The following is a 72,089-nucleotide window of genomic DNA, read 5'->3' as shown; positions in this document are numbered from 1 at the left end:
CGCCCACCCCTAATTTGAACCCATGCAAGATCACACCCTCGTGGCTAATGAAAGGATGACACAAAATGTATGCCAAGTGAGTGCAGAATGGACATACAATAGTACAATGTGTCATATGAAGTGACCAAAACACAACAGGCTTGCAATTCAATGATAGGAAAAATTCCCTAGCAAAATATATATGGTTAAATCATAATGAAACTGGTATGGCTGAGGCCAACACTGATGCCAGTTGTGTACCTTTGAGATGGGTGTAGGGGCTGCTAAGGTGAATCTTCATGCAGTCACACCTGCAAAATAACTTGGCTGAAGAGCAACACGCTAATCCAGTGCAGGCGGAAGGCATCAAAGCTTCTCAGCCTATCCGCAATGTGTGAGCATAACCAAATGTTGCATTCTGCCTGCCTCCTCTCCTACCGTATTCACATGTATAGGTGAGTGTTTGACATATGAAGTTTGGATGTCTGCTGTACAAGACACCAATCGTTGTCAGCTAAGTAGTACCATAATGTTGGAAATAGAGTATGCAAAGAGAGGACACTCAAAGGATGGACATAAGAAATCTGTGTTCTCTCATTCAAAAATGAGCTGTGTAACTTCATGGGTAGGGAAGCACATATGAGCAACATCATGTCCCTGACTACTGCACATCTCATACATGAACCCGTTTCTGACTTGTCAACAGACAACATTACACTCATGAAAAATGTACGTCTTAATGGCAAAGGTGAAATCAGTGTAATGCGGAGGAGTCAGGGTCATTTATCCCCTTCCTTGAAATATCAGTAACCTTCTCATACAAGTTTGTCTGTTGATGTGCCATCTTATTGATGTCAGTGCTGCGTGGAGGTAACAGCTGGCAAATACTGCATGTGAGCAGGTGCCCACATGTAAAGTCTATGAGGTAAACATGCTGCACATTGTCCTGGATTACCCTCAAATGGTTATTGAAAATGACATTTTGGCTCAGAGCTACCATCTGTTGTACTAAAATATGGACATGTATGTCTCATCACAGCTGCTGACAGGATGACACCACAGCAGCGGACACCATCCCGGGGACTGTATGACATCCTGGCTGCAGCAGTGAAACCCTCGCGCACCTGTCCTTCAGGTAATTCTGGCATGAGGTGTGTCACTAGCTTAGATTACTAAGCCATGACAGAGATCAAGATCCCCCTCTGCATGGAATCAGCAGTTGTTGTTTACAAAGTGAAATACAAATCAGGAGTGTCATGTGCCTGTCTGTCAATTAGTGATGCAGATCATTGAGAATGTTGTCCCTTCCCTCTACAGCTGCTGGATCAGGGACAACTATGTCTACAACAGCTAAGAGGAGACAGGTTCAGCAGGTAACACTAGGGGGGAATGCGAAGGAACAGAAAGTTGTGGCTGGAGCTGGTGAGTTTGCTTGTATCATGTACCTCTCCGTGTAACACCTCAGTGCTATTGTGTGAGCTGTCATTTGTGGTGGTACCCTAACCAGGTCACATGATCCACATCTGTTGATGCAAAGTACAGTTAATACAACCCTTGTGTTGCAAAACATGTAATACCAGGTCAATCACTAATACGGTTGCAAACTCTGTGTTCCAGGGGATGCTGAGGATGAGGATGACAGACCTAAGACCAGTGCGGGCCAACGGGGAATCAGAGGGGAGCATCCCCTGATCCTCCAAGCAGTTATGTCAGCAGCAAGTACTGCTCAAGAGGCGGAGGAGGAAGTTACTGAGGACGTCGACTTGGTGGATGATGATGATTACATGTCCATCCACTCCGGGGATGATGATTCTGATGCCAATGAGCTATCGTGCCAGATTGCCAAAATCAGTCAGGGCATCACATCCTCTGCCAAGCAACGTTCGTCAGCTTACTCACACGCAAACAATTGCCTGTCCCCAGCATCGAGCAAACCAGCCACAGCTCCCACGCATCCCAACACAGACATCACTCCCTCACAGCCCTCACGTCCAGGACCGACATGGTGGTTCCCCTACCCGCTCTTCCCTATACAGTGTATCCCTGCCATCCTCTCCACCATCTGGGGGAAGTGCCAGCCCTGTTGTGGTGCAGGTATCCCCTGGGCACCATTCTCCTGCCCACAGGCTCCCATCTGCCACCCCCTCCCCTGCTGTTGTATCTGCTCGTCTCATCCATGGCAGACACCTGCAGAGAGGGCCTGCACCTGACTATGATGGCCAGTGGGAGCAGGACTTCTTCCAACAGCAGACAGATGTGAGGCAGGACATTAATGCCATAGGGGCTACCCTGTCAGACATGTCTAAGTCCCTGCAGGATATGGTCCAATTTCCTCAGGTGGTGGACAGGCTGAGTCAAGTTTTGGATAGGATGGATAGAACTTGGCAGGACATGTCCAGGAATATGAGAGACATGATATCCATCCAAAGGGAAGAGAGTGCAAGACACCATGCCTTGGCCATGAAGATAATGGAGGGCATGCTGAAAGTGATCCAAGGTCTCCCTTCACGGTCAACGCAGGGACGGGAGCCATCATAGCTGTCTGCAGGACAGCACATCCACACACCTGTACCACCAACTGCACAGCACCACAGCAAAGGTACACATCCACACCGGCGGCCTGAACAGGCACTCCCACCACCTGCACAACCACCACCAACACCTGCACAGGCACTGCCACCACCTGCACAACTACCACCAACCCCTGTACAGGCACTGACACCACGTGCACAACCAGCCCTTGCCCAGGCACAAACACCAAATGTGCATACACCATCTGCCACAGCACATGTAGATCACCCTGTACAGGCCCATGGACAATACCCACCTACACGTAGGCGACGAGCCCGAACTGACCCCTCACAGCGATCATCATCCCCAAAATTGCGATGTCGCAAGCACGATCGCCAGTGACAAGAACCCCAAGACAAATTGACCACGTGAATATGTGTATAGAAAAAATAAAGATCTACAAAGCTAAGATTCTGTTGTGCATCATGTCCTGTGTAACGATGTAGGTGGCCTAGAGATGTGAGGAGGTATGTGTGTGTGTGACACAGTTACAAGTGTAACCCATCATTGCAACAAGCCATTATGTGCATAGCAGATGACTCACCAAATATGTGTCCATATTCTGAAGCAGACATTCAAAATGAAGTCTAGCAAGTTAAAGTAAGTAGAATTCCTCAAAGATATTTATGAATGAACAGAAAAACAACCGTCCGTTTGGAAGGGAGAAAGGAAAACAAATGATGATCTTAATGCAGACGGAGAAGGGAACTTGGATTTGGGTGGGGCAACAAAAATATAACACGTCAGGCAGCGTCAGGGAAAACAGTCTATTTACAAGGGGAAAATGAAATAATTGTTCAGGACGACGTTTCAGTCAAAAGTCAAGTGTCCTTCTGGTCATCCTCTACTACCACAATGTCCAGATCCTCAGAGTCTGATGCAGGCACACGGCTGACAGGTGCAGGAACAGGCTTCATCGATCCCTGCATGTCGTAAAAGTGGCCTGACGATCTCTTCCACGAGGGTTCCCATTCCCAGACGGCTACAGAGGACTGCTGCCCTGACTGTCGCCCTGTCTTGGACCCGAGGTGCAGACCTTAGTACGGCGAGACGTAGACGGGTTCTCCTTGGTGACGTCTTCCACATTTCAGTTAAGTATTAAGTGGGTTACGCTCAGTTTGGTTGTTCTTTGTTGCTCTGGTTTAATTCGTAGATTATCATTGGTTGCTCTTGTTTAGATAATCTTTGTTTTGGTATTGGTTCATTTTGGTAGGACTAAGTTCCCTGCGCATTTTGGTTGGAATTTGTCTTTGTTTGTCATGACTAACAGTAGTAATTGTTTCCTGTCCTGGTTACGTTGCAACGGGGATTCCCGGTTAGAGGATTCGTGTTCGGTTCCTCCGATTGGAACTCCTACATATGAGCTCTATTGTAAACACGGTGTAGGTCCTATTGCGTATAATGAAGTATGGGTCCGTTATACCAGAAAAGATGATGTCCTTAGTTGGCCACCGCATGGTAGCTTCGAAAGCGAAATTCTAGACAATCTAGAAATGAAGTTGTTTAAAAGAAAAGCCCGGCCGGCAATGTTTGATTCTTTTCGCGTATGGCGTAAAGAAGCCAAACAGAGAGAAATTAGGAAGACGAAGAAAGAACAGAAAGAGAAAGGGTTGACTTTAATGGAGTCTGCTAGGCAGCTGCATGTCAACGAGACTGAGAAAGCAATGGAGATGGCGAATAGAAAATATAATTTGGCAATTGATAAATGTTACCCTGTATTGCCATCTTGTCCTACTAAGCCGATAGAGGACCATGAAAAGGATCCTCTGTTGTCTTACCTGTTGAATTCACCTCCACCGTATGCACAGGGTATTACAGCACCACAGTTACTACCTGTTGTACAGCCAGCTGCTGGTCAGCCTGGAATAGTTGCTCCACTTCCTTTGATTCCAGCTCCTGTCCTTCCCGAGGTTAATGTTCCTTCGGCACCCCCTCTTCCTGGGTCGCCTGTTCCGCCTTTGCCTGTCATTTCGCAAACTGCTTTACCTGCTACTCCCACCCTTACTATTTCATCTGCTCCAGCTGCCCTGTTCCCGAACCCTGTGAACATTCTGACTCCGCTTTCCGTTCGTTGGAAAATAACCGACTCTGTAACTAATATCTTAACTCCTCTCTACAGGTCTTTAATTGGGACCCCCGTTTCTGACTGTATACAGAGACGTAGCCAGCTTCCTGGTCCCCAGGAACGAGAAATGTTAGATTCGACAGCTCTTAGGTGGATGTCGAAAGCTGCGAAGTATGATGCACGAAGAGTGTTAGATACCTTTATGCAATGGAATGAACCAACTCAACGTTATGTTTTTGACGTGATGTGTTTTCTTGTGCGTGAGGAATGGGAAGATGATGACTTAGATTCCGTCCCCTCTGATCTGATAAATGTTCAGCAGAAATTTGCCGCAGGAATGGTGATAGGTTCAGAAGTAAGGGAAGCAATAGAACTGATTTTAGCTTATAGGGATGATTCCCCTCTTCGAGCGCCAAGGGATCCTGATGGTTCACCGATTACTAGGAAAAGACGAGGTCAATATCCGATGAGGGAAGTTCCACCGATATGGCGTGATGCAGTTCAAGCTGATGGGGCTAATGGTATTGCAGCTGCTCCGGCACAATTCCAGAGAGTGTGGATACACATCCCTTGGAAGCGGGCCGAAGTATTAGCAGTAAAACAAGCGCTGCCGGACCCGCGTAAAAACCCTGCTGGTTATTATAAAGAGTTAACACAGACAGTTCAAGCGTGTGTCATGAATTTGGCAGACATTGAAATGCTATTTGGCAATGTAGTGCCACAGCCTATATGGGCCAAGATTCGGCAAGAGAACCACCCAGTCGCCCTAGGAGGTGATTGGCCAGCTATTGTAGCAGCAGATGCGCAACAAGTTGGCGGTGCTAAACCTGAACCTCTGATTGCTGCCTTACCTGGCAGAATAATTAATCTGATGAAAACGCTGATGCCAGCATTACGAGTTAATTGGGATAAACTATCAGCATGCAAGCAAAAGAAGGACGAAAGCGTCTCTGACTTTTTCACTAGATTTGAAGAGACCTTCGTAGACCACAGTGGGCATGATATGAGTACTGAGGGAGGCCAGAGGTTGTTTGTCGACAAGTTCGTGTTTAATTTACTACCTGAGCTTAGTAACAAGTTAAAGGATTCTGAAAGTGCATGGGCAGTGTCGACGACAGCACAGATACTTGCAACTGCTCAGTATTACGAGAATAGAGAGAAAGAAGAGAAGGAAAAGTCAGAAAAGAAGACAAAAGATTTGAAGACTAAAGTACTATTGCAACAGGCGTATCCGCCTCGCTCGAATCAGTCAGATTCACAGCAGCAACCCCAGTTTCAGCAACAGCCACAATTCCAGCAAGGGACGTCCCAAAGATTTAATTATGGTTTTTCCCGACAACAGTTAGCATGGAATCAGTGTGCCTATTGTAAAAAGAAGGGTCATTATAAGAATGAGTGTCCGATACTGCACGCACAGACTAGTGGTGTCCCAGCTCAGAGAGGTAATGTTGGGTTTATGCAAGCTCCTAGAGGTAGAGGACGTGGTACAATGACACCACAGGCCGATCGCCCATCAAATTATTTCGATCAGCGAAATGTACAACCTGCGCAACTAGGTAGATCTCCACAGTATCATGTTGAAGATTACTATGATCATAATGAAGAGATTCAGAGAAGCGAGTACTAGGACAGCCACAGGCAAAGAGAGGGAGTAGTATCAGTTCCAGTTGATCAGGGTGGACCTTATGTCACAGTAGTTACATCAGGCGTGGTCGAACCGTTTCTGTTGGATACTGGTGCGGCAAAAAGTTCAATTATGCATGCAAAACTCCCTGGCGCACCTTTGTCTGGCTTAACGAACACTTCAGTAGGTTTCTCAGGCGCCCCTGTTCACAATCCTGTTTCTAGTCCTTTATCAATTTCTGTTGGTCCATGCGAACTAGAAGCACCCCTTATCCTAACAACCGGTTGTAATGAGAATCTGCTTGGTTTAGATCTGTTGAAACGCCTGCATGCGACACTGTACTGTTCTCCTTCAGGAGTACAGCTCACATTAGGCAAAAGAGTCATCTCTCCAATGTATATGTCGATGGATAAGCTCCCACCGGAGCTGCGTTCTCTCCCTGATACTCTTTGGGCGACTGGTCCTAACGATGTAGGCCTCTTGGAAATCCCCCCTTATGTGGTAAGTCTGAAAGCGAATGTTAGATTCCCACGAATCCCACAGTATCGGATTTCGAATGAAGGTGAACGTGCACTCTTGCTGATTGTGAAAGACTTAATACAGAAAGATGTGATAGAGGAAACTAGAGGAAATGTCTGCAATAGTCCTGTTCTGCCGATTTTAAAACGCACTGACCCGTCTAAATCTCCAATCTACAGATTTGTGATTGACCTCAGAGAAGTTAACAAAATAGTGATTCCGCAGTTTCCTGTGGTACCAGACATCACTGCATTATTGACGTTGATTCCTGCCTCAGCCTCATGGTTTACAGTGATCGACTTGAAGAATGCCTTCTTCAGCATTCCGATAGCCGAGGAAAGTAGAGACATTTTTGGTTTCTCCTTAGGAGGTCGCAGTTTCAGATTTAAACGCGCTCCACAAGGTTATTGTGAGAGCCCTTCAATTTACAGCCAAGCATTGAAGAGTCAATTAGATGCTCTTGTACTTCCTCCTGGTGTTGCTCTGATCCAATATGTAGATGATCTTTTACTGGCTGCTGATGACAAGGAAACTTGCAAAATAGCTACAATTTCTTTATTACGTCATTTGTCAGACTTACATCACAAGGTTTCACCTTCTAAACTGCAATATTGTTGCCAAGAAGTGACCTACTTAGGTCATCTTTTGTCAAAGGAGGGAAGAAGGTTGACCCCAGAGAGAATCAAAGCAATTTCGCAGATGACTGTACCAAGCACACAGAGAGAAGTACGTGCGTTTTTGGGTATTACGTCATACTGCAGGCAATGGATCCCAAAATTTTTCTCTCATGGCGAAACCATTGGTGGCCCTGACTGGAAAAGGTGTTCCGAGCCCTTTGCCATGGTCTGATGAATGTCAACAGAGCTTCTCCGACTTACGTGATGCGCTGTGTTCAGCTCCTGTGTTGGGTACTCCTGACTACAGTAAGTCGTTTACTTTATATGTCCATGAAAGAGAAGGTTGTGCGTTGAGTGTATTAACGCAACAATTTGGTGACAAACAGCGGCCTTGTGCATATTTCTCATCCACATTAGACCCGGTAGCCAGAGCATTGCCAAGTTGTTTGAGAGCTACAGCAGCAACTGCAGTGTCTATTCGACAGTCTGCTGGACTAGTCATGAACAACATGTTAGTAGTCATGGTTCCACATGCTGTGGATACACTCATGAATCGAACAAAAACTCAGCACCTCACCAGTGCTAGACTATCAGGCTATGACCTGACGCTTTTGGCAAGTCACATTCAGATCAAGCGATGCAACATATTGAATCCAGCAACGCTGTTGCCGACTACTCAGGAGTCGAGTGATTCAGAGCCCCATGATTGTTGTTTCAGAACTGAGGAAGAGACAAAAGGTAGGATTGATTTAAAAGACACTCCGTTACTAGATCCAGATGGCACTTTGTACGTCGATGGGTCATGTTTTAAACTACAGAATGGTGATGTGACGGCCGCGTATGCAGTTACGACTCTGAGTACGATTGTTGAGACCGCAAGAGTAAGTCAGAATTCTGCCCAAGCTGCAGAATTAATTGCATTAACAAGAGCGTGTGTTTTAGCTGAGGGAAAGAGAGTGAATGTGTTTACTGATAGCCAATACGCCTTCGGCGTAGCACATAGTTTTGGACGTCTGTGGAAAGAAAGAGGTTTTCTCACGTCCCATGGGACTAAGATCCAACATGGACAGTTAGTCAGCAATCTATTGGAATCTCTGACCCTACCGAATGAAGTTGCGATTGTGAAGTGCAGTGCACATCGAAAGATTACGGATGATGTTGGCCGTGGGAATGCGTTCGCTGATGAGGTCGCCAAAGAAACGGCCAAGAACATGACGAGCCGAATGTACGTTGCAACGTCTGCAAGATGGATTGCTGAATCAGGGATGTGTGAGAATACGATTGAAAGTGTAAAGGCAATCCAGAATGAAGCAACTGAAAATGAGAAGAATGAATGGAAGGAGAAAATGGGTAAAATGGATTCAAGTGGATGTTGGGTTGATTTGTCTGAACAGCAGCGTTGGATGTTACCTGATGCGTATGTGCTCGCAGTAGTCACAATGGCGCATGGAGCGGCGCACATCAGTTCGAAAGGGATCTGTAAAATGTTAGCTCCAGTATGGAAGAATGATGGAATTACTAAGTGTGCGGAAAGAGTGGTGAAAAACTGCATGATATGCCTGATGCATAATCCTGGCAAGGGAACCCCAACCCCAACTGGTCATTTTGCTCCCCCTTCTTGTCCCTTTGAAGTGATTCAGTTGGATTTTATCCACATGGACAGGTGTAACAATCTTAAATATGTCCTAGTGGTAGTCTGTGCCTTTTCAAGATGGATTGAGGCATATCCATTAAAGGATAACACTGCTATGTCCACTGCCAAAATCCTCCTCAAAGAATACTTCCCCAGGTATGGTATGCCACGGATTGTTTGGTCGGACAATGGAAGCGAGTTTGTATGGAAAGTCATGAAGAGTGTGTGTACGGGTCTGGGTATCACCCAGAAATTCCACAGTGCGAACCACCCACAGTCAGCAGGTTTGGTTGAAGGGTACAATGGTACCCTGAAGCTGAAACTTGCTAAAATTCAAGCTTCCACTGGTCTATCTTGGCCAGATGCACTGCCTTTAGCTCTACTGTCCACCAGAGCAACTGTACACTCTCGAGTAGGGCTTAGCCCATATGAGATTGTGTTCGGTCGTCCTGCTAATGTTTGGGGAGTCCCTAGGCCAAAGGAATTCAAACAGATCGAATATCCAATGTTGATTGATTATATTTATGACCTGACTGCCAAACTAAGCCTTATTCATCAACAGGTATTCGAATCCTTGCCTAAACTGCCAGAGAGTCCAGGCCACACGTTGAAACCAGGTGACCAAGTGGTGGTGCGGAATTTTGAGCGAACCCGGAACCTCCAGCCAAGATTCGTGGGCCCGTTCCAAGTGCTCCTAACAACGAGAACTGCTGTACGCCTAGCTGGAAGGAAGAATTGGGTGCACGCTAGCCATACGAAGCGTGTCCCTCTCCCACTCCCCTATGACAACTGGGTTAGACAGGGATTTGGTGTATCCGAGACAGAACCTGTTCCTAGGCTCATCCCTTTCAGTGATGCAGAGTACATAACGGACCCACGAACTGAAACGCAGAACTCTGACACCTCAGCAGGAACCGCTCCTTTGAACTTTGGACAGAGTGTTGTACAAAGTGAACATTTGTCACCTGTGGAGTCGAACATTTCTGCACCTGCAGACCAGCTATTCCAAGATCAGACAAGACCCGGGAAGTACAGATATAATCTACGTTCTCATGCTATGAACTAATGACATTGCATAATTAGCTTTCTGTTTGGATACTGTTTTGATCTTATCGCATTCCATTCAGTCAGGAAGTTTGCTCTAAATTTTTATCTTTTTGTTTTTGTTGTTCTCTCACCTTGCCGTCTGGGTTACCGTAGGGTCGTAACGTCATGTGTGCCTTGTTTTAATTTGCAGGGAACCAGACACAAGGTCGGTCTCTTCTGTTTACTTTGGGAACTCCCAGGGTAGACAGAGGCAATTTTTTAACAGGTACAAACCATCCGTTGCGAACGGTTGTAGAAGATGGAGCTTCCTGAACTGCGACGGGTTAACGTCATAAATGTGTACAAGACAAAACTATATGACATATTGTATAGCAAATGTTTTCTAAAGCAATGTGCTCTGACACTTCTGATTGTTTTAATAACTTTGGTAGCCGGAATTATTTTTGGTATTCAGTTGATCTTTACACCTGTTACATCTACAGTATCTCCCCATGTTCCCGTTTCTCCGACTGTTGTTTCTCTTCATTCTTTCCATCCTTTTCCTGCCCACGAGCAAGCTCGACGCTCTGAGTTTATAAATAACACTTTCATTCAGCTCTTGCACCAACATCAACTAGTGGTTAACACAACAAACTGCTGGGTGTGTGGCTTGATTCCACATACCATGGACAAGGGCATCACTTATCTGGTTCTGCCCTTTAGTTATAATGGATCATTCTGGGCATTTCAGACCATGTTCGCTTATGCCCTGGAGACCTATCCTCCACGACCTCCGCGTTCCACTAGGTATAACTCCGCTAATAGAGCCTTGGTAAAAGGAATCACTGACATGGTTAGAGACGTCAATAACACTCCGTTCATTCCCAAGGATGAATTGCGAGTTTACATGGGTTGGAATGTTACGGAATATGGCATTACTTTGGGTGAGAACAAACGTAAAAGCTCGACTCCGATCTGGGTCGTACCCCACCAAGGTCAGGTCTGTTTGCAAGGAAATGGGAGGAATCCGAAAGCTCGACTAGGGAAGAGTGACCGTATCGAAACATACGTTTTCCAGTCACAGTCTTCCCCTGCATTTTTAGCTGCTAAGGGCACCTATTTTGTTTGCAAAGACAGAGCATACACATGGCTGCCTGCTGACTGCTCAGGCTCATGTTATATCGCTCAACTGTTACCTCCGACATACACTGCTGCACCGGACTATCACAAAACTAGAGTTGTGAGAGGTGTTTTCAGTAAAGAAGATACTGCTGGCCAAGAAGCAGGGGACTTCTTCAAAGGTTTCCTTCCATTCTGGGGGCCTATGGCCAACAGTAGAAACTTACGTCAACTAACACGGGTAGTTGAATCCACTATCACCGAAACTGCGGGTGCCCTTAGTAACCTGACAGCTGAGCTTCAAGCGGATCGCCTCATGACGTTACAGAACCGTATGGTCCTTGATGTGTTACTTGCAGATCGAGGTGGGGTATGTAAGATGATCCAGTCGAGTTGCTGTGTTTTTATCCCAGATAATGCGCCAACGGTATATAAGGCCATCTCTAAGTTACACAAAATCTCTGACTCTATTCATGTAGAGGAAGGTGACTGGTCATTAATGGGATGGTTCTGGAGTCTGTTATCTGCGTGGGGATGGAAGGTTCTGATAGTCACTGGTGTTGCGTTGGTATTTTTATTTTCGTGCTGTCTCATTGTTCAGTGTGGCCCTGCCTTATGTAGCCTTTGTGTTTCGACATGCGTAAGAAGACCACCTGTTTTTAGAGATACGCCACGGGATAGAGTAATGCTTCAGCAACATATCAGTGACCTGATGAACATAGAAATGGACTCTGACATAGAGTAAGTTATTGCCTATGTAAGGGCAAAAGGACGGTCTGAGGTTCTGTAGCGATCCGAACCCGTGTATTCGGTATCGTAGTACTGACACGATTTTGGTACCAATGAACCGTAAATGATCCATTATATGCATGACAGTGTTTTCGCTGCGCAACTAGCATGAATTCACTGAGAAATAGGGCATTCTGTTGTTAAGTCATGGCATCCATTTTAGTTACGGCATCCATTTTGTTTCTTGGCCTCACATAGTCAATGAACGGGCGATGACCCCGGCAGAATCACCTTGTTAAGGATACGTAAGCTCGAGCCCCGAGAAACGCTGACGCTGCATGACTAGGCAGAATCAAGCTGCCTCCCTTGCCTGAGGCCAGTCCTGCTATACTGGTTGTCGTGTCCATTGTCCTGACTGAAAGGCCGAAGACGGTAGCCATGCCCGTTTATGATCCATAAACACCTCTTATCCTACTTTTCAATCCTTTGCACCTGGCTCTGCTCCTCTCCTTCTGGGCTTTTACAATGGGGAGGTTACGATTTTTATGATGGGGAGGATCGGGCAAAGAATGGAAAACTGACAAGGGGACCTGATCGAATACCGAAAACCTACGACTAGTTATTGTTTGATGTCTATTTACTGTTTGTTTGGGATACCGGGTTGGGCATGAGAAATATTCGTGTAATGTTGCCTAAAGAAATTTTTCGTGTATTTAAGGAACAACCCACTTAATGCAATTTGAACAGTCTCGTAGATTCTGCCTCTGTGTGGTTCCTATGACTTCTGTGTCCCTGCAGTGAATAAATCTTGGTCTCTGACGCCACCATCGAGAAACCTGTGTCTCTGTTTATTTGTGCACCGAGACAGGAAGGAACTCAGGGGTCTTCGGGTGTTGTTTCCCTGACACCTCTGGACTCTTAAAAGTCCAGAACCTCACGGTGGTATGGGAAGGGATTTGGGAGACAAGAGACGATATGGCTGTGGCCATTGAATTGATGCTGGTGGTGAGGGTGGCCAGAGATCGGACAATGTCCTCTCGCATCATGCGTATCTCCAGAAACACTTGTAGCATGATGCGAGCGGACATGTCTGACTGACCCTCACACATCCACCTCAAGTCCCCTGGCACAGCCACAGGAGGAACAACACTGGGAGGGACCTGGGGGGGACAGGTGGGATGTGGTGCCTTAGGTCCGGAGCCAATGTTGTGGTCGAGCTGGCAGCTACGATGAGGGGGACCGGTTGCAGGGGATGCAGCTGGAGCCCCCGATGGAATGGGGGACTCTAGAGGTAGGAAGGGGCTGATGGCAGGCCCAGATTGGGTATTGGCCTGCCCCGGGGACACCTCTTCAGGATCCGCAGGTGAAGAGTCTGGGGGAGAGTAGCTCTCCACCACATCATGGGCAGAGGTGTCGGGTTCTTCCCCCCCTTCAATGTCCGCAGCCTCCACCCAGGAGGTAGCACCAGCATCAGGGTGTTCCTTGTCGGTCCGGGTGGGCGCAATCCCCTTGCCTCCTGATGTTGAGGGTCCCTCCTCATCCTCTTCTTCCTCGCTGGTTGAAAGAGGGTGTAGCTGCCGGCGCACTGATGGCCTCGCACTCCGGACCTGGTCCTGCTGTCCTTCCATTTTGCCAGCTGTGCCTGCTGAAATGTAAGCAAAATCCTAATGTGGTGGTTGTTTCATGCAGGACGAGACACATACATAGATGAGCCAAGGTCAGACTTTGTTTTCCTCTGATCACACTCTACAGTTGTCAGTGTTTATGAACTTACATTACGTGTATGTTCTACTGTCATTTACTGAATTGAGTCTTGGACATCTCACGTGAATGTTTGTGGCTTACACAACTGTATTGGCCAACCCTCAACTTTGGCATTCTTGTGATATGTGTGTCCTGTCAATGCTACATGTGCAGGTTCCAAAACCAGTCCAGCCAAAGGAGAACATGAAGAGTCCAGATTTATTTGAATTTGGCCATCGATACAGCTATTTAACGTCTGGACAAGTGTCATCTGCTTTGTAGCATTGTATGGGACAAGAAAAGTGCTTAATGTGGGGCACATATCCACATAGGGTCTGGGCTATTTCTTTAGCTACATTGTGAGTCCAGCCATTTGCTGTCCCCACACATAATCTGACAATCCAGTGCCACATATTGTCTTTGGTGACTGATAAGGTAGTGCAGTATACCGGTGAACAGTGGGGGATCTTTGTGACAGGTACCTGTATATGTGAAATGTCATACAGGCCACTGAGGGTGAGACGTCTGTCCGTGAACACACCTTGCACATTTAGAAGCACTTAAGAGTGATGCAAGGATGTCAAAGTCTGTCTTGACTCCATGGCACATGATGATATGTCTCAATTGGAACCCAAACTCTACAAATGCAATGCAAGTCACAGCATCCAATACCCTTTGGCCTGCCATGCGCACACTGGACTGTACCATTGCTCATCCAATGCACACATCAGTTATGATTTCCTTGTTCCAATTGTAGTGGTGCTGGCAGAGCTGATTTCAATATGAATGCACAAGTGTGACTCATTTAGCCAGTTGTCATGAAGAAACAACAACTCCCAAAATGCACTCTGCCCTGTACAGTCCATATGCCACAGTGTGCCTTTTTAATCTTGGTGACTGCTGCATGGACACGGAATCGGTGAATGGAGGCATGGGACGCACAATGGTACAGCACTGTTTCACTCACATCATACTCCCAGACACATATTGCATATGATGCACTTACCAGGTCTCTGCTGCTCATGCTCCTCCAGCTGAGCATGGAGGGTCGGCCAAGCTGCTCGCAGGACCCTCCTGTACAGTGGGGAGAGGCAAGGACGATACACATGGTGCTGGGAAGACAGGCCCACCAGCTCCTCAGCCTTGTGCCGGGACCAGCGTTTTAGGTCCTCCCAGCGCTTGCGGCATGCCCTAGCACTCGTGGCGTGGACTCCCACTGCACTGCAGCACTCCCCGATGTTGGCCCATAGCCTGGCCCAGGCTGCATTGCTCAGCTGATGTTCTGGGTCCCCATATAGCTAAGGATATTTGGACAGCACCCCCTCAGCTAAGATGTCTAATTCCCTTTCAGTGAAAGGGGGTGCTTTCTCTTCATAACCCTCAGCCATTTTGGGGCAAATAAGAAAGATGAGAGCAGCAGGATGTCAGAGGATCTGATCTGTGATAGAGGATGAGTGTGATGTAGTTCCTGTAGTTGGCAGCCATTTTGTATTTATCCTGATCCATCCACAATCAGAAATCAAATCCACTGCCATCCTGCTGCTCTGTTATGGAAAAAAATGAAATGACAGTGCAGGTGAGAATTATGAATATGTAACAAAAGGGGGAACAGTCCATTTAATGACATTTCTGCACGGACGGGGGGGGCTGACACAATATCAAACCCCAGTTTCATTTTGTCCTACTTTGCATTATGGTACATGTAGTCCATATTGAGTGCTCATTACCAGAGTTGTGTGATGTGTTACGTAACATTGGGGTGGTGCAGTGTGGATATATCACAGACACATGGTGCCTGATTCACCCATGACATCATCACTCACGTTGTGGGACCATCATTTGTGGGGGAGTCAAATCTGTTGAGGGCACAGGCCCGGCAATGGTTATGGCCTTTTGTGATTAAGCGACCCATCCTCATAAGGTCCGTGTGGGTCTCTAAGAACATGTATCGTTTTTCATCTGTGTCAATAGTTTCTTTACGGACATCCACTACACTGATCGCTGACATGGGCACATGAGCTGAAGCACGCTCAACCTTTTGACTACTGTCAACAGCTGTGATTTACATGCAGTTAGTGTGGCTTGGAAAGTGTTCTCAGGAAGGATTTTATTGACACAGTCGTGTATATCCAAGTTTCATCATTGACAACAGACAGCAAACCACATTTTGTCCATGACACTACAGGTTGCTCATGTGAAAAACGTGGCAATGAGCTGATCACGGACTTGCATGCCCTGACCTCGGTTATGTGCAGTGGCCCGGTTTCCCAGATTCAGAGCTAGCCGAGGTTCCAGTGGTATGTGTAAGCCATGCGTTAAAGCAATGTTGTGCAAAACACAACAGGCTAATATGATCTTGCACACGACTTCTGGGGAGTACAGCAGCACACCCCCTGTACGGTCGAGACATCTGAATCGTGACTTCAACAGACCAAAAGTGCGCTCTATGATGGCTCGAGTCCGTATGTGTGCCCTAGTGTACCTACGTTGTGGTACTGTGTTTGCACACATGTAAGGGGTGAGGAGATGTGGGGAGTGTGCATACCCAGCGTCGCCTGAGGAGTGAAGAAAGGGCAATTGTTTACATTTCCCTCTTTGATTTGCACAGGACATGATCTATACTTTAGTACATGCAGTATCTGTTGGGCCATGCATGTAGCTTTATGATTCTTATTGTACAATGGTTAATGTTGGTGGGTATTCAGACATTTCAACAACACATTTCCCTCATTTGTAATGCTTGGTACTTACCCAGTAGCCACATGTTGCCAAATTCTCCCACAGTCATCCGCCGGGCAAGAGGTGACATGCGGAATATGAAGCTGTCATGGGTACTGCCTGGGAACACCGCATGCACATTAATGAACCTCCCACTAGCATCCCAGGCAGCTTGCACGTTGATGGAATACCATCGGTGTCTGTTGCAGATGATGTGTGCAATGCGGCGGGGTGGCTGAAGGGCCACATGGGTACAATCAATTGCACCCAGCACACGTGGGAATTGTGCAATGAGATAGAAATCTCGTGCTGCCCTTTGTCTCAGGGCCAGTGTATGTGGCATTTGTATGTGGTTCTGGGCTCTAGCAGTGATGCATCTCAGTACCTGATGCAGGCACAGCGACTGGCTCGCCTGGGATATGCCCACATGGTCACTGGAGACCCTTTGAAAAAGACCCAGTGGCAAAGAAATGGAGAGCAGAAAGGATCTAGAGATATGCTGGTATTGCATGTGAGCAGCAGGTCACAGAGTCAGGTTCCTGCTCCCACTCTCATACCATATCCACGATGACTTCTGGAGGGAAATGGTACCTGGCCCTTACATCTTGACTGGACATTCCAAATAGGTTGATCCTCTGTCTGAAGATCCTCTCTGCTCTCCTCCTCAAGTAGTTTTTCCGCATGGCAAGGGGGCAGTGCAACAAACACATTCAGTGACATGTTGAAAGGGTTTGTGTGTGTCTGCTCCGCAGTTATACATGCTGCAGGGCTAGGATTGGCTGCAGTGGGGGATGGTAGGCACTGGACAGGTGTTTACCCTTGGCTAAAATGATCAACGGCCACAGTTTGTGTATTCCGGCCCGAAATCGGAGATTCCGGCCCGTAGACGGGGATTCCGTCACGTAAGCGGAGCTTCCGACCCGAGAGCGGGATTCCCACTCCGGGTGCGGAATTCCCACTTCAGGAGCAGAAATTCCGGCCCCAGTGCGGACGTAAAGTTAGTAGTCGTAAGTCCATTCCGTGAATACCAAAAGTAGTAAGTTCATTCTGTGAATGCCAAAAGTAGTAGGTGCATTCTGTGAATACCAGAAGTAGTAAGTGCATTCTGTGAATACCAAAATGGTAGTAAGTTTAGGATTTTGTCTTAAGTTACTTCTGTGAATCGGGGCCTTAGAGACTAAACCAGTCAGTTTAGTTAACAAACATAGATCTACACAAAATGTTGCAATCAATTTTCTCTTCTTGTTCAGCAACAGCAGTGCACAACAGGTCTATCTCTCTCAATCTCATTTGGGTCGGGACAGAGTCAGACGGACAGACAGAGTTGGACTAATTCATTACTTGGAGTCAGGACTTAGGACCAGAAGAAGTAAGTTATCAACCTCAAAGGGAAGACAATATGATGATGACGCTAAGAGTTCTACTCAGCTATGTGGACTGATGAGAGGAGTGCAGATTTGGCAAATGCTACTGAGTATGTGTGCTGGCTCAAATTTTAAACTCCTCTATTATGTAGTTGTGGTCAGAGGGGACCTGTTGTAACTAGCAGCAGACATGATGTCACATCATAACATGATGCATGCACTCAGCTAAACGTTATGATGACAGTTGTGAGATTGATCAGCCCAGTACAAGCAGCTACCTGTCTGTGATTAGTTGCAAAATCGCTCTCACTTCTCAGTTAATTGTACATGAGTCATAAAGAATGATTGCAGTAGCCTATGCTCTTGCTCTCCCACTTGGTACACTCCCGATGAAGTTTACCTTCTGTCCTTTTCCTTGACTCTCAAATATCATTCCTGTTTTGCAATCTGTATACCTTCTCTTCTCTTGAACAAAAGGGGAAAGCTCCATAGCATGCCTGCTTACCTTAGCAGACCGGTTCAGCCAGGCACCCAAGAAGACAGGCATTCTGAAAAGAATGCAGATGCATTGTCAAATTTGGAATATACAATCATTATTGTCAGCACTGTGTGGGCTCACACCTCCATAGATTTGTATTTTTAAAACCTAAATGACAGAACATTTAGATATATAATAACTTGGGTCTTTGGGGCTGAAGGACTGTTTGCAATGCATTAAAATGTAACTGTCATTCCTTCATTTCCTTCCACAAAATAATTGATGATGATTATGACCTGCTGTTCATCTGCCTGATGGATATTGTTGTTGTCTAGTGTTTGTCTTTGTCACACCTTTCTCCAACTACCCATTCCCATCCATTCACCAAACCCCTAATTCTCAACCCCCAGTCTATGTGATATGTATTGAGGTGAGACTTATGAATGTCCACCATAAATAGATCACACACTTGGTGGGTGCATGTGGTGAAAGTGACACCAACTCACAGCAGCATTTTCAATTACCTGAACAATAGCCAACACCTGCTCCCCTTACCCAGCCAAACATGAAAAATATCCATCAGTTACATATATAACATCATTCATCAACATAATCATTCTGATGTTGTGTTGAGTACATGCTTAACCTTTTCCTGAGCGCACTACTCCTGACTCGAGGATTAAATTGTACTAATAAATAACATACTAGCTCCCTATTGCTGAGAAGACGTTTCTACTGCTAGTTTTTGTTATAATATCCGGTCTTTGTGTCATGGAGAGTCTCTGGTCTTAGTCTTTGAGAAGTTATGATAAAGATAAATTACCCACAAACTCTTTGTTTTCTTTCAATCTTGTGGCCTGTGATGGATAATCATTCTGATTTATCCTACACTTGGAGTTCACCTAGGTGGTTGTGGTAGCTTTCTTGTGATGGTTTGCCTGTTAGCACACTAGCCTGCTACCACTACTATAAAGAAAGCACCTTGGGAAACCCTGCAATAAGTGTTGGAAGACTGAGAAAGGTAGCAGTCATTGCTTTATCTACACAGAAAAGAGAACTATGGAGTTAAGTGAACCAGTTTATTCAGTGACTCACTTCTACTGAAGATTTAGATCTTTAGAATAGGTTGTTGTGGGCAATATAGGTATTGGCATACCTCCCCTAGTGGTCACTATAGTTACAGAGGGTAGTAGGAAAAGTGTATACCTAACTGGTATACACTTTGAGAAGTGGATTTAAAAAAAGAACAGGCTGTGCTAAAAGGCAGCAGTGCACAGTAAAAGACAAAAATAAGATTTTATGCATAAAAAAGTTCCCTTTAATTTTTGTTTAACAATAAAAAAGAAACCGCCTCTCCACCCACAACAGGCTCACCCCTCCACCAAACAAATCACCCCAACCAATGTCCAAAATAATAAACGAATGTCTAAAGTCCAACTTCTCTTTCCAATTTCCACCCTCCCAGCAAACCAAATATTAAAAAAAGGGCATTAGACGGCAACAATTAGGGCCTGAAAGCATGCCACCGCTCAGCAAAGCAGCACCAGCTCGCGCAGGATGCTGCATTGGAAGCAGTCTTGGTGAATCAGGATCCCAGCTGCTGATGCAGTGGCTGATGGTGTGGCTGGGATGGAGGTGCTGTCGGCTTGCTAGAGGTAATGGAGCCTGGGACAGTGGCAGATGCCTCCTTGTCCTGCTTCCCTAGAGCAACCAGCCAATGATATTCTTCCTGGAAGGCCTTCATTCACTGCTGCCAGAGCAGGACTGCTATCTGCTGCCGAGATGGTGGACCAGCAGGGGTAGCTTTATCAAGAATGAAAAAAAGACAAACAGTAAATAATGCTCAGTGCCAACACTTGTTTATATAGTGGCACATTGCTAGTCCCCTAAGGTCATTTGAATTTTTGATGTGATTAGTCACAAGGCCACATTGTCCCACATTAAGTGATTTTTTCTTTTAAAGGATTTCCTTGTAAAAAATTATGAATGAGTAAGACATTATGCAGTGCAATTAATAGTATTATTTTTGTGTAACATTAATGAGGCATGCATGCATTGACTACTTTGTTACTCTCTTCAGACTGAAGCTGCTGCAGCTGTAATGGGACATTTATTTTTTTACTTTAATTCCAATGGCCCTGCTTTTCTCCAACTGCCTTTCAATTCTACCCTTGCTCAAAAGAGGCAGAATAATACTAATAATACTACTTTGTCACATATAAAATGCGGATATCGCATCTGCTGAAAGTAGATACTAGGGGAAAAAATGCACAGCAGTACATTGTAAGGAACAGGGTATAGATTTAATTTAGCACATTCGTAACTGAGTATCCCATCTGCAAACTGTCACTGATCATCATGTGTTAAGCTTTGGCTTAGTCAGTCACTGTAGTTGGCGAATGAGAAGAGGGAAAAGTTTGAAAAGGTGTAAGTTTGTTATTGAAGCCATGAAATATATATACATAAATTGCTTCACCAGAAAAATGTGGCAGATGCCAAGAAAGGATTTTTCAGTTTGTATGGTAGGCTGGGTCAAATCTTAGGAAGGAATAATGGAGTGAAGTACTAGTAGGAGGTGACTGAGTGGGTACTTGAAACCATATTTTGTTTTCAATTTGTAATGCATTGCAAACCTTGTAATGTTTCATTAACTGAAGAAGACACACATTGCACAGCCAACACTGCAGTGCTGAATTGAACCACGCAGTAGTTAGCTCACAGGTGGCAAAATGCCATGGGCAGGGAGGAGATGAATGATGATGGGGGAATATCTGCCTCACTTAACAATTCGAATATACTTCATTTGTCAATAAGCAAGCAATGTGACTTACCACTAACCATCCGTGACAACACTGGGACTCCCCATCCAATCGTCTCCTTGGCCGCCTCCATTCCACTGACGCTGATAATGCTGCCAGCTCTGGCACTAATGGTCTGTGTGGCTAGAACAAAATTACAAAATGTTAGATGGCAGGTTCGCCTTCTAAGTAATTATTATCATTTATGAACAAAGTACAACAGCAATGTTAGCAACGCCATGTACTCAAGCCAACCAAAACCGTTACATAATGGAGAGGCAGGGCTATGATGACTCTGAGTCAATGAAGCACAATGAAGGGATGGAATGGTCAATGAAGGACATATGGTCTTTTTTTGGCAAAGCAATGTGATCTTATACTTTCCTGCCATGCTGCACTGTCATACAAACTGCCAGTATACTGTATAAATGAATGATAACATAACATTGGAGGTCCATGGCTATGACCACTCTCTTGTTTGACTGTTTGCATAGGCAAGAAAGCCTTTTCAACAAACATGCATGGCAAATAATAGATACTTGGGCCTGCAATCATCACACAAAAGCACCAAAAATCTGTTTGCTTAGTCTTAAAGTACCACAAGATATATAGGGGAGAGGGAAACCTTACTAACAAGGCAGACAAAATCTACAGAGTACATACAGGAGGAATTCAGCTACAGAAACATGGAATATAGAAACATGGAACACAGGGGAACCAAAAATGTAACAAAAATGAGCTAGAGGAGTTGCAAAAAGGAGACAATATAAATAAAACAAGGCACAATTATTCTTATAGTGGGGAGAGGTAAAAGTTAGGGAATTAATAATAATAACCAGACTTACTTGGGCCAGTAGAACTATCTGTTGCAGTTACGGCACTGGTTCCACCCATTGCAGCACTGGTGGTGGCAGCCCCTTTACCCACCTGTGATGTTGTCTTGACCTTGGGTGCTGATGTAAGAAATAAAGAAAAAAATATTAAGACAGGGAGATGCAGTAAAATAGTACTTTTCTAAATCAGATCACCTATAGTACAAGTATTAAGTTGATCTAATCCTAATTTCCTAAACCTAAACCCTATTCCTGATTTAATTTTGCACTACTAATGCAATGCAATGAATGATGTTAGCTTCTCAAACCCCTTTGATGGGCAAACTCATTCTCCTTATTCAGTGCACAAATATTACACATCACTGGGCGATTGGGATTGCACAGAGAATGCTAACTCACTGATATACTACAGTATACAGTCTTAATGACAGGACGGAAGAGTCTGCATGACTTCTCAAATAATCATCCTAACTAAGTGCCGAATATGAGTAGATAGTCCAGAGCACCTGGATAGCTCAAGCTGGATTAGATATTATTCATAACCTAAACCTAACTTAGCAGGTCCTGTTCTCGGTCTAGCAGGTTCACTAGGCAGTGCGTCAACTGCTGGGTCATGCTGCTGGGTCCCCTGCACTGCACCCCTGTGCTCTAGCGCATACACTGACACACTCTCCCCCTCAACAGCCAGTGCTCTCACAGGGGGTACCCTGTGCAAGATTTGCTGCCTCTTGCCAGCATGGAGGGGAGGTGGTGCTGAACAAAAAAAACAAGCGCAACCACCTCCGTCGACTGGGGTTTTTTCGAGAGACGACCACGTGGGAAAATGTATCATTTATTTAATTTTCCCTTGTGGTCGTCTCACGAAATTCCCCCAGCCAGCCCCACTGCCCCACCGCTCTTACCTGCAACAGCCTTGTTACTTCCTCTTGCCTCAGAGGATGGTTTTTGTGTAGGAATGTAGTCCTTCCTGCACAAACATAATCCTGCCCCTAACACAGGCATCCTTGTACCATTGTGCAAGGGTGCCTGTGTTGGCAATAAGCAGCCTCAATTGCACCAGGGCAGATATAGGGCTAAAGACCAACATTTCTTAGAAGACCTGGTTGTTCAGCTGTCTGCCATTCATGCATGCAGCACAGCAAGTTTTTTTGCAGCCCTGCATTGCGTGAACGTTTAGTAAGTATGCCCTTTGTGCTTGACCTTAAACATCTAGATATAACAACACTACAGAGTTATCTCACTGCAATTTTCTAAATCACTGTCACTGGAGAGTTCAGCTGACATATTTCTATCCAGAGTAGCTATGGAAGGAGGATCAGAAAACCTTACGTATGAGACCCAGTAGTCAACTTCTGACTGGGGTATACAAACTTCTGGTGGGTGGGGGACCGGACCACTTTTTTGCACTGTAAACACCAAGATCTGCCTAAGCATCATAGGCCATTTAGTGGCAACAGTGTCACTGAGATGGAAAATCAAGGCTTTCAGGTCAATACCATCACCTCTAGTTTTAACATTTTCTAAACATACATGAATCATTGCATCAGAAGTTTGACATTTAATAATGTTTAATTGCATTGAACATTGACTACCAAAATATCGATCTGAGTTAAGTTCCTATTGTAACTCCAAACTGAACATCATTTAGGGTAAGAGCTTTATCATTTTGTTAGTATTTGACACTAAGGGCCCGATTACGATCTCGGTCAGGAAGCCTCTGACATTAGGTCAGAGGCTTTCAGACTAAGATTGTTGGTTTTACTTCCAGCCCCCTTATTAAAATTTAGGCGGTCAGAAGTGAAACCGGCTGGTCATTCCGGCTGGATTGCAACATGCTTGAGAACCCCATCTGCCAGTCGGAGACTGGCACATAATCCATATATTTTTTTGTTTTATTTTAACAGTTTTATATAGCATGAACATGACCCGTGCGGGTAACAGAGCGCTGTAGAGTAGTAAAAGAGTAATATGACATTCAGTAAAAGTTGTAAATTAACTATCAACAGAGTATCATAGTTCCATCATTCAAAACAGCATATTGTAATAGTTCTGATCACTGCAAATACTAGGCCGTGTGTAGGAGTAGGGGAGTAAATACTTTCCCGCATGGTAGAGTGCAACAATAAAAGTAGTCGGAGATAGGTAATCATGTGAGTGCCAGAGGAGACTAGAGTCATAGCATCTAGGGAGGAATTTTGTTCATAAGGAATTCCTTGACTTTTTTCTTGAATGATATGAATGAGGGATTCGATCTGATTTCGGGAGGTAGTGACTTCTAGATTCTTGGGGCAATCCTAGAGAAGGCACCGTTGTAGGTTTTCTTCTTTTGGAATCTTTGAGGTTTCAGAAGAAAGGTGTTGGAGCTTCTGGATGTTCTGGAACTGCCAGAGAGCTCGAGCTCTGAGCAAGATAGTTGGGGATATTGTGATGGAGGTCTTTATGAGTCATGCAGGCAATTTTTTGTTGGATTCTTGCTTGGTAAGGGACCAGTTAAGGTATTTGAGATCTGGAGTGATGTGGTTGTATCTTGTTGAGCCAGTAATGAGTCCAGCAGCAGAACTGAGCGAGGCCCTTCGAGGAGCCAGTTAGGACCTAGGTGGTCCAGATAGTGTTGTACTACCATAATCCAACCTGGTAATCACTAGGGCTTGTACTGCATACTTGAAGTCGTTGAGGGGGAGGAAATGTTTTAGTTTTCCTTCATATGGATTGTGTTTGACGCTGTCTGGATAACGATGCCCGGTTTCCGATAGGCTTCACATGATGGGCTTTCCGACATGGGAAACATGTCTGAAAGGAAGTTTGGGGGCCCATGCAGGGCACCCTTGAAACCAGTGGCAAGGATTAACACAATCTCCCTTTTCTGCATGGGAGCTTGTGCTGTGTTTGATTTCCGGCTGTAGCACAAGCTCCCATATAGAAAAGGGAGTTTGCGACCGCACCATATGCCGTCGCATCATAATTAGTCGAGTGATGGGGATTGATTCAGTTAGGGAACAAGAGGCTGGAATCAGTAATACTTAAACAAGCAACAGATGTCTCTTGTACCATAAACTTTACCAAATATTTACAACTCCAGAATATTTTCTGTATCTGCAGGAGAATTTTTTTTTCACTTATTTCATTTAGAGCATTTGGATTGGCAGTACCACATTTTAGATCCCAGCTATTTATAAACACCAAAACTCACATTGTGCATTTGACAATGTCATACTTTTACTTGTCTATACTTTTGTTTTTTTGTTTTTATCAAAAGTGACAAAATTGTACAATCTCAATAAATGGTTTTTGCACAGAACACAGTACAGTGTACAGGTGAATCTATACACAGTATTACAAAAACAAAACATGTAAAACATTGAATTCAATCATCTTATTCGTAATCTATTATGCAGTCCTACTGCGATCGTGTGGTATGGGGTCTCTAGAGTTGCTAAGACCTCTATGCACAATATGAGTTTTGGTGTTTATAAATAGCTGGGCTCTAAAATGTGGTACTGCCAATCCAAATGTTCTAAATGAAATAAGTGAAAAAAAATTCTCCTGCAGATAAAGAAAATATTCTGGAGTTGTAAATATTTGGGATCATGTATGGTACAAGAGGCATCTGTTCCTTGTTTAAGTCGCAAGTCTGCCAGACATCGTAATATGTTCCCAAATGTGTGCTAAGATTACTGAATCCCAAGATGTTGACGTTGACCTTTATAATTGTTGATTTTGTGGTGTCAAGAATAAGCTCCCCATTCAAAAGTTGTCTGTAGCACATATTGAGAAACTTTATCAATGGAGATATCACATATGAACTCTTTTGCCTTCTCTGATGTGCTGGATTTGACACTGTAGATAGTGTTTAATTTATGTACATTATTGGTCTAAGGCATACAGTTTTTCCTCAAGGAATGATTAAACTTTTTCACAAGATATGTAGAATTCTTTAGAAAATGATTAAGAAAGAAGCCTACTTTTTTGGTGACTAACTTTTTTTCAATATGAGTCATTTGCTGTTAGCTTAAAACATAATAAATATTTGTTAGAAACTTTACTTTGCAGGAAAAGTTTAGGTACAGATTTCAAAGCAACAGTACTCAGTACAAAATAATAACAGATAATAATTAAAGTGAAATACAAACCAAGCAGCCCACTAACCAGGAGCTCATATTTTAAATGTCAAGGTACTAGCAGACTAATGTACAAAGAAATTAGGAAAATAAATGACTAAATATTTCTTGGTGCATTTTTTTACTGTGGTTAATGTGGACAGCCTCTATTTGAATGTCTCCAGTTGAAAAATTATGATTTGTGTTTTGAATGCTAAATTATGCAGAGCAACAAATCTACTAGAATAGTGGTTTCAAGCAGCTCAGAATAATGTACTCTTCTGAGCTATTTTTCTTGTAAGACATTTTATAGGCTTTGGGAAGCGTGTAGGTGATTGTTAATATACCAGAGTGCACTAAGTTGAAATATATCAAAGATAAACTGCAAAATAACAATACTGCAATAAAGAAAATAAGCAAGTGAACTACATTTGATATTATACCGCAATAACAACTTCAAAACGTATGACTATTTTTAAACTCTCCAGATCTTAATGTAAACGTTCAGAATATTCTGAAGTTTATATTTGTAATAATAGTTTGGAAGAGTTTTCATCATTTTTGATGCTAGTCATTATGCTGCTTAACTGTTAGAACAAAAGAATATTACTGGAACATTACAATATGATTACTTTCACCCTGTAATGGAAGGACAGTCTTCTCAATTGTAAAGCATGCATGGTACAGAGCTAGCAGAGACACAAATCTCTGTATTTTAAAATGTATAACATGGAAATGTGTAGCATTCTTAGCACTTTGGGGCATATCAGCAAGGGCCGGCGATGAGTATCGCTAAGCAGACTTAGCGCTAGGATAATTATCGCCGGCTATCGTGGAATTTTAACGCTGAGATAGCGTGATATCAGCAACGCTTCTCTCAAAAGCGATAAAATTCCTCGCGCTAACAGCCAAAAGTGAGATTATCGCTGGAAATCCAGCAATAATCTCACACATTTTTGCGTTAGCCTGCTGATAAGGCAGGGCATACTTAGCCATTATATCCACCTTACATTGGATATAATGGCTAAGTCAGGGTGAAAGCAGGCATAAGGTAAGTAGCGTTAACTGTGGTTAGCACTACTTTTCTTATCACTATGCCTGTTAGAGATTCCCTTGATAATTGGAGAAATGTCGGTCAGCGACATTTCTCCAGTTATTTTGGGACGGAACGCCCACTTTGCATCTCATTAGAGATGCAAGGGTGGGCGTTATGGGAAAGGGTGCTAAAGCAAGGAATCACGCGTTAGCATGACCTTGCTGATTAAGCGATAAAATTATCGCCACTTTTCGTCCGAAAATGGACGCTAAAGCGGAGATAATTTTTAATCGCCAGCTTGCTGATATGCCCCTATGTTTTTTCCTAACAACCCTTCGTTCCTTTGCGGCACAGATCTCTTTGAAAATATCAAGGTCATTTAGACCAATGCGTTAGTGCTAAATCAGATGGCGCCATCAAGAGGTCTCTGTTCATAGCTCCTTTGTAGGCCTCAGCACTGCCTCTAGCTGACATCAAAGCCAGGAACGTTTCCAGCAAAACGTCAAAGAGGAGCATCTTCCTGTGTTGGCTCCAGAGGCCTGGGTTTCCTCCCTTGGTCAGTAGGCCTGGGCTGTCCCAAACCCAGTACCGTGTGACATTTAATTAACAGATGCAGATTTTTTTCCCCACCCCTTCCTCTTCAGGAGCTGTATGAAGCACTTGTTATTACTAAGGGAGGTCTTTGATCCAACTTCTGGGAAGCAGAGTGATGAACTTGGCGTAGCAGGGTGACAAAAAGCCTGGAATCAGATCTTGAGCTGGCCAGAGAAATATGAAAATTCTTGACAACCCATAAGATATACATGTAGGTTCTTGGGACCTGCGTGTTCAAACTGGGCATCTACGTTTAACCACTGTTTCATACCTTGTGGAACATTGTAGGCCTAGTGGAAGTAAAACTGAACTTTGAGGCTGTTTTCCCTCATGTGTATGATACAGTGACACTGCAGATAAACCAGTAAACCCCACAGACCTTACCTAGGAGTGCCCCCTATCCCAGGTCAACATCTTGCAGAGTCCCCTAAGAGCCAGGCTACCTGTGCATAATTACCGGGCTGCTCATGATGGTCGTCTTACATGCACAGCCTGCACATATGTGCACACGCATGTGTAAACGTCTTTACATGTAACTACGCAAGTGCCCCTTACCCTAGCTGCATTGCAGTGGTCTTAGATTAAAAAGCAGACATAGGGGATAAGCATACACAACCCATTTACCATGTAATTACCATGGGTGGGACAAAAATAGTGAGACTCACACACAGTAAAAATTCCCAAAATAAGTGATCAAAAAGCAAAATGTCCAGACATACCAAATGGATGGATCCCACTTGTAATAGTTGAGTAAAACAACCTTTAATAGTGGTATAAAGAGTAATGTTAACAAGGGTGAGGCTTATGATATGGAAGCACTGCACTGCATCCACAAAAGATGGAGGATGGATGCATATTTATATATTGGCCAAAAAGCACAACTGGTGTCTATGCATTGAAACATCCAGCAGGTGAAGTGAATCAGAAACTAACAATGAAAAGTGGAGGTTACTTTTTCATGCATATCAAAGATTGCAATTTAGAGGGGTAGGAAGATGGATAGCAACCATAATGTCCCTTAGTGTAACTTTGGATCTTGAATGCAGATAGCTGGGAGACAGACTGAGTGAGATGGATGATTGTATTGATAAATGTGTACCCACTTAATGAACTTAATGTTTGGTGGTGACGTTTTATTTTTGCTGTAACATTTCACTAGCTACTGCTTGCTGCTGGAGGAACACGCATGTTATACTTCAGTGTCCAAGGTTTTTCATCCACTATTTCTAGTAGCTGTTGTTTAGTAATGCAATATCTCTGCCACTTGTGTGTAGGCTAAAGTTTCTATTTGTTGATTAAATCTGGGACGGTTTCAAGAGTGAGTTTGCTGAGCTTGTTGTACATAATTAAATATTTGAATGATTATTGGTTTGTATTGATGCATCTTCTTGCCTCTCCCACTGTGTCCTCCCGCAGAGGAGGAAGGTCGTCCTGTCTGTCTGTGCAGTTATCTTCGTCTCCAGAACCCCCACCCTCCCTCAGACCCCAAATCTGCACCTGCCCCACCCCAGCTCTAGGAGGAGGAGAGAGCCTTGATATGTCTGCAGAGGTTTCTGCTCCGACTCTCCAGGCGTTATAGCACCTCTGTTTGGGCATCGTAAGTATGCTACTCCAGCGGCAGCATCATTGCCTCCTACTTGCCTGCTGCATCTCTGCCATGATTCTGCTGCTCTGGCTACTGGTTCTGGACCAGGTACTCCTGATATTGGTGTCCCGCAGTGTTGCCGCGCAGGCTGGTGAAAACATTTTTTCGCGGCTGGGTGGCATTCCGAGTGGGGTCCTGAATGGACACATGGTGCGGCAGGCAGTCCTGGATTGGGAAAATGACCGCGAGGAGTTTTTTTGTTCTACTACTGCACAGCTTGAAGGTATACGTAGAGCTCAGTTCTCAATGCACCAGGCCAGGAGACTTGTGGTTTGGGGTAGCTATTGTTGGTGAGCCACCAGGGAGTCCTCTCCCCGTTCTGTCTTATCCCCTCGGGGTTGGCAGTGCGATAGGGGTGAGAAGTGGCTACTACGTTTTAGATGTCCAGCTGTCGATCTATTTATTAACTATAGCCCAGGGAGGCTCATGGAGCCCAAGGTGCCCTGGAACCAGAGCTGTAAATTTCCTTCCAGACTTGGTCATTTTCATTTATTGTGGATGATGATATCTACCCCTTTACCCCCATGAATAGGAAGGGGGTCTAAAACAGTCCTTGAGGAGTGTAAAGAGACTTTGAAAGAGACTTTGAAATAAGTGGACAAGGCGGCACCAGTTGGGGCCATGTCCAAGAAGGAGGTAAGTGCAATCTTTTTTTTCTCTGAGGATAGTTTCATCAATTGTTCTTTGGCTCAGCAATTAATACTTCCTCTCGTACATCACCTCCGGTGCTTCACTGTAAGAGAGCCCTCCTCAGCTCTCCTAAGGGTAGATCTCAGGGGAGAGTTCGTAAAAAGAGGAAAACAGGAGGGAAGAAGGTTTCTGTTGAACCCAATCAAAGCACTATATCAAATGGGGATACTCCACGTGCACCTCTTGTTACCTCAATAAAAAACTTCATTCACAAACATTTTAATAATGGAGCCCATGTGTCATTGGAAAGCTGTGGGGTTACCTCACAATTTGTTAGAAATTTTTATTCGGCTGCACTCTTCAAACACTGCACAAGTTAGGTGGGGTGATAACAATCAACTCACTGAGCAATTCCCTGTCAAATATGGAGTGAGACAATGGTGCATCCTACTGCTTACGTTACTCTCCCTTTTTATTATTGGCGTTATTGATTATTGAGACAGGGACGGATGAGACGCCCCAAAGGTGGGGGAGCAAAGAGTACCAGCCCTACACTTCACGGATGACACCCTATTAATTTCTAAATCCCCCCTTGGTTTGGAACAATTGTTGAACAACTTATTAAATTCTGCAAGGAGCACGGCTTGGTACTAAACAAGGCAAACACGAAATATATGAGCTAGCCCCCTAGAACAATTTTTTGTATTTGATTATTTGGGTATTCACTTAACCTCAAACCTAAGTTGTGCATCTCATATCGAAAAACCGAATTATCATTAATTCGACAAACTTCTAATTTAGGTAAGATACACAAAACAACAGTGTCCAGAAAAGTGGCCCCAGCATTAGAAATCTATAATACCAAAATACTGGGGGAGCCCTTCATGAGGACGAATTGTGGGGCATTGGAAATAGAAATTCCCTCACTTGGGTAGAAAACGGGTTTCTTCGATCAATGTTAAACCTCCCCACTAGTACCCCCAGGCTCCTATGTTTCTGGACCTGGGTCAAAAAATGCTATTGCACAAGATGGGCTACAAACAGTTAATGTTTTGGCACCACCTGTGGTCGGTAAATGAGCTCACCTCATATACAGTAGAGATGATTGATCTCCTAAAGCGATCTCAGGTCAACTCTATCCTGTGGTTTAGTTCCCTGAAGAATATATTGAAGAGTCTTGGAATGGAGGAATATTGGTCCACCCCTGAAAGACTGGGCCTCATCCCAGAATGTAGGGTTAAAAAAGATAAACTGGGTTACTATCATAGAGAAGGAGGCAGCCACACAAGTGGGAGGGAAAGCTGACTGAAAAACCAGAAGAAAGCAATCTACAGACGGACCATAAGAGTCAGAGCAGCGGCAGATTGATTTGATGTAAAAAAAAGAAAAAAAACAGGCACTAGCAATATATAAATAACTAAGTTGGTAGGTAATGCATTGATAACAAGAACTTAGAAACAGATAGATCAAAGAGGATTTGCGAAAAAATTTAATTAGGAAACGGAAATAATAGTTCGAAAAAATAAAGGAGAGGTAAAAGTTAGGGAAATATACTAAAAAAACACACAAAAAGTTTAAAAAACGCAAAATATACACTTAAGAAGAGAGAGGGATAGATAAGATCAGATTTTTTTTTTAGGAACAAAGGATTGCAAAGATTTAGGGAGGATTAAAAAAAACAGGCCCAGAACCATACAAGACATTAAAATCAAGATGGGCGCGCCCATGTGAGACCGCGTGGTGTAGTTAATGCCATATTTCTCATCAAACACGCAATCCGCATTGCTGAACGCCATAAACGTCTTGAGAACGCACAGAACAATCAACTCCGCCTGGCCACAGAACTCCGTGTAGCACTGCAGAGTTTTTTTTCCCTTCACGGAGTTCCTCTTAGCAACGCTACGCGAACTTCGCCCAGGCCTAATTTATTTGCGAATTTTGACAAATATGGCCATCTGTGTTGTTGCTGTAGCATTGATATGGTTGTGTTTATACCAGCATGTGTAGATGCTATCATTCATGAGCTGCCATAATTAAATATAGCAAACACAAGGAGATGATGGGGCCGATTCACAGAACTAATCTGAGGCAAAATCCTAAATTTACTACTTTTGGTATTCACAGAATGCATTTACGTCTCCTAACTTTACTTCCACACTCGGGCCGGAATTTCCGCACCCGAACCGTACTCTCTGCACCCGGACCGTACTCTCTGCACCCGGATCGTATTCTCCGCACCCGGACCGTACTCTCCAGCTATGGCTGTACTCTCCGGCTCGAGCGGTAATCTCCAACTGGGGCCGGATAAAGTTTAATCAATGGGCCGGATTACAATTTTCACGAAAAGGAACACTAGGAATGTGTGGTAAATGGTAGAGGAGGTCATAAAAAACAGTTCGGGCAGGAAAAAGGGTACGGCCAGACAATACATCATAACCAAGAAAAGTTTTCTCCTTTGCATCATGGTACATGCAGTTCACAATTTGCTCTCCCCTCAGTGAAATTGCAATCCGGCCTATTGATTACACTTCATATGGCCCCAGCCGGACATTACGGCTCAAGCTGGAGAGTACGGCCCGAGCCAGAGAGTACGGTCCGGGTGCGGAGAGAACGGTCTGGGTGTGGAGAGTACGGTCCGGGTGCCGAAATTCCGGTCAGAGTGTGGACGTAAAGTTAGGATTCGGAAGTGTATTCTGTGAAGACCAAAAATTGCAAGTGCATTCTGTGAATACCAAAAGTAGTAAGGTTAGGATTTTGTCTCAGATTAGTTCTGCGAATCGGCCCTGATATACGAAGCGCTGAAAATTTTCAAACACTCACCCCAGTCACAGATCTGGGTAGAATCCATCGTCGTTCTTTTGCTCACTTCGCCACCTCAGTTCAGACCCAGCCATATACAAATCAGTCTTGACCCTGTTCCTCATCGGAGCAGTCAAGCCCAAACTGCCAAGCCAGGTCTTTCCTGGACCAGAAGCAAGAATCCTGGGATCGGTTTTGAGGTAACACCCCTCATCTGCAAGGCTAGCTTAAATCCGTGGCAAAGTGAGCAAGGGACCCACGTCGGGGAATAGCCTGCCAACTTAGGGTGAGCAAAGCCAACACAAGGAGATGATGGACGGAGCCCTGAAACTTTTCAGACACTCACCCCCCAGCCACAGATCTGTGTTGAATCCATCATCGTACTTTAGCTCACTTCGCCACCCCAGTTCAGACCCAGCCATAGGCAAATCAGTCTTGACCCAGGTCCTCATAGGAACAGTCCAGCCCGAACTGACAAGCCAGGTCTCCCCTGGACCGGAAACATGCACCCTGGGACCGGTTTCGGGGTAACACCCCTCATCAGCCAGGCTAGCTTGAATCCAGTGCATAATAAAATATAACCTAGCTCATTAAGAATATATCTAACTCCAGGCCTAAAGTGTGTGTAAAGCTGGTTGAAGTGTCCACCTTCGGAATTTCCCTGCACTGCAGCACAAGCCCAGAAATATTTTTCTTTGGTTCCATTATCCAAAAATTAAATTACAAGATTACATTGAACGAAATTAGTTGCATATTAGTCGCCAGCAATAGGGATGGAGTGTGCCAATGATGACCTTAAAGGGAAGCCCCTGAACCCTTTTGAGAAAGGCCAGCAAGCATCAATGATTCCCCTTCATCTCTCTGCAAGTTCTGAAGTCAGCACTCTTGACATACTATTGTCCCAAATGTGACAGTTGTAGTGCCTATTGTGTGAAGGAAAAGTGCTGGTTCCTGAATCTCTGTTCAGAAGCCTGCGGCTGGTGCAATTAAATGTTGGCGAGCTGAATATCGAGCACTGTAGTGTGCACTCTAAGACACTAGTGGGCCCTTTTTCAGGCTCTTTGTGATGGTTATGCTGTCTGGCTTGATCTTTCTGTTCCCTCGTCTTTCCAATCTGTGTGCAGAAAAACAGTCTATTGAACGCCGTAAATATCTGATAAGGGAAAATAAGTGCTGGTTCTCAAAAATAAGTGCTGGTTGCCCCCACCAGCAACCACTGGATCAAATTAAACACCGGAGAATGGATTGAAATGACCAGTATTATTCTAAATTATTAAACCACCGGCTCAAATTAAGCACCGGAATGACCAGTATTATTCTAAATTATTAAACAATCCCTCTGTGGTTAAAGTTTGTTAGTGCACATAGCCTATTTCAAATCTTCATCATGTGAATCTATATTTGGTTTCCGATTTCTGCTTCCATTCTTGCAACTTGCCAAGTGTGCCACTTGAATCTGCTAAGAGGTAAGTACAGGATTGACTTCCACAAGACTAAAAACTTCAGACAGTACTGAACACTCACAGAAGCTCTACAATTATAACTCTGACCCTAATCCATATTCTTCCGATCAGTGTATTAAAGCCCATTTTTCACATAGACAGTTGCTGGTATGCAAAATATGACCTACAGGACAGCTAATATAAAGGGAGAATCCATAGTTTTTAGCCGTACGTCAAAGTTATTTATCCATTTCATTAAAGGACATAAATTATATTTAATATATGGAAAGTGTCTGGTTACTGGGTGCAAATTCCATAACGGTTTTTGTTCTTGCACCGGTCATTTTTTGACCTTCTATGCACAAGCGTATCTTGTATACTCATTCTTTTTTTGAAGGAGAACAGAATTGTTTACAGTGTAAAGTCTCTGGATGCTAGCATTCTCCATTTTTTCCCCTGCCTTTTTAATGAGATTTGAATATTTGCTACTGCACTAGGCCCAGCCACACAAGTGGGGTGCGTTTGTATCTGAACAAGTGGGATAACGCTGAGTGGTAGGAATTTTAAGGGTTCTTGCAGATTCTGGTACTTTTCATCACAGACATGCAATGGAAATTTGTGATTTTGAGGTTTGCAGGGGAATATGGGTAACAAAACCTGGTGGGACACATGTAAGGCACACCCTTGTCTAATTTTAATTATTATTTGTGATCTCTAGGTTAACATGGATGGCAGCCATAGCTTCCCAAATACCACATCTGTCCCCATAGCTGATGTATCCATCTATTTTTTAGGGCCTTTGTGTCATGGGTCCTGGGCATATATATATATGGGGTAGCGTTTTTACAGGGAGATGAGTGGAAATGTTGGGTTACAGAAATATAGGGAAAATTGGTGTTTGTAGCCAACATTTGAGATCTTTAAGTGCTTCTGGATAGAAAATCAGTGTGAAATTAATGGAAATCACCCACCCTGGGCTCGCCTGTGAGTCTAGTGTTCAGAAATATCTGGCTTTGGTAGGATTCCTCTTATGGTGGCCAATCCTGGGACCAAAATTAACAGCTCAGTGCATTGCAGTAAAATCTTTGGTTTCAAGTGGGAAAATAGGATGTCAATATTCCCTTTTGGGGCCTTTCCAATCACAAGTGGTAGTCCCCCAATACAAGTGGGTACTTGGATTTATCGGGGGACATGGGGGAAGACTGAATGATAGAAAATGTGTGGATCGCAGCAGAATCTGGAACTTTCCCTCACAGAAAGGCATGCGTGTGGTGAAAGATTGAAATCTACATGGGCTTGTGGGTAAGCCCAGGCCCATAATCCATAGCTGATCTCATTGCTGATGTATCAACAATGCGTTTTGGGATAGTTTGTTTCGTGGGTGCAAGGCTGAGCCAAACAAGTGTGGTAGCATTTTTATCAGTAGAAATGGGGAGTATTTTGAATTTTGTGGATACCCACTGAATCCCAAAGTTTTGGAAACAGAAATATGAAGAAAATGTATGATTTTATCCATTTTACCCAAGTTTGAAGTTTGCGAGTGAGATCAATGCAAGTTACACGACCATGGACACCTCTGGGTATTCAATTTCTCAAAAATGTGACGGGCTGTTATTATTCCTTCAGAGTCCATCTACTTCTGACATACATACTTACACCGGTAGGTTTGAGCACCTCCAGAAGCTCTAGGTTTAAATATCAAATTCTAATAACATTATCAGAAAGTTGAACCCATGACTACTGGCCTTGAACCTTCAACTAGTGATACTGCATCAACTACTTTACCGGCCATTCTCACGCCTTTCATGCACAATACAATGCCACCTATTCATCGACCAACTTTCATTGATACCATCTGAGATGTTTTAGGTCGGTGCCTCAACAAGCTTTACCACATCCCAAATGCAAAAGACATCTAGCCTAAGTTTTTACTACCTGCCAATTATCTGCCTCCCTTGACCTCCTGAGTGATATTGTATATGTGGCAGATGAACGTATCTGTAATGCACTTTTTATTTGGTGAGCAGAAACTTAGCCCGATGGAGGATAAAGGTGGCAAGCAGGCCATAAGCAAGACAAAGATTCTCAACGACAGCAACCACTTTGAAAGGCTGTTTGACTAGTCAAATTGTATCCCAAGGTAAGTAAAAAGAACATCTACAGCAGCCTGATGGAGAATAAACATGACATGTAGGCCACAAATATGACTATGTGTGTAGTGTTTTGTGTGTCTCTCATACCTTGACTATCTGTCTTCTGCTTATGCGATATCCCTCTGAAAACACACCCAGTCTAACTTATCCAACCTGTCTCTGTCTACTGTGAAGTTTTGACAAATACGTTTATGTGCTAAGTGAACCTTTACAAAAGCTGACCGTGGCAGACACCAGAGGCCAAGGAAGACGTGTCTCACATGTGACTTTAGCTCACTTGCTATGGTAAATCCAAATCCTAGTTTGTGAATGGAAGTTGGGGTGTCCGTGGATGGTTTTAGGACTAAATTTGAAACTAATGTAAACATGCTGAGGAAGACTATCCTATGTTCCATAAAGTGCTGCTTCAAAACTGTTGCAAAGTCGTCCTGTGCCCTGGGTACCCCACAACTTTTTGCTGACTGATGCTGGTGGTAGCTGACTCTGACTGAATCTGGGATCTGCCTAACCAGGCCCTGGGCCAGTGATATGCTGAAAGAAGCACATTAAAATACAGTTAAAACACCTACATACACTAGGGTACACAATGGTATGGTGGGATACCCCTGTGATTGGCATAACCTACCACATAAGCCCCTTGTATATAATAGGGTAGGGGGGTTGAAACTACCTAGATGTCCCTAGTACCCTGGGGCATGACAGTCTAAATGCCAGCAGCTCTTTTTGCACTTGCATGTGTTCACTGCTGAAGCCTGAGGTCAGTTTAAAAGCAGCACTGGGGCTTTTAAACAGACCTCAGTGTTTGGGGCACTTAAAATGGATAACCTACAATGTTTGGCATATTATGGACCCCCATGATCTCCCCTAGGTATCCCAGGAGTGGGGGGTCAGATATTTATAGGGTACACCCTTATAAAATGAGTTTTTATATGCCTGGGTAAAGTGAAAGTTCACATTTCACTCCCCACATTGTTTTAAAGTGCTGCTCAGATTTGACTTTGATACTAGGAGCACTGTAGAGGGAGAATCTGCAATATTTCTACAGATTCAGAACCCCTAAGGTCTCTCCTAGCTGCATATGGGGTGGGGTTCCTGTAGATATAATGCAAGTACTTATAAAATATGTTTTTGAAAGTCCTGGTGCTGGAAAACTGACCAAGTCATTTTTCCCATTGCAAATCTCCAGTTACATTGGTTAACATGGTAGAAAGTTATTGATTAATAACTCTCGATAGGAGAGGGATAGAAATGCCATTCAAAGACTTCCCAGAATGGTATTAACAAAGCCAACAATATCATATTGTTGAATTTCTCCTTAAGTGTACATACAAGAAGTTATAAGACTTTCATGTTAGTAACTCCAAATCCAGCCTTCCAGTGGTCTGCCCTGATTGGTCAGAGTTAAGTGGATTAGTCAGGTTGCCTTCAAGAGGTGATAAAGAGCCCCTGGGGTTACCCAGCTCTGCTGAGAGGGCAGTATGCTCTTCCATAGAAATGCCAGGCCAGGGGGAGGAGTCGTAAACCATGGTCTTCAAAGGCAGAGGGATGGCCACAGTGTCAGTTTCCACTTTAAACTTTTGACCCCCACCAGACCTTGGATTAGGGAAGGTATGTGCAGATGGTAGGGGGAGAGTCTATGGAAATAAGCCATCCTAGGGAGGTGTTTAGCCAGCTCTTACCTCCTTGCTGGAAAATCAGCCATTATAGATTTGGAAGATTTGATGCACTCTGGGAAAAAATAATGCCACACTCTACAGGGTGTGGTCATAACTTTGAGGAGTTACCCTGCTCCCATTGGCCAGACGTGACCTCCTGCATGACCCAGAGAACTTGGAATAAGTATCTGAGAGGGGCAGAGCCCTCCAGATCTGCTGCTTGAAACTTACTGAAGCAAGAAGTGCCCTGCTGAGAAGTTTTGCTGGGGGCCTAACCTATTTCTAAGGCCTAACCTTTGAAAACTGCACCATCTGAAACTACAGCCCTGTGGATTATTTTGCTGAAAAAGAACTAAAAAGTGGACTCCCCAAAAGCTACAGGTTAAAAGAGCTCAACTGGAACATCACCAGCTAAATCTACACCTTGGAGAACCATCAGTGGATTTGTAAGGGTTTTGTACCAGTGGATTGTGGGAACAGACGTCCTCAACTTTCAAGGACCATCTTGGAGCCTCCAGACCCTTGGAGTAAGTTTAAGACACTTTGGGACCCTTTGAGGAACTTCAGGAAGAAGTTTGGAGAACTTTGGAGCAACTTTGAAAAAAAGCTCCATAGAGGAATCGACTCAACCTGGCCAGCCAGGCTGCCTGCCTTCAACCGCGAGCCGGCCAAGCCACCCAGGTTCGTCCCGATAAAAGCTCCATAGCTTCAACTTCCAGAGATTGACTGGGACTAAGAGAAATCTGAAGCCGGCGAACCCTCACCGGATCCGGCTACATGAGGAGCATCGAGAGACCCCACGAGAAAAAGCTCCAGAAAAGTTTCTAAGTCAACTTGTAGAAAAGGTGACCGGGAGCAACCGCGAGAGCCAAGCCGCCTGCCTTCCATCGCGCGTGTCGGCCTGCATTCCTGGGTTGTCCCGCTGAAGCAATCTTGAAATATTTTCTACGTCCGCTCCAGGGAAGTTGACCGGGACCTCATCACAAGTCAAGCTGGTGAACCCTCACCGGATCTGGACTGCCTGAGAGCTTTGAGGACCCTCGGGAACAAAAGCTCCAGAAAAGTTTCTAAGTGTGAAGGTAGAAACTGAGACCGGGACCTGCTGGGAGCTGTAGCTGCTCAGGGCTCCATCGCACCCGGCCTGAAACTTTGACTTTGCCCCGGTCTATCGCGAGCAGGTATCACAATATGGTGCTATAATCTTCTAAGTGCTACATTTTATTAAATCTTTGAAAATTCATATCTCCGGATCCCTACATTGGAGTTCTGTTGTATTGGTGTCATTTTAAAGATAACAATATTTCCTATTTTTATAAATTGGTATTGGATTTTTATTATGTGTTGTGTCTTTATTATTTACTGAAATGGTGTTTTTAAATGCTTTACATACCTGTCTTTGAAGTTAAGTCTGTCTGCTCGCAGCCACGTTACCAAGGGTTGAGCATATGAATAATTTTCTAAGACCTATGCTGAGTCCTATCATGTGGTAGTGGCCTTATTGCCAGTGGCAGACCTACATTTGCCCCTACCAATAACCCACTTCCCAACAAAAACTACTACGGGTTTTAGCGCACAGGGTATTCTGTGACAATGTGGCATGTGTCCTAGCCACCGTTACGTGTTGTGATGTGACTGTAATGCACTTTTCTTAAAGATAATAAAACATCAACCATAGCCTGCGGGAGGATGAACATAACAAGCAGGCCAAAAATATGATCTATTTGCATGGTGTTGGTTGCAGTGTTTTCTGTGTGTCTCGTACCTTACTAGGCTGCTTCTACCTATGTGATGTTCCTGTGGAAACATACCTAGGCTAAGCTTTTCCTACATATCCATATCTTAGTCTTGACTAATACCACATACGTGCCAAGTGAACCTTTACTAATGCCTCCTGAGAAAGAGCTTTGAAAGGCATGCTTTTCAAGTGCCTTTAGCACTCTCGCTGTGCTAAATCCAACTACTTTCAGTTTGTAGATGTAAGTTAGGTGGTGGACGAGGATGCCTTTGGGACGTGGCCTAAACTCCTTGATCTTTGTGAGCATATCTACCTTTCAAACTAAGGTAAACATTCTGGGGAAGACTGTCCTGAGTTCCTTAAAGAGCACTATAAAAACTACTTCGGGCTGTAGGTTTTGGAGCACAGGGTATTCTATGACAGTGTGTCCTGCGTTTCATTAACTAAAATGTGCAGTGCTGTGACTGTCATGCACTTGTCCCTTGGTGAGCACTACCTGAGCCATGTTCTAATGGAGGATGAAGATGACAAGCAGGCCATAAGCAAAACCAAGATTTTCTCAACTACTGGGAAAAGGCTGTCTGCCTTGTCAAGTAGTGGCCGGGGGAAAATATGTATAGACGTGCAACCATTGAAAGGTATATAATATCAGTAGGACAGCTCCACTTTTTGATTTCCCATTATTTCACTTTTGCATTGTACAAAGTGAAGCAAGTTTGAGAACACAGGTCGTGATGAGTTTGGCACTGATGAAAACAATACTGACTCTCATGCCTCTTTCCTTGCTCAAAGCAAACTCTGCAATAACAAATCAGCAACTCTTTCTTCTGTTGCAGGAATGCAGCTGGAAAAATGCCCATCCTGAAGCCTTACAATGTTCTTCACAGCAGATAAAGTAGATACTACTGCTTCTGAAGCAGTAAGACTTTCAGTTATGGCCATATAAATATTAAGGAAAGATCTACATCTTCTTATGGTGGTCTGACGGTAAACAATATATGCATTGTCAGCTAGATTTAAAAAGACTTTGCTCTGGGTTTGGGTTACATTTTCAATAGGTGGGATTTGCAATCCAATCCAAATCATGATTTGCATTGGATTGTTAACTAAAGTAATGCAACGCAAAGCGACGTGTTGCCTTGGGTTACTTTGAATCAAGGGGTCTTTCCATTGGTGGTGCATGAGTGTTCATAAAAATTGTTATCTACAAAAAGTTGCAGACTGGTATTTGTGGCAGGTTCCTGCACCTCACTGAGGCAGATGTAACAAGGAAAAATGTATTCATTTCTATTTGAACATGTGCTTCATTGTAGAGCACACAAAGAGGAAAATGCCATAAATCATAGTTTTTCTATGAGAAGGGATCGCCTTCTGTATAAAAACGATGCTAAGCACAACAAAGACATCCTTGCACTGTGGCTCAAGGGGGCCTGCATTGGGGAGTCTTAAAGTTCAGAACAACGCAGTCACCTGGGAAGAGTTTAGGGTCTTTTCCCAGCCAGCTCACCCTTCTTGCCATTTTAAATTCCATGAACAACCTATCAGTTTCTCCCACCCTAGATCCCAGCCAAGCTAAAGACTTGTTTCTTAGCACCTGCCATGGTTCAGGTAGATCATCTCTCAATTTTGGAACATTAGTTAATATAACTGTATAGGGCGTGGCAGCAGGTGGTAGGTCCAAAAAGGAGGCAGGTAAAGCATAGACAGGATTTACGGCCGATATATCATTATGCCGATTGCCATCACCAACGTGAGAGTCAGCCAAAATTAGCCTGGATTGTGAAAGGGTTATAGCGTTGCCTTGGGAAGAGGGTGCATGGTTGTCAGAATGTCTTAAATCCGACTGTGTGCTCCCTATCTTTGATAAAGATTTACCTTGGTCATTATTTGTAACAGGTTTAGGAATGCTAGAGATGGATGATGGCGCGTCGATAGTTATCGGGGATTTCGAATGTTTAAGTAGTGTTTCTTCGATCACGCCAAGCCTTGTAATAATATTAGTCAGGGAGTCTCTGAGGAATGTATCCATTGCCTCAATCTTAGTTTGCATGGCCAGTAAGTTAGTATGTGTTGAGACATGAGTGGGGGTTGACATGACACCGCGAGACACTTTTTTCAGTTTGGGGAGGGATTTATGAGTTCCCTTGTTGCTAGGTTTCTGTAGGTTAACCTTGGCACTAGATGTTAGTTCTGTCGATACCTCTACAGTAGAAATTGGGTTTTTGAACGTTTAATGGGTGGCTGAAACTCAGCATCCTGATCAGAGAGGGAGATATGGTCTGAGATGTCTAAAACACACCCATTACTAGTAACACCGGGATTATCTATTACTTGTTTGTTAAAGTTTGATATTTGATCCCCCGAGCAAGTTGTAGCAGCCGTGCTATCACGGGAGATTGCTTCTTCAACAGAAACAATCTGCTCCTCCAGGGCTCCCATTGCGCCCGTTAGATAATTTAGAATAGAAACGCATGGACCCTCCCCAGATTTCGTCTGCTTCTTAGATTGTAAGCTTACAGCCTTTCTTTTCACCATTGTGACGGGGTGATTAGGAAATAAGCTAAAGGGGCAATAGGTCATACAAAATCAAAAGAGTACTGTCAAAGAGTCGCAAAGAAATAGATAACAGTGCCAGACCAAGTGTCTTAGAGTTAAAGTACGTGTCTATCAACAATCTGTTGGACATACAACTCAAAAACAAATCAGAGAGACACACTGCTAACAAAGGTTCATGGACATATGTTATCGAGTGGGCAACAAGTACTTATCTGTCGCAATGGTTGTGATAATGGACGAAAGACCAAAGTCTGTGGCCCAGCCCAGCCTACTCCTGGCTATGACGGGCTAAGACGGGCCCGTCTTGGCCCGGTCTTCGCCCGGGCCGAGCCCGCGCGCGTCCAGCGCTGCGGGACCTTGTCTCCGTTATTGAGGGCTCCGCAAGGGACCGGGATCAAAGTGCTGCGTGCAGTCCTGGGTGCCAGGGGCTGTGCAAAAGTGCTTCTTCCTCCGTCGCTGACCGAGGTCTCCCGCGCTGCGGGACCTCGTCTCCGTTATTGAGGGCTCCGCAAGGGACCGGGATCAAAGTGCTGCGTGCAGTCCTGGGTGCCAGGGGCTGTGCAAAAGTGCTTCTTCCTCCTTCGCTGACCGAGGTCTCCAATCAACATATCTGAGAATTTGACTGTGTGCAGTGTGTTGCAACGCCACAGAGTGCTCTGGGCTTTTTCAAGCTCCATACAAACAAACTCCTGTGGGGATCTTTATTAGTGAAATAGAACTGAACCACATGCCACAGTGGCAGCTTTGTACCACTCTGAACATCTTGACGTTTCTATAGAGATTGTGCACAAAAAGGTTATAACCATTATGAAGCAGTTAATGGACAAACTTCCATACAATCTTTGCAGCGATTGCAAGTGAAATGAGAACCTACAGTATGTATAGACAAGTCCTTCCCCGTATAACTCTCTTGCTGTATACATAACCAGTAGAGCTCTCACACAACATATACATGTTGATGCCATAACAAGCTAATTTTCTTAGTGGGTACTGCCTAAACAGCATGTGAACAACCAAGAAGAGTCCTACTGCATTTGAATTGGCTATCTACACAGTATCCCCAAAAAGTTTTCTTAAAATAACCCTCACCCACCAAGACGTCCCATGGTGGCATACTTCATCATAGGGTTCTTCCCGCCCGCCGAGGGATGGGGCGTGCTGCGACTGACGAAGACGTGGAATGACTTTGTGAGATGTAAACTATAAGGTAAATGATGGTATAAGAGTGGGAGAATCAATTAGTGGTTAAAAATACCTGGCTAAATGAGAACTAAATATTTTTCCAATCCTATAGCTAGTATTGCTAAAAGTGGGGAAAGGAGAAACACACATCTATGTGTGTGTGTCTCATGGTTTACATGTTTCAAGCCATTATCCTAAGGTTTTTCTTCAGGACCATGACAATGATCCCTTGTACTACTCCTAATAGTGACACCACCTAGGTCTTCTTAATGAATATTAAGGGAAATATAAGTGCAATAAGATACCCAATTGATATTTTTTCTGGAAAGATCTGGAAAGATAGGACATAGCGTTATTCCTTACATTTAAATAAAGATAATTGAAGCTTAACTAGAAAACACATCACCATATGTAGAAACAAAGCGTGATATATTCTTCATTATCTGCTAGTGTGCCAGATTAATCCTGAGGTTATCGCTGATTGTGTTGTGCTGGCCTTCAAAGGCTAGTCAATATTTACAAACAAGACAGTACAACACATGTAACATAAATCACACACTCTATAGTTGTTTTATGCATGCCACTATGGAAATCAGATACAGTTTTTTCAAGTGTAACCCTGTATCCATAATTGTTAATATGACTTTGTCACTATGAATGGTGATTGTGATGAAAATCCAATTGTTCGTAGTCTATAGAATGTGATTGGTATGCAAGAAAGTTGTTGATATGGTCTCAAAAACATACATTTTAATAGCCCAAATCTGGCCCCATGAGCTCAAAGGGGGAAGGGACTCTTGGAGTCACACACTGGAAAGAGTACAAAGTAAAGCCAGACTTTCCCGTTCAAATCTGGCCCCATCAGCTCAAAGGGGGAAGGGACTCTTGTAGTCCCACACTGGAAAGAGTACAAAGTAAAGCCAGACTTTCCCGTTCAGTATTTTAAAAAAAATTACCCAATGGAAGATAAAAAAGGAAGAAATGCTAGTCAAGGGGCCCCAGGAATGCCGTACTCACATTATCAAAGCTGCTCCCTTTGCCTGCTTACTTTGCCTTCCCGCGGCTCTGGCGATAACCCTTCCAGTGGAGCCCGGCCTGTTAAATGACAGGCGGCTCAGCGTCCACTTGCGCAACAAAGCTAGACTGCTTACTTGCGCATATTGACTGCCCTCCAATGGCACCACTTCCTGTTTGCACATCTCCCGGTGATGCTGGTTCATGCCTGTACTTCAGTGCTGTGGGAAAAATCTGTTTAAAAGGAATCCATGGCCATATAGTGAAAAAAGATAAATAAAAAGGTTTTGCATTGGGAAAAAGGTAGTTAAAAAAAGATGTGCTATTAATAGGAATGGGCCTTGGACCTCTGTATAGCTTAGGCTAGAAACAAAGAATGGTAGCCAAAATTCTGACTGATGCTTAAAATTTATAACCCAGATCGTGGGGGGATCATATGGGTATGGCACTCAAGTCAGGCAATGGCTAAGGGCAAAAAACAAGATAGTGATAGTGATAGTGACAGCTGCCTTATTACCACCTATATCACAAGCTAAATGAATAGATGTAGTATCATCTTTCTCTGATATGCTTGCGGTAGCTGTCAAATTTAGGTTACTGGAGTATAGTACCTGGGAATAAGTCGCAGGCTGAGATGTCATCTCTGTTTACTGTCTAAAACCATCTTTCTGATATACTGTGTCTTATGCTTTCAAATCAGTATGTATGGGTGTAAAGATTTAAGATATGTGAAAAAAAGTAGAAAATACGTAATGTCATCAATGATGTCATTTAACATGTCATGAGAGATGTAATATATGAAGTCATAATCTATAAATGATGGGGCTGCAAGTTATACGTAGCTAATTAAACTGTAACTGCTGTATTTCATTGTTTTTGAGGGTTTTAATACAAGCTTGTGCCTCATTCCAAAACCTATCTATAATGTCACTTTAACCATTGTTTTTGTGTGTGTTAATTTCTGCGTTCTGAGTATTTTGTTTTTTTTTACATCAGGAATGGGCATGCAAATCCCTTTTTGTACTTTTTTTCATTTCAATCATGTGTGCCCTCTTCACACAAGGAGGAGAAACAGCATGAGAAGGGAACAAAGAGCAATCTTTTAAACCTCTTCTGTTCATTTCACAGTTGGACCCTTAAACATTCCCTGAAGGAATTTTGATGGTGGTCCAGCCGCTTTCCTCACCCACCTTTATGGGGTCTTCAGGTTTTCTTTCAAATGCACATGTGGGGTACACCTGCAAAGGCACCAACAATGTGGCACTTGACATAATGTTCCTCCTTGTGTCTGCATCCAGCTAGAATTTTGTTGGTTGTGTACCAAATTGGGAAATTACTAGGCCTGGGCAAAATTTCCGTTCCGTTCGCGGAATTTGCGATAATTTGGCATTTCCGCGTTCCGCGGAGAGCGCGGAAATGTCAAAATTTCCGCATTCTGCAGCTTTGCGATAATTTGGTTCTTGCTCGCGCTGTAAAATAATACATTCTCGCGCACGCGCGATCGCCTTACCTGAATCCCCACGTTCGCCGACAAGTTTTCCCGATCCGGTCGCGTTCTCCATGAGATTTTGTATTGTTTTAGCCATTTGTGCTGTCTCGCGACAGTTCGCGTCCGCAGTGACGTCATGCGTCGCGCGATCACGTCTTTCTTCTCGCGATCATGCACCGTGAGACAACTGAAAACTAGAAGGCCACGCCCGCGAGCAACCGCAGGGGTAAGTTAGCGACCCGCAACCATGCAAAAAATATCGCGAACGGGCGGGAAAAAAACTTCTGCATCTTCGCGATATTTCCGCTTGTTTGTGGAGATTTTTAACATTTTCGCGATAATTTGCGAAAGTCGCTTTCGCAAATTCCGCCCACCCCTAGAAATTACTGCACCCTCCAAAAATACAGGCTCAGGAGAGGCACAGGTACTGTTCATCAGGTACAGGTGTCCTACAGTTAGCATGTCACCTGTGGGTATTCCTGTCAGAGGCTGTTGCTGGGATTGTGTATATACTTCAAACACAGCATTTCCGGGTCACTCATTTGTTCTAAATAGAAATATTTAGGTCTCAGAAAAGGTAAAAAAAGAAAGATGGTAGCTTCTGCATCTGGTGCATCTAGTGGTTATCTGCCACATCAGTAATAGTGCAGGCTTGCTTTAGAAAGCTATTTCTAGATGTAGAAGAAGTTTTGAAAATCATGGGGCCTGTGCACAATGCCTTCTTTATTCTCCAATGGGATAGTACTGTTTGACATTCTTTTTCCCTGTGTGCCTGATAGTCCTGGCCCCATACACATCGGCAAAAAAATTGATGCCCAAAGACTTTCATTTTTGATTTGTGGTTTTGCATCATTAGAGATCTAATTTAGCTTGGGTAGACATTGCTAATCTGGGCCAAATGTTTCTGGACAACATTTTTAAAAATGGTGGATATGTTGCAGTGATGATGTAATATCTCAGGAACCATGAGACCTATATACTTAATTTTGGTGTCAAAACAATGGTTTTGGGTGTCGAGTATCTTAAAGAGACAGCAAATAACTCCTTAGAGCAACCCTTCTGCCATTTTGCAAAATGCCAGCTCTATAATTATGTGTTTTAGCCATCATATTGGCAATTTATTTTAGTATTGGGTTTGTTATAGGTTTTCCATTGATTCAGAATCATAAACTTGAGCGAAGCAGGTGGTAGAAGAGGATCTTTACCTCCTGACAGAGTGTTGCTATCTACAAAATCTGGGACTCCTTCAACAAAGAAAAATGTGTCATATGTCAAACTAATCAGAAAGAAAAGCTATCAACTGCAGTTGGACAGAAGTAAGTTTGAGATGGTGTAGAAATACGGCAAGACAAACTTCACAAAAGATTGCAACTGATGGGTTAAGAGGATCACATATTTTATCATTGTAACAACAAGTGCTACAAGACGTATACAATGGAAAAATGCCTGGAAAAAAATTGTCAAAAAATAGTAGAAACCAGTAAATCACCACAAGAATCCGAGTCTCCTTAGAAAGCGACGGCAACCAAACACGATGCCCATTCACTTGGAAGGTCGAAGGTTAACCCTCGTCCACCACCAACAACTGATCAGAAAGCGGAGGAATGTGTTATCTGTGGTTTAGCCAGAACAAGGGCAAAGGGATTGACAAAAGAACAAACTAGAGTATGTGAGTCTCAAGGGTCAAACATGTTTTGATCTGCAGCTATTTTTTTCTACGATGACGTTTTCATCAGAGCAGCTGACCTAAACAGTGAGGTGAATGTATTTGCGGAAGATTTTCATGCCCTCTCAAACAGCATTTGTGCATACATTAGAAAATATAAATGTACAATGAGCTGCCAGCAGCAACATAATCGCCAGGACTTCAATTAAGTTTTCACACTTTGAAAAAGCAAATTAGGTTTTAAAGCCACTCTTGAGTGCTGGCTACGAGTTCACACTCAGTGAGATCAGAGAAATTATGGTCAAACATTGATGGAACTGTATTGATCCATAATTAAGATTCTGGTGAGAATGTTTAATTACAACATTCATTTTTGTCATTCTAACAAAAGAATGAGATACTTAAGGTGTTCTCAGCGGATTTGACTATTGAAGTTCTTGCCGCCAAAATAGGATCGCAGGATGCAGTAAAATCACGGTAACCATTTTAAGAAACATCGTGAAAAATTTAGATTTTGGACTTAATGACATCATAAGAGTCAACAAGAATACCTGATATTGTCTTAACATTTTTTACATCATTGTTTAATATCAGCAAAGCAAAACTATTGCAAACTAAAGTTTTGAGTTCAGAACAGAAGCTGACAACATTGATGACAGCTTTGAAGATATAAGAGAAGAAGTGGAAGACAAGCCCATGAACCAACAGGCTTATGTTGTGCAAATGTACTGTCTTTTCCAAATCATATTTTATGAATGATATCACTGCAAAAAAACTCCGCTGCACATGCTGACTGCCCAAACAATCCTTGACAAGTGAAAAAGTAGAAAGCTAATCGCTTTAATGAATAGGATTGGTGTATCAACAAGTTATAATGACATAGTATGGAGAAGGAACTTGTTAGCAACTCATGCTGTAAAATCTTGTAAATCTGACCTCACACCACTTCCAAGTCACTTTATCTGAAAAAGATTTACAATTGCTGCTCTTGATCATTTTGATTTTGAAGACATCTCTTCTTTGTTTGGAACATCCAGCACACATGATTCTGCCATGGTGCTTTTTCTAGACTGTACCAAAGAAATAGCTGATGGAAAACAAGTGTCAGCTGTAGGCATAAACAGACAATGCTGCAAACATAATAATTTAACTGCCTTTCCAAGCTATGCAAAATCACTACAAACTATCAAGAAGTCCCAGTCTACCAGAAAGTTTCAAAGTGAGTGAGGATATGAATCTTTTTCTACCTGATGCTGTGGTCTGCAAAGATGATTGAACTGAATTTAACATAATGCTTATTCTGTATGGACTGAAGGATGAAGAAAAGCCAGTTCCTCTGTGGGCTGGAATTCATGCTTGTCTCTCCCAGAATACCATCCCACTGAAGAAGGTTGGGTGTTTACCATTAATCTAGCAGCACAAACCAAGCCACCCTGGGTCAAAGACAAATGAAATCGAAGTGTGGGGGATTCCCTTTCATAGGACGAATTCCCTCACCCACCCGTAAGTGGCATGCTTCATTATCGGGAACCTCCTCCACACTGTGAATCTGGTTGAAGTGCGGGATACAACCCCCTCACTGTGAGGGAGGAGCTCAAGGATGTTTTAGTTGTGTTTAGAAAGAGGTTTACTAAAACCTTCAGATGGGCCAGGTGTGCAGGGAATGTGTAGAAGTGGTGGATATGAAGTTAAAACTAACTCCCTGGTATGTTAAAAATCTATTTTATAGAACATTGGGGGTGATGACTAAAATTAGTGTGCAGGCCATGCCTGGAAAATGTAACCTTGGATTGTTCAATGTGGTCATAGTGTTGACATGTTTCAGCCTGGGTGCACTCCACAGAGGTGCTGTGGCTTTCTTCAGGACCGATTGATAGAAAAAGTGTGTGAAAACTTGACACAGTACCAACTACAGCCAGTGTGAAAAGGATACAAACAACTGATGAATTAGTAGATCAGTCCTGTTGTGCTGATGTTCAGCGGAGTCCCTATGAACAAAAAATGAGTTAATAACAAGCATAGAAGACATTTCAATAACGATCTTTTAACGCCATGCCAGTAAATATAATTTATAGAAAATACTATGGCTACGGTAATAATGGAAAGGCTGTTCCAAAGCTTGTGGCAACTCATTCTCGGCGCTCTCGAGGTGGGTTCCAAAACCTAAAAAAAGGTCAGAATGTGTGGCTGAGATTCACAGTTTTTAGCAGTAATACCATCTCCAGTCATAACTTACACAACAGTATGCAAAGCTCTAAACAAATTCCATATTGTGTGTGCTCAGCTTGAAGACCAGCCCCTCTTGCCAATTTCCTGCGATGAATGTGTTTTCCGTATTGTAGCTGACATTTTTATGAGCAATCCAGTAGAATTTGATGATCTTTACCCACAATGGATGTTTTCCACATGACAAAGTTTGTGTTGCGAAGTGCAGGAAGGTATCTCAGTGGATGTGGCATAGATTGTACACTTATTGAGGCTGAAATGTTTGGAAGCAAAACTGTCCAGTCAGTATTGAGAGAACTCATAATGTTTGTTCGTTACAAGGTATATTCAGCATATCTGTGGCTACAGAAAAATCGTGTTGGAATACTTTCTGGAACCAGAATGACAAATTACGTTTTACATATCCTATCTCAGAAGTGAACAAGGCACAGGGTGGACTTCAATCAAAAGACATAATAGAAAGCCAGGCAATGTTTAATACACTCAGTTCAAAATCAGAAAACCTGAAAAACAAGTTCATAGAGTTTGTGAAAGAATGTGAAGAAAAATCTGAACTGTGCAAGTACTGGGGAACTATTTTACACATGATAGTTCTAGTGTAAAACTTGGTACATTCTGATCGGGAAGATGATTGGGAGGTGCACGTTAAGACTGTGGAGTCACTGATTACTGTGTTTTGCGAATTTGAGTGCATAAACTACCTTAGATATAAGTCCTGGTATGTATTTGGAAAGACTGAAGAAGCTAGAGGTGGAAAAACTATATCTCTACAGAAAATTCATCCAAAGATAATTTGTGGTGAAAGACAGACAGGGAAGAAACACTGCTGTGGCTCTGGATAATATGCTGGAACAGACAATTCAGAGATCACAGAAAAGCTAAAAGGGAATTGTTGATCAGAAACGTAAACGTGAATATGTTGCTCAATAGCAGCTTGTTTATAGTAAAGTCCCATCTATTTGCAATGTTTTCAGAGAGATGAAAAAATTCAAAATTACTGGACCATCTTGAAACTGTTCCTCATCACAAACTTATGGGAAAGAGAGGGGAATGTTTTAATAAACATGTTGACAGTCTTCTTCATTTCATGCAGGAACAAGGAAACCCATTTGAATTGACTGAGCCTGTGCAACTACACAACGTAACCAAACAATATGTGGATAACAATATAAAGACATGCCAATCGAAACTATATGCAGAAATGAAGCAGAAGAGATTTGTAATGAAAAAGAAAAAGATGTTTGACATAATCGCTAAAGCTAAACGTCCATGCTTTAATTGCCATAGTAAGAGTTTCATCCAACCAGCCACTACAAAACAGGTACAAAAAACAATTTTCGTGAGCACATAGAGAGATGATGTAGCTAAAGAAAGAGGTGAATTTATCAAAGACATTCTGTCGCTTGATTTTTTTCCAACAAACTCTTTATTTGATGGAGATGCTGCAACCAAACCAGTGAAGCAAAAACTCGTACAAGAGCTTAGAAAAAAACTTTCAGCTGAAGAATTTCAATTTGAAAAAGGTGTTCTCACTAAAAAGGGCTGTTGTTGTGGAATATATGTCACGATTGTGAACGGTCAAAATTTCATCCAGGCAAAACATCAAAGAGGTCATTCAGACCGTTCTATAGATATCAAAGTCAGTGTGCACCTTCAAAGAACTGCACATTGTCTTCGACAGTTATCTTGAACCGCTAAGAATGTGAGAGAATAAGACAATTGTCTACAAGTGGAATGTTAGACTTGGGGGTCTCTAGTAGGCACAGGTATGCACTTGTGACAAATAGGGACCCTCGCCTCTAGTCAGAGTAAGGGTGAACACTCCTAAAATAACCCCTGCTCACCCCCTTGGTAGCTTGGCACGAGCAGACAGGCTCATCTCAGAGGCAGTGTGTAAAGCATTTGTGAACACATACAGTAATCGAATGACAACACTATAGATGGACACCACACAAGTTTCATATAAAAAATAAGTATTCTTTATATAGATTTACCACAAGACCATAAACGACAAAAATCCACAATACTGTTACCTAAAAATTGTAGTTTTAGCTTAGTTCTCTTTAGTTCTTAAATGCGACACTTTAAGTCAATGTACCTTTAGATGTGACACGCAGGGCAACAAAAGTGTTGCAACGATGTTGATGCGATGAAAGTTTGGTGCAAAGAAATAAAGACGTGAAGATCTTCCTGATGCGGCTCGCTTCTCCGATGCTGCGAGAGATCCCGGCTCGATGCGTCAGCTACAGTGGCGGCACCCTTGTCCAGTGATGCGACGATAGCGGCTTTGGCGGCGATACTCTTCTCCAGCAATGCGAGACGCTTCCGCTCGATGCGACAGTTACAGCAGCGACACCCTTGTTCAGAAATGTGACGGCAGCAGCTCCGATGGCGGCACGCTTCTCTGTGGATGCGAGGCGCTTTTCTCGAGGCGGTGCAATGCGTCAGCTACGATGGCTGCGATGGCGACACGCTTCTTCGGTGTTGCGGGGCGCTTCTCGTGATGCAGTGCAATGCGACAGCTGCAGCAGTGACACCCTTGTTCAGTGATGTGACGGCAGCGGCTGCGACGGCGGCACGCTTCTTCTCCATGAGTAGCGCTTCCAGCTCCTTGCGACGCGCAGTCACTCAGAAGGCCAAAGCACAGGAGCAGGCACTTCCAAAGAACTCTGGGGAGCTGGTGGTTGAAGTCTGTTGTCCCTGAGACTTCAGCAGGAGGCATGCTCTTTTCCAAGCCCTTGGAGATCCTTCACAAGTTGAGCAAAAGTATACACAAAGTTCCTTTCTCCTCTCTTTGGCAGTAGGCAGCCCCTGCAGGCCAATCCCTGAGTTTCAGGGATAGTCTCTCCTCAGTTTCTTCTTGGTTCCTGTCCTCAGCAAAGGTTTCTTCTTGTTTCCCAAAGTGATCTAAATTCTTGGGATCAGGGTCCCAATACTTATACCCCAAAATCCTTTGTCCTCTGAGGGCAGAGGAGCCTTTGCGTAGTCCAAACCAGTTCTGGTCAGTCCTGGACCACTTTGTTTACCTGACTCCTTCTTTCCTTTCAGAGTGCAGGGAAGAGGCATCAGACGCACCACAGGAGGTGGAGCCAGCATTGTGGAGGGTAGGCACAGCCCTATTCAGGTCCCAGGTGCAACTCCTCCCTCCCATCTAGATGCAGATCTCTCTATTCACCACTGGGCTGCCTCACCCTGTCTCCTGGAATTCCCCAGCCCTGTCACTCAAACTTCAGTCAAGGAATACACAGCCTAGCAGAGGCAGGTTTGAATGGTTAGACAAGAAAATACCTACTTTCTAAAAGTGGTATTTTCATACACAGAATGTTAAAACCAACTTCACTAAAATATGTATTTTATCAGTTCAGGCATACTAAATTCGAATTTCTACCATGTTCCCTGAGTCAGTTAGGATTATAAGATGTAATAATCAAACTGCCCATTCTGGCCTATGGAGATCAGGTAGCCTTGCAATAGTGAAAAACGAAAATGGCTGTAATTCACTATTAGAACATGCCACACACACCAGGGCATGTCCTACCTTATCCTTACAATGCACCCTGCCCTTGGGCATACCCTAGGGGTGTCTGATATGAAGAAAAGGGAAGGTTTAGGGACTGGCAAGTGGGTACACTTGCCCAGTCAGCCTGACAGTACCAGACTGCACGCAGGCTCTGCAATGGCAGACCTTAGACACACTTTTACAGGCTGCTTCTGTGGGTGGCACAACCAGTGCTGCATGCCCACCAGCAGCATTTGGATTTACCAGCCCTGGGCACTCCTGGTGCCCTGTACTAGGGTCTGACAGGTAAACCAAACCAACCAATCATGGAATTCATACATTAATTTTCAATAGGGAGCGCATATGCACCTTATCACTGATTAGCAATGGTAAAGTGCCCAGAGTCATAAACCAGCCAACAACAGGTCAGAAAAAATATAGGAGGAAGGCAAAAAGTTCAGGGATGACCCTGCAAAAAGGGACAAGTCCAACATGGAACAATTGACCTTGCTAGCATCAAAATTCAACACCTATATCTGCGCAATTTGATAAATTCTGGGTAGCGGCATCAAACAAGAACTTGGAGGTGTTTACTCACCAAAACTGTTCTGATATTTCAGTGAACACTGAATTTCTAATTATTGCAAGTGGAATAATTGTCAATGAGGAGTTGGTGCCTGCAGATATACATTCAAAAGTTACAGGCCAAATTGTTCAAGAACTTAACAGCAAATTGGAGCAGGTTGACCTTCTTACTGTGCACATGTTGGGTAGAATGTTAGAAATGGTTCCAATTGAGTCATTGTACTGCCAAATGACATTGATGTCATTATTATGCTACTTTTGTTGCACTGGTCATAAATCAGTGTTATGAATACATTATGGAAGAAGTGAGAAAAGACACTTAATCCCACTTTATAATCTGTACAAGAAGCTTGAACCAGAGATGCCCAGTGTTCTTAGCAAGGCACATATTCTTACGGGTGATAAAATTATGAGCAAAATTGGAACAAAGCTTGGAGCTTTAGCTGCTAAACCTGTGAAGTTTCTAAAATGATTTGCTGAGACAGAAGAAGAATGTGACTTTAAAGAAGTAGAAAAATACCTTGTGCATATCTGGAAAGCAAGTTCTGACTGTGACACATTTGATGATCTTGGGTACAGTCAGTTAAAGAGATCAGTTCTGCTAAGTGACCTTCCACCGATGTCATATTCTGTGCTTGGACAGATTAAAGGAGTGTTCTCCTTGATCAGAAGATGTGTATATCTTTTGGATCATGCATATGTAGAGAAAGATCCAAGTGAATTTGGTTGCGAACATATTGATGGGTGCTAAAGCCTTCAAATCTCTAAAGCCTCCACCCACAGAAATTACACATGCATGTACTTGAAAAACCTGTGCTACAAAACAGATGTCCCTGTTGATATGCTCTTCTCAAATGTTCAACATTCTGCAAATGATAAGCACTATTTTTTTCATGTACAAAAAAGATGTCCCTGTTGATATGCTCTTCTCAAATGTTCAACATTCTGCAAATGATAAGCATTATTTTTTTCTGGTTCAGATCATAAATATTGTTTGGTGTACATATAAAAGGATTCAAAATTATTACTTGTTTTATTTCTATATAGGTGTCTTCTTCCACTATTATAGCCACCATTTTGGAAAATCCCACAAGAGTTGTTCTGCGGAGTTATGTTATGTCTCTATAAGACACCTTGGCCCAAAAAACCTATGTGATGACACGAAAATAACGTATAAGGGTTTCATGGTTCCAAAAATATTACATCTTCACTGCAACACTTCTGTCATTTTTAAAAATGACGTTCATAAAAATTGGGCTGGATCAGCAATGTCTACCCAAGCTAAATTGCTTCTCTGATGATCTAAAAACACAAATCAAAAATGAAAATCTTTGGACAAATTTTTTTACAGAGGTATATCAGGGGGTGCGATTATTAATAATCTGCAGTAGCCAGGTGATCTGTAGGGCTGTAGTGCATCATCTCTGGTTCTAGTCCGGGCTCAGCAGGGTGGGGGAGTGTAGTGACAGAGTGACAGTGGGGACTTGGCGAAGACCCTGAGAAGGCAGCCCGTGTGCTGTTGGTACTGTTGGTACTGTTGATGGAGGACCAGTGGTATCCATGGCTCCGGATTTGTGGCTCCTGGCATTGGATCTCTGCTCTTCCTGGTCTTTCCATGGGAATTCTCAATTAGGTTCAAGCCCAAGCGGGGTCTGCTGTGCCTTCAATTGCTTCTTGTTCCTTTGCTTAATTTCTGGAAGCATCAATTGGATTTCCGTCAAGTGAACCTTGTCCTCAGCCTGCAAAAGGACTGGTAAATGCTGACAGTAGCTACTGTACCTAGGGTTTTACCTTGTCTTGCTATCTACAGATGATGTAGGATGAGCTGTTATTAGAAATAATAATATTAATAATAACCTTGAATTTGTAAAGCGCACAGCTATCTCCGAAGTGGTTTCCCGGCGCTGGGGGCCCTCGGGAAGATTAAGCGAGCTATTGCCCAGTCACATGGTGCTGGGCTGACCTGCCGCCAGCGATCGAACCGTGAACCCCGTGGTCGGGAGTCAGGCACCCTGGCCGCTGCACCACACCTCTGCCATAGTGAATTACAGTGAATTAGAGACAAGTGAAATTGCAATCAAAGCTAAGTGCCTACTCATTCATTCTACTTGCTCTGTTCAATTAGATAACAAATATTCCACCAGTTATAATGATACTGCAGGACAATAGACAATGTTGCACCATATTATGAGAACTCACAATTCAATTTTAAAGCAAATCCATCAGCCCTTGAGCAAACAAAGTAAATTAAAAGCAACGAAACAGCCAAGAGAGGCCCTCAGGGCCAATAGAAACTCAAGGCCTAGCGGTGTTTCAACCTCTAAGGAAGCAAGCTTGTCTTCTGCGTCTGAGTTACTCAAACAGTCAGATGGCATAGCATACTATTTTAAACCATTCAAATAATCTACTAAAATGATAAGCCCTCTCATGAACTCCCAAGGTAACAATGAAGAACAAGGCAATGTGCACCGCAAATAACTTCCTAAGAAAGGCAGTCCGAGCACAGATGCTTCGCTTGACTTACATGAGCTAAACTGGAGCATTGTGGAAGTGAAAGCTGATATCAACATGACGGACCACGCAAAGTATGTAGAGTACATAGATCATGTAGCCCATGTGGATCTTGAAAAAAATCACTGTACTTTCTAAAGTCAATGAAGTGCCTGAACGAAAGCAAGGTTGACGATCCACAGCACAACATGGAGCTGGCTCCCCTCATTGACCTTTATCACTGGTTACCACTATTTTGAAGGGTCCATTGACTATGTTACAAGGTAATGCCATGGGGGTACACCATGAGGTGGGGGGCAACTGATTGGACAAAGATGTAACTACCATGCAGTCCGCCCCCCAGACCTTTGGTCCCATTTTAAAAATGCTTTAGATAATTCCCTTAACTATGTTTTTTACGATCACTCTATCAGCAATGTGCGTAACATACCACCTTCGAAGGGCAATGGTGAAAGCGAATGTAAGGAGGGAGGTCTGTATAAGGATCCCCACTGGGTTGAAGCACGCTCAGTTAAAGACACAAACCTGATCAAAGATAAAGAAATGAGTCCAGTGATTAGTGCTATAAGTGTTATAAAAGCTGCTAAGTTCCACAATTAACAACAGCAGGTATAATTAAAAAAAGTTGAAGATTGACTCAGCACCAGTTTGGTGGTCAACTCTAGATGCCTTACTGTCTTCTGTTGTTCAGACAGTCTAGACCCACTCAAATAAGCTGGAAACTCAAATTGAAGCTTTCAAACATAGTGGCCAGTTATACGGTCACCAAGACTCTCAATTGAACAAACTAAATACCTAAATATACAAGTGCAAAATGAAAACAAAATGTTTGAGGAATCTTGCCTGTGTGCTAGAGTTTCAGATAGGCTGGCCCTACTGCCTGCAATAATGCAGACAGTGATCTATGAGATAAAACAATCTTCCAGTAGTGAAAAACATCAACCTCCCCAACAACCAGTCAACTTGCTTACTAGCAAAAGTTCCCCTGCCCCAAGCGGGTAAAACAGAGTAAGCTGAAGTAAAGTCGGGTAAAGGAGTTAAATTATCGAAGAAGAATCAGAAATGCCAGAAAAAGCTAAATAAAAAAGAAAGGGACAGAAGAAATCTAACGTTTGGTTATCTGCGGACTGCAGAGTTTTGGAAATATTTGAGAAGGATGTACCAGTAAATACACAAAACAATCCTCCTGTGAAGGACATACAATCATAGATACAAAATGCTCCTCATGAGTCTCCTCACCAAACAACACTTTTGGCATTCAGAATTCTTTGATATCAGGCAATGGGGTTAAATCACTGACTATGGATACAATCAAGTATTAATAAAATAGGATTCAACCTACTAATTACCCCATTTTTGTTCTTTTTGTACACTAATGGGCTAGAAGAAATATTGGGGTGAATGAAGAAAGATGTTCGTCATGTAGAGACATCCCCCTTACCTATACTCCTCAATGCGGATTGTGCAGTGCTCCTGGCAAGGACTCCACGGGCACTGTAGAAGCTCATAAAGGAGTATCGAGCTATATGGCTAGGTTAGACCTGCAAGTAAATGTCTCCAAATCCTGTGTGCTAATTGCAGGAGCATGCCCTAATAATCCTTTAACTTCCATATAGAGGAGAGAAAGTTGGAAGTCGTTGATACATTTTCCTGCATATGGGGTATTATTTGACAGGAAGTTATCTTCGAAAAAGATGGTCCTAAGTAGAAAGGCCCTCTTGGAAAATGGGATCATGGCACTTGCAAATCTTTCCACGAAATTGGAATTGAAACCTATACCAGAAATGTTAAACATATATTGACTCAAAACGATGACTAGTGTCACATATGGGGCAGCAATTTGGGGCACAGTAGATCCGGCTCCTTTGCAATGTGTGGAGGACGATTTTTGCAAAAATATTCTGTCGCTCCCTCATTCATGTGAAAATGATCTTCCCCATTTGGAATTGGATCTCTCATACGTTGAGGACGTAACTAGACTGGCCCCACTATTATTATGGCTTTTTTTTTTATGGAAAAAGGAGTATATACAGCTAAACCAGGCAATCCTGAGGGATTGCTTGGAACTGGATTATGGCCATAGGATCCCCTGGCTAAAATATGGAGAGAGCACCTTGTCTGCGCTGGGATTGTGAGCTCTATTTGAGTCGCCGTTGCTATGAGTCAATTTTGCAAAGGCAAAACTAAAAAAGATTTTCCTAGAAAAAACTGTGTTGGGAAAAGAATAAAGCAAAAACTACAATAAATGTATACATTTTGCTTCCCCCACCTAAACATGTATTACAAGCATACCGATCATTTGTACAAAATCTACAGCTCCCATACATCTTGATTAGGTTTAAGCTGAAGTACATTCCTTTATTGTTTGGTTTTCTGGCAAACACTCTATCTGTGAACGATTTACCACTGTCTACGTGTAATGGAAGAGTAGCTCAAACAATGGTATTTATTTCATTCTTCCGCATTTCTTAGGGCTCCAAAGGAAAACCATTTTAGTCCTAATGCTGCAGAAAAAAGTTTTTGCCCAATGTATGCCTGCACTGCACTTTATCCAACAGTTGCCAGACCCTTATGTGTGTTATACGCTAGCCTCCTTCCTATGAATGGTGGCTAGGTGCACACTCTTGTCCTTGCAGATGATTTAATGGACATAAATGAGTTGAGAATTAAGAAATTGTTAATTTATGAAACAATTTTATATGATGTTTGGGTTTAGGTGTTTTTATTGGATATCATTTATTTTTAACCTGTATTTGCACCACGTGATGTCCATCAAATGATGATACAAGGGCTGTAAAATCCATTGAGGATATTAGGGCTCAATATCTTACAGAAAACAATTTCAGCCAATCTAATGTTAAACCAATGAATAATCCATCAGTTATCTCCTTGGGGTCATTAAATATTTGTCTCCAGAAAACGAATGCAATAAGAATAAGGAGAACGGGAATTCTCATGTCGTGTTATTTCCAGAGTAGAATAATGAGTTGCACTCAAGTCCATCTCATGGAGTATTCACAGTAAAGAGGCGAGTGGAAGCACTCAAGCTGTTGTATCCCGCATGCAGAACAACAAGTCATATTCAAGGCCATTTGGTGATCTATCACAGCATTAGAGCACACAATATTAAAAAGTACAACAAACATGGTAAAGACACGCAAGAAATGGATATATTTTACTCCGGAGGGCAGGAGGATACTTTAAATAGAAGCAATATTTTGAAACTTAGTAGAGCCCTTTCAGGACTTAACTGGATTTGTACTACTAATATACAAAAAATTGCCTTCAAGCCCCCACAAGAAAGGGAAAGCAACAAGAGCACAGTGACCACATTCACAAATTATAAAATTATCGCATGCTTGAAGGACAACTGTCAAATTAAGTGTTCCCCCGCCAAATAAATATCGATCAGTATTTCTGAAGGTGCATCATTCTAATGTTTGGCACAGGGTTAAAAAAAAGTGGGCAGGATGAATTTCTTTCTAGAAACCTCTGTCTATTGCAAGGTGTGACTGGTTGTGAACTGCATAAGTGGTTGGATCTTCACTTGAAATTCTCAGCCACATGAGCCAATAGTGTGAGCCATCATTGGGTCTTTCTCCATTCAAAGGAAGATTGGAGTTGGCTGCCTGGAACCCTACAACCGACCACACCACCACAATCACGTGCCAGACAGAAGTATAGTTCTGTGTTCTTGAAACATCAGGGGGCTAAAAACAGCCCTGCAAAATACAGAGATGATACCAATGTTAAAAATGTTTGGCATCATCTGTCCACAGGAAACTGGGACAGTGGAATCATCATCTTTGAATGATTTTATTGAGTATTTTCTCCAGCTACCCCGTCAAACTGCGGGGTCCACCTGTCGGGCGGCATTGCATTTACACCCACAACTCAACTGAATAGTGATCAAATGTCCATGGTAATATGCAACGTTTATGTTAATCTCCAAAAATATTTTTAAAAAATGTTACTATAGAAAAGCTGATCTGAGACATTGAGGACAATATAAGTAAAAATTCAAAAGCAACATGGATCATCACAGGTGGATTTAATTGCTTCATATTCAAAGGTGCATGAATTGCTCGACACATATGATTTATATTTTAATATCCACCATCTTTAGTTACAGATATAAAGGGAAATCATTAGTTAATGAGCTCCATAATCTCGGACTGAGAACCCCGAATGGCCGGTTTACTTCAGATAGACTTGCTGCCTAGACTCATGTCTTCCTGCAGAAGAAAACCGTCTTTGATTATACGTGGGTAACAATTAAGGATCTAAATTATATCTTGAATTTCGTTATCATCTCCACCTTAGTAAGTGATTATTTGCCCCAAAAAATGATATTATCCTGGGAACAAGAGTTTCATCTGCTTCAGAGCCAAAGGATCTGGTGAAAGGGATGGAGCAATGTATCCAGACCTTCTCAAATGCACAGCAGCCCCCCCCCCCCTCATTATTTTGCAAATGGTCACACTTTACTGCAAAGTTATTGGCAATGGCCTATAAAACAAGAAAAAGAGCATTTATTTCAAGCATTTATTTCAAGCAAAAGCCAATGAATAACATCTGACCTGATCTCCGCTGATGATATAAAATTATGGAAGCTAAATATGCTGCTAAACAGAACTATGAGGCACTGTAAACTCTGCTATGGAGACAGAGCCTTTATAATGGAAGTTAAACAACCGTGTCACTCCCAAGCTCTGAGGCATACTAAAAGGTAATGAAGGAAAGCAAGGAAAGCATGCTGCATGAAGCAGCTGACAGTAAGGATTCCACGAAATTCTGGTTTACAGTAATTCTTTATGTAGACAAACAAAGGTCTCCAGCAATGAATATACTTTTAGCTGTGGGAATGAGTTACATCTCAAACCTATACTATGACAGGGGTACTCCACCAGATAAGGTTGTTCCACATTGTATGCAATCCAACTGGAATGCAAAAGAGGGCATCTTTTTGCTGTCTGCTGTTGAGTCCGCTATCAAATCCACCCGTAGTAGAGGGGTTCCAATAGCAAAGCTGCCTCATTTTCTAAATTAATAATGCCTCAATGGGTAAATCTTTTGTGTCCTCTCCACAATTCATGTTTTACATGCTGAAACATTCCAGAAAGTTGGAGAAGCTCGCTGCCAGTTCCAATACATAAAAAATGGTCTTTGGGTTGTTGGATATTGAAGGCAAGATTTATGCAAAGGTAGTGTTAGATTATCTGGAAAAATGGGCGGCAGAAAAAAGTCTTTTTACTTTTTATGAAACTGGATTTGCTAAAGGCTGTGGCATTGAGGACAATCTACTTGCATTGTCAATCTTGGTGGAAAACACCCTGGCCAATAAACGTAATTTTTATATACTGTTTTCATAGGCTTTACTACATCCTTTGACAACATCAATAGAAATAAGCTTTGGACAAAACTCAACAAATGGAGTATTCCTCAGCTATGCTGAATGCAGTCATTAGTTATATTCCACTACGTGGGTGAAGATAAGATTAACCTCCCAGTGGATTACCTCAGGAAAAGTTCCCACGAATAAAGGATTAAGCAAGGCTGCATACTGGCGCCTCGACTTTATAATGTATATTTTGCTGATATAGGCACTGCCCCTCTCTCAAATAAAGCTTTCCGGCCTAAGAAAATCTATGCCCTCCAGTACAGTGATGACACTATCCAGCTGGATCTAACCGAGCTGGACTTTAAACCCTACTTGATGATCTAGCTAGTTACTACAGGTCCAATGACATTTAAATCAACACGACCAAAGCAAAGGTCATAGTTTTTGGAAGAAGGATAACAAATGGGCCACTGGCTTATTGGCAGGGACTGTATCGATCAAGTCTCTCTCTCTCTCTTACAAATACTTGGAGATTATGGTTCGAGGAGAGAGGACATACTATGTAACTATAAATTTGCAACGCTACATCACTTTTTGGCGTCTATCAAAGCATCCCTCCGACCCTTACAAAAGAAAACTCTGTAAAGTTACAGAGTGTAAACATCCACCAACCATCTTGTATGGAATGATTGCCTGCAGGGATACACTGGGAGACTTGTTAGAGATAATAGAATGTAACTGCTATTGCCACTCATTCCACCTCCCAAACGTTTGAGCTCAGTCTCAGTTAAGATCTGAGCTCAATCTGGCCAATTGTAATTTACTACTCCATTCTATATTTCTCTCCTTATGTAACAAGCTGACAAGGACTGAGGTCAATATTCTGAAGTTTAACTTATTGACAGTCATAACGAAAGGTAGCTTCAATTGGTCACTCTATTTGGAAAGATCTTTAAAGCACCTAGCAGCTGCAGAATTCTGGAGTAAGGGGCTACCAGATAAATGTTTCTCCAAAATAGTGAATAAACAGGCAAAATTGCTATTTGTCAAATTGGACACTGATGACCTGAGCAAACAATCTCACGCCAAGTATGCTCTCACGTTCTGACTTCTCTATACCCTCTCACTATTTGACTCAATCCTTGCCACTTGAACAGAAATAACTCTGATGAGATATCACTTTGTGCTCTGCCCCTTAAGAGCCTTTTGGAATGGTAGACTGGGGCCGGGCTTGGAGCGTTCCTGCCATTTGTGCAGTCATTAGTTCATATTACTTGTATCTGCCCTAACCTTGCAGCTGTAGCCGAAGTTAAGGTGTCTGTCCATCAGAACACGCGCAACTGAAGTGGATGTTTGCCTAAAATGTGATTCCAGCCAAATGAAGTCCTGCTAGCTCAAGTTCATGAAATGAATCACTAAAGAAATGAACAGCTGCAAGTAATTATTTCCCTGAACAACAAAAAGCGCTTCTTACTCCTTGCTCAATGCAATGAATGCCAAAGCCTACTATGGAATTGTTCACACTGTGTCACTTTCTCATTTTCTACTTTCTGTTTATTAGCTTTTACGATGAATTCCACTAATAAATCAAATCACATCAATCGACTTTATTCGCAAATATGCCATCAAAGTACAAGCGGTTAAAATTACAATAAAATAGATAAATACTAATTGCATAAATACATAAATTGTAAAAAAGATTAAAAATATTATAAAACACTAGAAGTAATCATACAGCAATGAATTCCACAGGTCTAATTATTTGCACCACAAGTGGCACTAAACACAAAGGTGCTGTTTTATGTTAAAATGCCTGATCCTCCACGCAGCAAACACATACTGTGAGACTGAGAATACTACGCACCGGCTAGTGCCACATTTCAGAATTCTCAGTGCCACTCAACACATCCTAAGCCCTAGGTTACGAGACAATGGGCGGATGTACACGTTCCTAGGGCCTCGGTGTGCCAGGCAAAAGTAAAAAATATGCTCAAGTGATTAACTCGCTGATAGGCATGATGCACATTTCCGGATAGAGGACCTCGGTTTACACACCCCCCTCTCCCCCCCACCTAGCTCTAAAAGGAAGTAGCGGAAGAGACCTGTATTTAAATTGCATATAAAGGTTCCTTGTGCCTGGGTGTGCAGCAACTTTAGCTTATATTGCCAATAAGCAATCTTTCTTTGGACCTTAGATGTTTCACTGCACTCATAGGGAGTGTCCCAAAGGTGACTCATGCCAATGTTTGAAAGGGTTGCCCTAATGTACTTGAGCCATGGAATATCAATCGCTTCCGCACTACAGAGTATCTCCTGCAACCCTATCTGATAAGGAGCCAGCACCGGGGCAGGCCAAAATCTCTTCCAATAAAGTATAGTCCTTAAGCCAACCATGTCTGTTAATCTTTTTTGCCCCATGCCTAGCCTTAATGGTTGCAACTGGGTACTAATGGTGAGACCAATCAACTCTCACAGGAAACAGTTTTCAGCAAAGTCCCAGGGTAGACATATCCCTGTGCCCCCAGAGCTCTGCTACATAGAGAGATGAACTAAAGGCTTGGTAGCTGAAGATTTGCTGTGAGGGGAAATAGGGCAGAAATGAGAGCCCTTTTGTAGTTTTAGAATACCCCCCGAAATCTGCTCTATCCTTATTCTGCTTCTAACTATATGCGGTTGCCATTTAAAATTCTCAGTGAGTGTTACTCCTAAGTACCCAAACGTGTGCACACGCTCCAAATGGGACCCTCTAAGGGCAGGATTAGAGCGTGTGGTGCTGCAGGGGTTAAGAACCATAAACTTTAATTTGGTGATATTAATGTCTAAGCCTTTAAGAGCACAAAACAAATGAAATCTATCCAGAATTTTTGGGAGACCGATGGGAGATTTCGAAATAAGCAGCATGTCGTCCGCAAACAACAGGGCCAGTATCCTGGTGTTTGTGAGAGATTTAGCATCTGAACCACCACAGTCCACAAAAGTTGAAAGGTCATTCATAAAAAGCGAGAAGAGGGTTGGGGCAAGGACACACCTCTGTCTCACCCCCCTTTTGGCAGGAAAAGGCGCAGTCAGTTCACCCACCTGACCACATCATACTTTCTTTTTTTTAGATATTTTTATTAATTATACAGTGTCAAAGGTCACATACCTCTTCCATTTAACATTTGATTACTTATACAATGGTCCGTCGCCATAATAGTGGGTAGAGCAGTTACAATCATGATATGTCCATATATTGCTCTCCAGTGAGCTGCATTTCCATTTCCACCGAGGGGGAAATACACAGGTTGCCCTGGTGTAGATTCCACTTACCCCATTAACTGTCCCATTTTTGCGGACATCCTCTTGATTTAAATACCTCCTTTTCTGCAATCATGCATTTTTCAAACTCTCTTACCCACAGTCGGGGAGAAGGCTCAAACGCCGCCCCTCCGCCCTTTTGCAATCTCCCGTTTGACTAGGATGTAACCCAGTGTGGCCAATTGTTGTTCCACTTCTGTGAGGTCAGTCGGCTCCCACATGTTAAGAAGACCTAGTCGCGGCGTAAGGAGTAGTTCTTTTCCCAGGGCATTGTGGAGGTGAGTCGTGGCCCCCTCCCATATTGGTTGCACCCCTGGGCAATCCCAGATTGTGTGATAGTAGGTCGCCATTTGCTGGCAGCCCCTAAGACAGAGCGAATCTGTTCTTGCGCCCATCTTCACCAGGGTAACCCCGGTCAAGTAAGATCTGTGTAAAATTTTGAGTTGTTTTAATCGGAAACAAAGGGTGATGGCTGCTTCTCTAGGGGACATTAGTGCCGTTTGCCAGTCCTCATCGTCAATGGGCCCTAGATCTGTCTGCCATTTCTCTCTAAGTTTGTGGAACGTGTCATGTATGTTGTTACATAGTTTTTTGTAAGTCAATTATATGGCTTTAGTGAGCAGTAGTCCGTCAAGTAGTCGGTCTTTTAATGGGGGCGACTCTGGTATGTCAGTCATCGCACCAAGGCTCAGGAGTCGCACCAAGGCTGACTCCTGAGGCGGAAGCCGGGAGTTTTTTAAAATAATTGGTCCTTGATTTTTAGTTTGTTTCACTTTAGTTGCGTCTTCTCCTTTCCTTCAACTTTATTTAGAGCTTACCTCAGTGGACTTTCGCTGCCGTGCCCTCCAGAACCTACATCGCTGCTGCTCTTTGCGGTGCAGGAGGAGTTAGGCAGTGATTCTCAGCAGACATATTGGGTGGGAGTCGGGACAGCGCTCTAGACGCTATCAGCTGGGGGGGATAAAAAGAGATGGGAACGCGAGCGCGCAGCACCAAGGCTGACTCCTGAGGTGGAAGCCGGGAGTTTTAAAAAATAATTGGTACTTAATTTTTAGTTTGTTTCACTTTAGTTGCATCTTCTCCTTTCCTTCAACTTTATTTAGAGCTTACCTCAGTGGACTTTCGCTGCCGTGCCGTCCGGAACCTGCATCGCTGCTGCTCTTTGCGGTGCAGGAGGAGTCAGGCAGTGATTCTCGGCAGACATATTGGGTGGGAGTCGGGACAGCGCCCTAGACGCTATCAGCTGGGGGGGATAAAAAGAGATGGAAACGCGCGCGCGCAGCGGGCGCGCCGCCAGCGCACCATAGGCGCGCTAAAGGCAAGCCCGTATGCGCCCGTCCGCGCCCTTCCGTGCCCAGGGGCCAGCCATCATGGCCATTTGCTTACTTATTCATCGGCTAAGTTGAAGAATATGCACACTTTCAGCTGGCAACCTTCTAAAGAAACCCTGTCCTCTATAGCTGCTCACAATCTACTCCTCAAACGGAGCTGTCTTTCAGAATTACAGACTATTGCTGCCCATAATCATAGACCCCCGATCCAGGCTACTCATAGAGCCGCTCCCATGTCAATTTACTATCTTAATACACGTTCCCTGGTCAAGCATCAGCTGGAGATTTTTCTACTCTTGACGACTGACAAACCAGACGTCCTACTACTGACCGAGACCTGGCTTACTACTGATTCTGCTCCTGACATACTTGCAGCACTTCCCCCTGACTATTACATCATGTCTGCCAATAGGTGCTCGGGCAAGTCAGGTGGGGGAGTGGCTGCTGTTATTCACAATGACTTTAGGTTCTGTTCCTTGACCTGTCTTTCTCTCACTGACACCGAGAATATAGTGATAAAACTAGAATCATCTAACGACTCTCTGGTTTGTGTCTTAATATATAGACCACCTAATCAGATGCCTCTTTTCCCGTTGGCTCTCAGTGAACAGGTAGCCAAATTGGTGATGGAGTATGCTCAGGTCCTTCTTGTGGGAGACTTTAACTATTGGTATGGTGATCCCAATGAAGGGCCTCAATCCGCAGAATTGTCTGACCTGCTCAGAAATGTAAATCTCTCTCAGATGGTTTCCTCCCCGACCCATTCTAAGGGACGGATCCTGGATTAAATATGGGCAATTGGTGTGATTCAAATAGTCCAATTGGAATGTGGAACGTGCACTCCTGGATTGTATCCTGTGGCTGGCTTTAATCGTGGTTAAATATAATGAGTGATGCAGGGTTGGTGACCCTTCTGAACTCAAGGGTATAATTTGATTATGAATGCGTTATTTCCCGTAGGAATAGCGTCCCCAACGTTGCACTCGCGAAATAAATTTCAAATAAGATTCAGTATGATACTTTTCAATGAAATTCTTTTCTTTATTCAAACTTTATTTTCAAAACGATAATTTGATTCTCAACATTTTTCATTGTTTACATGATGTTCATACTATTAATATCATAGTATCCATGTAAGCCCAATGCATTTCGGGCATTGCCCTTCTTCAGGGGTCTCTTTCTGAAAGTACAAGGGTAAAGAGTATCTAAGTACCTGATGTCAAAATGTCAAATGTTTGCCGTAAAGCATACTTAACAATGAAAGAACAGTAATCTCTTTGTGCTACCAACGTTAAAAATGTCTGTATCCATGCTCATACACCGTTATAACTGTTTGTACATTTACTGATTGTTAATAAAGTTGCAAAAAATCACAATGTTTACCAAAATGTGCTCGAAAACAATCTTATAAACAATCTGAGAAAGTTCTGAAAAAATGGTATTACACTCTTAATGAAACAATGTTACTTCAATGTTATTAATCAGTGATTACTAACTGATACTTGCATGCTATTTTTGCTAACGTTTCCGATGGTAATCAGCTGATATACTCAGAGGAACATCAATATGTAAAACGATACTCGCATGCTGTTTTTTAACGTGTCGAAATGTTAATGAACTGTTGTACTCGCTAAAAACATAGCCTGTATTTTAACATGCACCCATACTTAGAAAAAAGTCAAGTACCTGATTACTAATCGTACTCCCAGTGTCTCGTGACATTCGTATTTAGCCGGAAAAGGTGCTTGCGGTAATACTGTGATTTGTTTATCCTACGAACAAGTCATAATGTGAGTTACACTGACACATTGTAACTGCATTATGTTTCATTAACGACTGTTAGAAGCTGGAGTCGCTTACCTTGAATTTTCTTACGTTGTACGTGTTCTGAAGTAAACGCCGAGTGTGTGTTTACGCGAGTGTTCGTGAAATCATTTAGAGACCCTGACGTGTGAGTCAGGTGATCATAGATAGTAAAAAAATATTGGTACGTGAAAGTTTGTATGATTAAAATACTAGCACTCACTCGTGAGTATGACTGTGAATCTATCAAAAGGTGATAGTGAATAGATGGAAATTCACGTCAATGTGAAGTTACATGGAAAATTGCATGAATGTAAAATTAAGACAGTGTGGATGTTCGCTAGTGTTACGTGAATATTGTCTCTCGGAAAAATGTGTTGATTTGTGCAATGAGGTGACAGAACATATATTGTGTTCTGTGAGCATGATACATAATTAACAGATCGTAGCTGATATAGCCTGTAAAAACTGAAATCAAGGATTTTAGTGTCATAACATTACATGGGTAGTTGCTGATTCTATGTCAGATCATAGGAAGCATCCAAATTCAAAACGTTCATTCATTCCTTTTGGCTGGAGGAGGGCGGGAGTTCGAGAGACCGCGGCCCGTTGGCTCACCTCTTTTTTGGAGGGCCGCTCACAGGCTGTTCGTCTGGGTCAATTTTCTTCACATCCTCACATTACCACCTGTGGGGTACCCCAGAGCTCTGCTCTTTCTCCCCATCTATTTAATATCTACATGGCCCCTTTGATTAAATCACTCAAAGACAGAAACGTGCTGGTCCTCAACTATGCTGATGACCTTCAGCTCCTTCTTAGGGTTGACAGTTCTAATAACTCTATTACGGTATTCCAGGATACTATGTTATTTATTCAAACGTGGATGGATCTCAACCATCTCAAACTGAATCCTGGTAAAACAGAAATAGTCCTCACTGGTGATTGCCATAAGCACTGGAGCCCTCACTATTGGCCCCTGGAACTAGGCCCTCCACCCACCCCTTCCACTTCCGCTAAAACACTGGGAGTACTTCTGGATAGTGATTTGTCATTGAAAACCCAGATCGGAGCTGTGGTGTCCAAATGCTTTTTCCAAATGCGTAAAATTAGGAAAATCCATTGTTTCCTCACCCACAACGCTTTGTTCCAAGCCATGATCTGTACGGTTTTATCTCACCTAGACTATTCTAACTCTGTCTATCTGGGAATGCCTCTTTACCTGTTCAGGCGTCTTTAGTTGGTTCAGAACCAGGCAGCGCGGTTGATTTTTCATCAACCTAAATGGCACTCTGCCTCCTCACTGCTGAGGAAACTCTACTGGCTCCCTATTTCACAACGCTGTGTCTTTAAGACCGGTTGCCTTATTTTTAAATCCTTGCACGGCACCAGCCCTAAGTTCATCAATAATTTGATACTCAGGTATTCTCCTTCACGCGACTTAAGATCTGCCCATTCATTTCTTCTTACCATCCCGGACTTCAAAAAGGTACGTATTGGAGGTCGCAGATTTGCCATTCTTGCCCCTAAACTGTGGAATTCTTTTCCGCTTGAAATTCGATCCTGCACTAACCTCCTCCAATTCAGGAAACTCTTGAAAACCTGGCTGTTCACACAGGGTTAGCCTCCGTCTCTCTGTCAACTTGAGTCCTAGCGCCATGAAGCCAATCGGCGTACGTGGGCTCTACAAATTCCCACTAATATTAACATTAACATTAACATGTCAGGAATGGCTGTGGTGAGGGCATATCTGATGTAGGTACCTAAATGTCTCTCCACAGGCCACATCATATTTCTCCCTCAATTTCTCAAACTTAAGGATCAATCCCTTTTTGATCAGATTCCCTATGGTGGAAATCCCAATGATGTCCCACTTGTCGAAGCCAGGCTGGTGACACAAGTGTCTCAATCTTTGGGTATACCACAGTGGTGTGGCCTTTGTAAGGACACTGGACCTTCCGAGACAAGAGTTGGCCTGATGCCAAATTGCTATGGTATGAGCTGTGTGGCCAAAATACCTCTCCTTGCGAGCTTTGGAGTACAACGCCCCCAAGCATTTCCCGTTTGGTATTTGCCCAGTAAATAAGCCGGATCCATAGGGGAGGGATATATCCAGTGATTCACTACCATTAGTTGAGATGCCCAATAATAGAGCCTGATGTCCGGAAGGGCTATACCCCCGTCATACCATCCCTTTGTTAGTTTGCTCAGCGCTATACAAGGAGATCCACCGTCCCATAGCAACGTCCGGATTTCATTCTCCACTCTCGAAAAATATGCATCTGGGATTCGTTACAGGCAATTCTGAAGGATGTAGAGAAAATTTGGAAGGGCCAGCATCTTAACCCCTTCAGTGCCCATGACGAGCTGGACTCGTCATGGGCCGCGGTTGCGCTGTGCCCATGACGAGTCCAACTCGTCATAGACCCCGCCCGCTAATGCAACGGCCGGCACAGGGCGGGGAAAGGGGCGGGCACTGAAGGGGTTAAAGAGAGCCGCCCAGCCTACTAGAGAAAGGGGCAGGGATCTCCAATGCTTAACATCTGTGAGCAACCGGGCCAATGGAGCGGCAACATTATGATCATAAAAGAGTTAGTAATTCGGAGTTATATAGATTCCCAAATATCGGAAACCTTCCATGGCCACCTCTACCCTACAACCCAGGGGGAGCCGAGGAGTCGGGCCCCGAAGAACAAACATCACTGACTTGCTCCAATTAATAGCGTATCCCTAGTACTTCCCGAAGTTTTTAAATATGCTTAATACCCCTGGTATAGATCTGTACGGGAATGCAAGATAGAGCAGAATATCATAGGCATATAGGGTTATTCGGTCATCATGCCCCTCCTCCCACTTCAAGCCCCTCACCATACCATCTCGCCAGACCCAGGATGCCAGCGGTTGCAACATGAGGACAAAAATCAGGGGGGATAGAGGACATCCCTGTCTAGTGCCACTTTTTAATGGGAATGTGCGAGGCGCATAGTTGTTCACTCGTACTTGGGCTTGCACTCCCGTGTATAGCAGTTTCACCCAGCCAAGGAGTTTTGGGCCAAAGCCCATACGTTTCAGGACTTCAATAGAATCAAACGCCATTGAGGCATCCAGGGATAACACCACTGCGTCTTCCTCTGAACTCTCGTCACGCGAGCACATTGTGGAGACGCCGTGTATTAAGCGCTGTTTTCCTTCTTGGCATAAAGCCAGATTGGTCTGGATGGACCAATGAGGAAATGACCGTAACCAATCATGACGCGAAGAGGTTCGCGAGGATTTTAGCTTCTACATTAATTAATGAAATTGGCCGGTATGAACCCTAGTTATCAACTGGCTTCCCTGGCTTACAGATCACAACTATGGATGCTAGGCATTGATCCTCCAGTAGGATCCCTTTCTCATAACTCTTGTTGTACATGGCCCGTAGATGTGGGGCTACCTGGAGGGCCACCATTTTTAGAAATTCGTTGGGAGTCACATTTGGCCCCATCGCCTTCCCTGACTGGATGTGACTTATGGCTTTCTGGATCTCGTCGTCTGTCAAGTCCTTGTCAAGGGCATCTCTATCAGTGTTAGACAGTGTTGGCAGGTCACTATGAGAGAGAAATTGGTGGGAGTCTTCAGCCATATATGAAGTGGAAGGGGAGTAGATTTGCTCCAGATGGTCCGCAAAGGCGTCCGCTATGTCCGTTGGATGTGTGATTTGCGGCCGTCCCTACGAGTCAACCTGGGCACCCATCTCTCATCTTGATCCCTCTTCTCCAACCAGGCCAAAATTTTACCTGCCCTATCCCCCACCTTAAAGGCTTCCCATATGGTTTGTGCCGAATCTACTGACCCCACGTTCTCTTTAAAGTAGTTGATGGTCTGTTTATACAGTTCTTCTTTAATAGCAGGGATTTTTAGCAGGCAGAGGCTAAGGATTATGGTGGCTCGCGTTTGATGGTTTAAATTTGTAAGTTCAACCCTCACTGGGGAGTAATCTGAGATGCC

The sequence above is a fragment of the Triturus cristatus genome, chromosome 9 (assembly GCF_964204655.1).
Source record: "Triturus cristatus chromosome 9, aTriCri1.1, whole genome shotgun sequence".
Classification (NCBI taxonomy): domain Eukaryota; kingdom Metazoa; phylum Chordata; class Amphibia; order Caudata; family Salamandridae; genus Triturus; species Triturus cristatus.
Note: the sequence above shows the minus strand (reverse complement) of the source record.